The sequence below is a fragment of the Ipomoea nil genome, unplaced genomic scaffold (genome assembly GCF_001879475.1).
Source record: "Ipomoea nil cultivar Tokyo-kokei standard unplaced genomic scaffold, Asagao_1.1 scaffold3321, whole genome shotgun sequence".
NCBI lineage: Eukaryota > Viridiplantae > Streptophyta > Magnoliopsida > Solanales > Convolvulaceae > Ipomoea > Ipomoea nil.
Window position 1 is genome coordinate 1,298,220 of NW_017619749.1, and position 69,978 is coordinate 1,368,197.

The 69,978-nt window shown below is 34.8% G+C and overlaps 11 protein-coding genes, 1 long non-coding RNA gene and 1 pseudogene across 15 annotated transcripts; 1 reads left to right on the forward strand and 12 right to left on the reverse strand.

The window, feature by feature from the left end:
• Positions 1-1,995: 1,995 nt before the first annotated feature.
• Positions 1,996-2,600, reverse strand: LOC109169966 (putative SWI/SNF-related matrix-associated actin-dependent regulator of chromatin subfamily A member 3-like 3). Its single transcript, XM_019318881.1, has 3 exons — positions 2,557-2,600; positions 2,288-2,440; positions 1,996-2,141 (listed from the first exon to the last, which is right to left on the reverse strand). The coding sequence occupies exons 1-3, from the start codon at positions 2,575-2,577 to the stop codon at positions 2,034-2,036; spliced, it is 282 nt and encodes a 93-aa protein (XP_019174426.1). The 5' UTR covers positions 2,578-2,600; the 3' UTR covers positions 1,996-2,033.
• A 3,072-nt stretch (positions 2,601-5,672) lies between these two features.
• LOC109169965 (AP-2 complex subunit sigma-like) lies at positions 5,673-8,028 on the reverse strand. The gene is made up of 7 exons (XM_019318880.1): positions 7,982-8,028; positions 7,603-7,735; positions 7,412-7,510; positions 7,014-7,321; positions 6,203-6,350; positions 5,973-6,032; positions 5,673-5,856 (listed from the first exon to the last, which is right to left on the reverse strand). The coding sequence occupies exons 4-7, from the start codon at positions 7,109-7,111 to the stop codon at positions 5,815-5,817; spliced, it is 348 nt and encodes a 115-aa protein (XP_019174425.1). The 5' UTR covers positions 7,112-7,321; positions 7,412-7,510; positions 7,603-7,735; positions 7,982-8,028; the 3' UTR covers positions 5,673-5,814.
• A 26-nt stretch (positions 8,029-8,054) lies between these two features.
• LOC109169967 lies at positions 8,055-12,143 on the reverse strand. Its single transcript, XR_002052311.1, has 15 exons — positions 12,091-12,143; positions 11,879-12,011; positions 11,710-11,770; positions 11,444-11,570; positions 11,201-11,365; positions 10,802-10,914; positions 10,467-10,685; positions 10,256-10,352; positions 10,102-10,165; positions 9,839-9,979; positions 9,601-9,729; positions 9,314-9,465; positions 9,054-9,191; positions 8,600-8,697; positions 8,055-8,101 (listed from the first exon to the last, which is right to left on the reverse strand). It is a non-coding gene; the product is annotated as an uncharacterized LOC109169967 (long non-coding RNA).
• Positions 12,144-14,932: 2,789 nt separating this feature from the next.
• Positions 14,933-15,583, reverse strand: LOC109169962 (cytochrome P450 82A4-like). Its single transcript, XM_019318878.1, has one exon. It carries the CDS (start codon positions 15,581-15,583, stop codon positions 15,050-15,052), a length of 534 nt encoding a protein of 177 aa, XP_019174423.1. The 3' UTR covers positions 14,933-15,049.
• Positions 14,972-17,062, reverse strand: LOC109169957 (annotated as a pseudogene).
• A 1,004-nt stretch (positions 17,063-18,066) lies between these two features.
• On the reverse strand, positions 18,067-20,237 carry LOC109169777 (cytochrome P450 CYP82D47-like). The gene is made up of 2 exons (XM_019318671.1): positions 19,261-20,237; positions 18,067-18,690 (listed from the first exon to the last, which is right to left on the reverse strand). The coding sequence occupies exons 1-2, from the start codon at positions 20,221-20,223 to the stop codon at positions 18,067-18,069; spliced, it is 1,587 nt and encodes a 528-aa protein (XP_019174216.1). The 5' UTR covers positions 20,224-20,237.
• A 1,976-nt stretch (positions 20,238-22,213) lies between these two features.
• LOC109169956 (cytochrome P450 CYP82D47-like) lies at positions 22,214-24,824 on the reverse strand. The gene is made up of 2 exons (XM_019318872.1): positions 23,846-24,824; positions 22,214-22,987 (listed from the first exon to the last, which is right to left on the reverse strand). Exons 1-2 carry the CDS (start codon positions 24,629-24,631, stop codon positions 22,526-22,528), a joined length of 1,248 nt encoding a protein of 415 aa, XP_019174417.1. The 5' UTR covers positions 24,632-24,824; the 3' UTR covers positions 22,214-22,525.
• Positions 24,825-30,813: 5,989 nt separating this feature from the next.
• LOC109169778 (cytochrome P450 CYP82D47-like) lies at positions 30,814-31,320 on the reverse strand. Its single transcript, XM_019318672.1, has one exon. It carries the CDS (start codon positions 31,318-31,320, stop codon positions 30,814-30,816), a length of 507 nt encoding a protein of 168 aa, XP_019174217.1.
• A 42-nt stretch (positions 31,321-31,362) lies between these two features.
• LOC109169780 (cytochrome P450 82A3-like) lies at positions 31,363-32,313 on the reverse strand. Its single transcript, XM_019318673.1, has one exon. It carries the CDS (start codon positions 32,311-32,313, stop codon positions 31,363-31,365), a length of 951 nt encoding a protein of 316 aa, XP_019174218.1.
• A 979-nt stretch (positions 32,314-33,292) lies between these two features.
• On the reverse strand, positions 33,293-35,202 carry LOC109169781 (cytochrome P450 82C4-like). The gene is made up of 2 exons (XM_019318674.1): positions 34,225-35,202; positions 33,293-34,061 (listed from the first exon to the last, which is right to left on the reverse strand). The coding sequence occupies exons 1-2, from the start codon at positions 35,200-35,202 to the stop codon at positions 33,438-33,440; spliced, it is 1,602 nt and encodes a 533-aa protein (XP_019174219.1). The 3' UTR covers positions 33,293-33,437.
• A 2,109-nt stretch (positions 35,203-37,311) lies between these two features.
• Positions 37,312-41,495, reverse strand: LOC109169958 (probable transcription factor KAN4). Its single transcript, XM_019318874.1, has 6 exons — positions 40,458-41,495; positions 40,290-40,366; positions 39,912-39,948; positions 39,452-39,542; positions 38,188-38,263; positions 37,312-37,751 (listed from the first exon to the last, which is right to left on the reverse strand). Exons 1-6 carry the CDS (start codon positions 41,005-41,007, stop codon positions 37,626-37,628), a joined length of 957 nt encoding a protein of 318 aa, XP_019174419.1. The 5' UTR covers positions 41,008-41,495; the 3' UTR covers positions 37,312-37,625.
• A 13,473-nt stretch (positions 41,496-54,968) lies between these two features.
• Positions 54,969-58,299, forward strand: LOC109169961 (transmembrane protein 147). The gene is made up of 7 exons (XM_019318877.1): positions 54,969-55,129; positions 55,703-55,772; positions 55,993-56,052; positions 56,649-56,763; positions 57,358-57,473; positions 57,675-57,799; positions 57,947-58,299. The coding sequence occupies exons 1-7, from the start codon at positions 55,053-55,055 to the stop codon at positions 58,068-58,070; spliced, it is 687 nt and encodes a 228-aa protein (XP_019174422.1). The 5' UTR covers positions 54,969-55,052; the 3' UTR covers positions 58,071-58,299.
• Positions 58,300-58,301: 2 nt separating this feature from the next.
• On the reverse strand, positions 58,302-62,075 carry LOC109169947 (B3 domain-containing protein Os01g0723500-like). 4 transcript variants are annotated; one of them, XM_019318864.1, is made up of 8 exons: positions 61,742-62,075; positions 60,722-61,283; positions 60,488-60,633; positions 59,818-60,102; positions 59,638-59,725; positions 59,378-59,547; positions 58,978-59,302; positions 58,302-58,666 (listed from the first exon to the last, which is right to left on the reverse strand). In XM_019318864.1, the coding sequence occupies exons 1-7, from the start codon at positions 61,805-61,807 to the stop codon at positions 59,024-59,026; spliced, it is 1,596 nt and encodes a 531-aa protein (XP_019174409.1). In that variant the 5' UTR covers positions 61,808-62,075; the 3' UTR covers positions 58,302-58,666; positions 58,978-59,023. The 4 variants fall into 4 exon arrangements, with proteins under 4 accessions (XP_019174409.1, XP_019174406.1, XP_019174405.1 ...); XM_019318861.1 differs by having other exon boundaries at positions 58,365-58,606; positions 60,488-60,636; XM_019318860.1 differs by having other exon boundaries at positions 58,365-58,666; positions 60,488-60,636.
• Between the last annotated feature and the right edge of the window lie 7,903 nt (positions 62,076-69,978).

A 69,978-nucleotide genomic window follows, 5' to 3' on the forward strand; every position in this document is an offset into this window, starting at 1 on the left:
ACCCACCCTTCCGTAAACTCTCAAAACTAAATCAGTGAATACCAAGATCCATAGAGAGAAGAGACGAAGCCTCCAGCAAGGATGCAACTGATATTTTCAATAGCCGTTGGTTGACATAGCAACTGCAAAGAAAACAAGAGACTTTAGTAAAGAAAACGTACTAGAAAAACAATAAAACTTTTAAGCAAGTTATTTGTATTTACATGTGACATGGAACAATTCATGTGTGGCATTGACATCTGACTTGTACTAGATTCAAACTTCCTCTTTATTTCTGCCATTGAAATAAATGGGGCTGCTCGTTCTCGAACATAAATCTGAAATAGAGATTTTCACCATGTATTAGATTCAGAAATTAATGTCCACAAATGAAATGCAAGACATAAAAATGCATACTAACCTTTCTGCTTATCCTCGGATCATAGCTTCATCTCCATCCTCATCATCATCTGCCATTTCTCTATCAGACTCGTCGTCATCATCATCACTTTGAAATCCATCCATCTCAACTTCATCTTTAGCTTCCTCTGCCTTTGCAGCTTCTGAAGATTGAGAAGGTAGAAAATGATATCAAACATTAAGAGAATATACCATTTAAAGTGCAAATGAAACAAATAGAAAAACCAGTATGGGAAGAACATAGGAAAAAACAAATTAAAATAGTTACTTACCAGCAAGTTGCTTGTTGTGCATACAAGGAGGTCAAGAATGGCCTTAAAAATGCCCTCAAAGGTTGTGCTGCTTGCATTTGATCAGCAGGAAGACTGAGCAATGATGTCACGCCCAAGCAGCAAACCTTCTTCTCATGCTCCCTGCAATACCAACATGGTAAGAATTAGAAACCCATCACTTTCCTTAGCTTTGTTTTTCTTATGCCTTTTACATCTCTCCACAAGAACTACAAGACCAACATATTGCTACCTTTTAGAATTAGCCCGAGCTTCACTTTTTTTAGTTTGTTGTAGCATATGGAACCAAAGATTGAAGATCTCTGTAGCAACACCAAGCAGTATGCTCAGCTTAAATGAAGGGTTATAGTAAAGGGCATCAGCAATCTGTCAATAAGAAACAAATTTAGAAGTAATTTTATCACAGGAAAAGGACACAAACACAGAACGTGTGAATCTGTAGGGGAAAATATAGGAAAGTAGATCCACTAAAAAATAAAGTATCCACTAATTATTTGGTTTTAATACAGTAGACCTCATGTATCATTTAAAGATATTTCACACCCAGCTCATATATCATGTATATGCAAAACTGCAAATGCACTCACAACCTTTCATTGAAATTTGAACTCGTTTACATGCCAATGTGACCTAGCACTCCTCAACAGGATCAAAGGCAAAGAAACGAGTTCAAATCACAATATTACTTGTTAGATTATTAGCCACAAACACCCATTTTTTATGCAAAAAACTTTGGCTTTCACCTCTAATGGCATTTCACCTCATCACATGAAAAGGATGATTGCAACACTGTCTCAGTCTGAGTAGCAACACAAGAATGTTTGCAAAGTTGTGAAGAACTTTGCCTTGTGCCACAAAATTCGTCAAACTAGACCTGATTCATCGACAAGAAACTGTTAGTTCCCAGTCCCAAAAATGCATATCAGATTTCGAACCACATGTCTCAATAATCTGAAAAAAACCCTTGAAAATGCTGTTACTTGCAGGGGCTGCAAATCTTACTTTACATTTCTTGTAGAGGGCATCATAGAAATCGTGCTCTGCTTCCGACTGTTCACACTCAATGACTTGGATGTAAGTTGGTGGCAGGACAAGAATTGGCCTAATTCAAGGCTTTGCTTCTCAAGTAAACTTTGAGTTTTCAAGAAAACTAGAAAAAGAGACAATGAACAACCTCCCTTCCATGTCCTTTGTTTCCTTTGTTCTCCTAAGCATTAATGGCCTAAGAATTGCCTTGATCAGTTTCAATGCTCTCTGATCACCATTCTCATATGGTCTCTGTATTAACTTATTCCCCACCTAAAAGATAGCAAACATTTAAGTAATCTAGTTCAGTTAAACTTATTAGCATGTATATATACAGTTAGTAATATATAAGACATACCATGCCCAATTGCACCATGGCTCAACATGCAAGAAACACAGAAGGCTGTAAAGATCTTGCAAATTATTCTGCAGCAATTAGTGAGGACATCATTAACATAAACCAGATTTCGAGAACAGTCTAAAAAGTATCACATTCTCAAATGAGACGGTCCTATGAAAGCCTCATCTTTTTAGGAAATATGATAAATGGGGACTTTGATGAGGAAACATACCTGAAGTGGAGTACCAGTGAGACACCACCTGCAATGTGCAGACAATGTAAATGCAGCCTTAGCACTCATAGTTCTCCAGGATTTTATGGTGTGTGCTTCATCCAGTACAATTCGATGCCAATCAACTTCATGGAATATGCTACTCTCCACATCCTAAATGACAGTTCAAAACTGGTTAATGCGCATAGATCCAAATGAACAGAATAAATATACTTTCAAGCTCATGGGAAAAACATTGATACTGATCTGGAAAAGGCTGGATTACTTACAGTTTCCCAGGCCCATAGCATCTGCAAAGATCTGCAGAAACCACCTTTCGCAGAGAAATTAATATATACAACAACAAGAAAAACCAGGACATTCAAGATATTAAATTGGAGTTAAAGAATAAAAGAGCTAACAAATAAAATTCACTACCCCTCTTGCTGTTTCCAATGCAGAAGGAAATTGTGCAGTTGCTTCACCAGAGAAAATGTTCACATAAATTGCAGGACCCCTCCTGTTAAAAAGCTTGGTCAGAAGATTCCCAAATTAATAGAGCACTTGGGCAAATATTTTACAAATTTAGCTGGCACTCGATATATTCAGAAATTAGTTATTACAGATTACAGCTATATATCAAAAATGGCAAAACCATGAGAAACCTTAACTTTTTGCTCTGCCAGCCTTCCTTGCTGGATAACCAAAGCATGAGAAACCTTATTGTTCAGAAATTAGTTACAGATTGCAGCTATATATCAAAAATGGCAAAACCATGAGAAACCTTACCTTTTTGCTCTGCAAGCCTTCCTTGTTGGATAACCAAAAGCATCAAGTGCAAGCTTCTTAAAAGCTCTTTCAATCACCTTTTCCTCAAAATAGTATCTGCACATTGAATTATAATTTATGAATATTAATTTATGTCCATGCTGTGTTTAAAAATTAAAGATAAAACTGAATAAACCTCGGTGCAAAAACGGAACCCTTGAAATTCCTTCTTTTGATCAATCCTATGAGCACAATCCTGAGATAGCAAATCAACCTGTGGATTCCTGCAATGTTGGTGAACACAATACCTCGATGGGGTTGTAATACTTGGCCAAACGAGTCTTTCCTTACCAGTTTTGAAGCACAATGAACCGAATCTGCCGATTTCAAGCCCAAACAAAACCATCAACCAATTTCCCAGAAAAATGAATCGAGAGAACACCAAAATGGCAATGCTTGAAATTACCATTTTGATAGAAACCACTGGACCAAAAGAGACAAGACTGGGTTGACTCAGTCCAGCGTTCAGAAAAAAAAAAAAAAAAAAAAAAAAAAAAAAAAAAAAAAAAAAGCTTTTCTGTTTTCCAGCGGTCCGGAACAGTATATATTATTTTGTAGTATTTATTTTCTTTTAAAAAAAATTTACGACCACCAATTTCATATTTTTTTTTGAATGATAGAGAGAAACTATGTTACTACACGTGTTCTAGAAGCACTGCTCACACTTTTGCGGGCATGTTTTATCACTCCTTTGAAAGCAATCAAAATAGCCTCACGAATTCCAAAATCTGAAGCCTGCTGCCCATATCACCACAATATAGGACTTTGAAGGTTAAAACAAAAGAAAATAGAAGAAAAAAAAAAAACATAAGATGAAGTATGTCACCTGTAAAGCAGATAAAAGATCACCAACCAAAGGATCAATCCTAATTGTGAGTGCACTTAGTTTACCAAGGGCAATAGCAGCACTTGATCGAACAGTCCTGCAAACAACTTACATAACATTAGCTAGGAATATACATACATCGTAGTACCGAACATAACAGAATAAACGAGTCTCAAAAAGAACTGAAAAACCATAAGTATTAAAAGCTACCCTTGTAATATCCTGCAAACACTTAACAAATGTTGTTTGAAGTTGGGGAAGAAAAAGCTTTAGGGCCAACCCACCCATCCATATTATGATGCTCAAAGTTGAGAGAATTGAACTTTTAACTTGCCACGGGAATCTGTCCCCTATTTATACGAATCAATGGCGTACACCAAATAACAATTCATGAACAAGCAATCTAGAATGGCGTTACACTGGTGACCCAAAGGTTCAGACAAGTAGAGGACTGTTTGATAGTTGACACACTAATAAAGAGAATAGTTCACTACATACCATAAATAGGCAACGTAATGACAACGTATAGCTTATGTTGTTGGTTGCAGTCCTTTTAATAGTCTCATAGTCAAAACTTGCAATGTGTAGAACTATAGTAACAGCTCATACCCTGTGATTGGAATGACAAACTCCTTTAATGCTTGCTCACTTGTCACTTCAATTAACTCTCCAAGGCCCAAAGCTGCTTGCTTTCTTAATTATTATAAAACCATTAAATATTAAGAGATTCTTTCAATGTAAACATTAAGTTCACAAACAAAAGATAAGCAGGAATACCTGGTGGAAAATAGGAAGCACAGGTTGAAGAGCTTTCCAGAGGGAAAAACCAGGTATTAGAACTGGTCCTCCCTGCATGTTTCTATACATCACGAACCAACTTTATATATGAAGGAAGAACTTCTTCAGGAACTGAACTTATCACACTAGACAATGCTTCCAAAGCAACCTGTAAAAGAGCATGGGAAGATAAACTAGTACATTGAAATGCATTGTATCATACAATGAATCAAAATAACTGTCACGGTAGATTAATCTGATTCACTTAGTAAAATAATCAGGGTGGATATCACATTTGGAGCCTCAACAACAAGATATAGATCACTGGTTTTGAATAAATATCCAATAAAGTATGCAGAACTTTGTCTGACTGAAGCCTGGAAGAATAAAACTTAAATAGTGTTAGCTAAAAAATGCAAAACAAAGAAAAGAAAGTCACATTATCATTATTCAAAACAATAAATCATGCCCGAATATCTCCATCTCCTTTGAGAAGCCCCGAAAGCAAAGACTTGATACCTTCCTCGTCAATTACGGTGACAACAGTTTCTGCTGCTTTCTTGGCGAGACTTTGAACCTCCAATATTTTCAAGGTGAAAGCATGACACATGCAAATTATGCAATGAAAAAAAAAACACAATTCAACTTAAGCAATGACTCAAATTTAAATGATGTGAAAGACGAAACCAAGTAATGGCATTATGGCATAAAAATTAGGTTCCTACCATATCAGTATAGCCCATTGCAGTGAGTAAAGCAGGAAGGATGGTACCAATGGGGGCATCAAGACCAGGTCCAGCAACCTCTGCAAAAGATCCCAAAGCATGTGCATTGAAGGCACTGGATATAAAGCACTCTCACATGAAAGCACTCTCTATCTAAAGTTCAGAAGCAAACAGAATCATGAATAGGGGGAGGAAATGACCCCAGTAATCACAATGTCTTCTTCAATCCTATGACATGAACACTCGTAAAATCGAAAGAAATTCTAGAGATTCAAAGTCTCAAACAGAAGCAGGCATAATCCTAAATGTTCAGAAAGATCAAAGGGGAGCAAATGAAAAAGGTGCATACTTTGGAATATGGATGAAGATTGGCCATCATGGATCATCAATCTTTACTCCAACTTCTCCAATTCATTCAACCTCTCTATGATAGCCTGCAGTACCAGAAGAAATCAAACATCCATTTTTTCTGCAAAATCAATGCAAAATACATTTCACCAGAAGAAGGATAAGGCGCAAGAAAAATCCTTCTTCATGCGATTACTCTCACCTTCTTACTTGTTTCTTGGAGCTCCCCAGCGAGAACGAATTCATCTAAGATTAGATATACCTTCATAGGAAAACAATGCAGCATACACAAGGTAAATGCACTAGAAGCAAAAGAAAATACAGAGATTAGATATACCTTCATAGGAAAACAATGCAGCATACACAAGGTAAATGCACTAGAAGCAAAAGAAAATACAGAGATTCACAATGAGAAAGACTGACAAACCATACCTTGTGAAAGTTAAAATCCAAATCTAACTCGCAGACATTACTAAAGAAGTGATCCAGTATCTCCACAAACAAGTGGATGCACTCCAAATAAGCCAAGTCGTTGTCCGTCATATCAACACAGAGCGAGAAAAATAGCCCAGCATACCGCCTGTAGATTAATAGATTATCTTGGGTTCTAGGAACTGACAAGGAAAGCATCAACTACAAGCCATTACAATCCCGCAGGACCAAAGAATTCACTCTCAAACTCTGTAGAAGTGTCTTCAAAACGACACCCTCAGGGATTAACAGTATGTTTTATCTCATCTCCTTCTTGGATTAGTTAGAACTGTGGAAGAGAACTAGCAGGTGAGAAACAATTAACTATTTCCTTCACATTCCGCTCTTCACCACAATCAACAGAGTCGGTATTCAATCAGAGCATCTTTGGCAGTACAGTTTAAGGAATCAATGGCCTCTTAACTATGAAAGGAATAGAACACACAGCACAGATCTTATCATTGCATGAAAAGTTTTATACGAGGCAGTAGAACGATTTCTGAAAAGAAAAAAAAAAAAGTTATAACACTCCCAGCTCCACAATGTTGGTGAATTTGGGGTCTCTATTCACAATCAACCGATGAACCTCCAGAACCATATCGAATGTTAAAACTCAGCGTTAATAACACAAATGTATCGAGATATCATAGCAAGAACATGTTTTTAAGCAGAATGAATCAAATCTACCCATTTCAAGCCCAAACCAAACCATCAACCAATTCGCCAGAAAAATGAATCGAGAGAACACCCAAATGGCAATGCTTGAAATTACCATTTTGATAGAACCACTGGATCCAAGACACAAGACTGGGTTGATTCAGTCTGGCATTTAGCGAAAAAGAGAAGCTTTTCTGTTTTGCCTGCCGCCATCTGGAACAGTATATTATTTTGAAGTATTTCCTTTCTTCTTTTAAAAAAAAAAAAAAAAAAAAAAATACAACAACCTTGTATTTTTATTTTTAATGAGAGAAACTATGTTACTAGAAGTGTTCTAGAAGCACTGCTCACACTTCTGCCAGCATGTTTAATCACTCCTTTCAAAGCAGTCAAAATAGCATCACGAATTCCAACATCTGAATACTGCTGCCCATATGACCACAATATTAGATTTTGAAGGTTAAAACCAAAGAAAAGAGAAGAAAAAAAAAAACATAACATGAAGTATGCCACCTGTAAAGCAAATAAAAGATCACCAACACCAAAGGATCAATCCTAGTTGTGAGTGCACTTAGTTTACCAAGGGCAAGAGCAGCACTTGATTGAACAGTCCTGCAAGCTAGGAATATACATCGTAGTACTGAACCTATCAAAATAAACGAGTCTAAAAAAGAACCCAAAAACCATAAGAATTAAAAGCTAACCTTGTATTATCCTGCAAACACTTTATCAAATGTTGTTTGAAGCTGGGGAAGAAAAGGCTTTAGGGCCAACCCACCCTTCCGTATTATGATGCTCAAAGTTGAGAGAATTGCACTTTTAACTTGCCATGGGAACCTGTCCCCTATTATATGAATAACAATTCATGAACAAGCAATCTAGAATGGCCTTACACTGGTTAGCCAAAAGTTCAGACAATTAGAGGACTGTTTTATAGTTGATGCACTAATAAAGGGCATAGTTCACTGCATACCATAAATAGGCAACGTAATGTCTACGTATAGCTTATTTTGTTGGTTGCAATCCTTTTAATAGTCTCTGGTCAAAACAAGCAATGTGTAGAACTATAGTAACAGCTCATACCCTGTGATTGGAATGAAAAACTCCTTTAATGCTTGCTCACTTGTCACCTCTCACCTCAATTAACCCTCCACAGCCCAAAGCTGCTTTCTCTCATAATTCAGCAGATCCAATTATAAGACCCTGCAGATAATAAAGGAAATTCACATAACCATGCAATCAGAGCTCAACAATCTTGCATTCTTAATACTTGTTACCAATGCTTGTAATAATGCGAAACAGATTCCAAAAACGACAACAGCAATAATAAAAACAATCTTTATGTATAATTAATAAATTATACTTAGTTCCTTACATATAATAATTCTTGGAAGAATTTCTCTGCTATAATTATTAAATATTAGAAAATTTGGTATACAAATGAAGAGATTCTTTTTAGGGCAAAAAATAAATGAAGTAAGCCTAAAAAAGAATATTGACACCTATAAACTTAAATGAATCAACCAGATTTCTCATAGTATTTCAAAGAGAGAGAGAGAGAGAGAGAGCGGTAAGCATAAAGAACAAGCTTAAAGCATGTAATTATAATACATAGCCCGTTCAACAGGAAGGAGCACATTAAGATGCCAACTCCATAGCAAACATGTAAACCTTGTATATAACAACAAAATAAAATATTACCAGCGTTCGTGATATTAGGATAGTCATAACAACAGGAAGATCTTTGGTTCCAAGCACATCAGCCACAGAATGAATGTAAAGCCAATGATATCCTTTGTCTGACGATCCAACCAGCACAAATATTGTCCTCACAAAAACCAGCATCACGGATATACAATCATTTTTAAACTAAAGAGCACACTTGAAAATTATTTTAAAACTAGAGCACATTTCAAAATGATTTTTAAACTAAAGAGTACACTTGAAAATCATTTTTAAACTAAAGAGCACACTTGAAAATTCTTTTTAAACTAAAGAGCACACTTGAAATCATATACCTATTAATAGTACTTGAACCAAATAAAAGGAAACCTGCTGTGGTTTTAGTTTTTCAGCAAAGGACAAGGTCAAAACATTTTATCACACAGTATAGCAAAAACTAAATAACCCAAAAGGATGAAATAGGCAGGGATACCTTTGACAGAATCAACAAAGAAAACAAAAGGATCCGCCTCATCAATGGCTGATTGCATCTCTTCATCATCACAAAAATCATCATCAGATGACTCATCCACGTCATCATTGGAGCATCATTGGAGCGGAAAGCACTCGCCTGAAAACCACAAAGTTTCAGCATATAGAGATGGATGTTAATTTCACAAAGGAAATGAACAGAAAACAAGCAGGAACAAGATGCTTAGATGGGTATGATACAATGTCTCTTAATTCTGTTACCTTTGCTGCCAACTTTTGGAGCTTTAGGCTGTCAGCTTCATCTCCATCCTCGTCATCATCTGCCATTTCTCTATCAGACTCATCGTCGTCATCATCACTTCGAAATCCATCCATCTCAACCTCATCTTCAGCTTCCTCTGCCTTTGCAGCTTCTGAAGATATAGAAGGTAGAAAATGATATCAAACATTAAGAGAATAATCAGAATATACCATCTAAAGTGCAAATGAAAACAAATAGAAAAACCAGTATGGGAAAAACATAGAAAAGAAAAAAAATGGTTACTTACCAGAAAGTTGCTCCTTGTGCTTACAGGGAGGTCAAGAATGGCCTTAAAAATGCCCTCTAAGGCTGCTGCTGGCATTTGATCCCAAGCAATGATGTCAAGCCCAAGCAGCAAACCTTCTTCTCATGCTCCCTGCAATACCAACATGCCAAGAATTAGAAACCAATCACTTTTCTTAGCTTTGTTTTTCTTATGCCTTTTAAATCTCTCCACAAGAACTACAAGACCAACATATTGCTACATTTTTAGAATTAGCCCGAGCTCCACTTTTTTTGGTTTGTTGTAGCATATGGAACCAAAGATTGAAGATCTCTGTAGCAACACCAAGCGTTTGCAGTATGCTCGGCGTAAATGAAGGGTTATAATAAAGAGCATCAGCAATCTGTCGATAAGAAAAAAATTTAGAAGCTATTTCACAGGAAAAGAAGGCCACAAACAGAGTTTTTTTTTTTGAATGATAGAGAGAAACTATGTTACTAAAAGTGTTCTAGAAGCACCGCTCACACTTTTGGCAGCATGTTTGATCACTCCTTTCAAAGCAGTCAAAATAGCCTCACGAATTCCAAAACTGCTGCCCATATCACCACAACATTAGATTTTGAAGGTTAAAACCAAAGAAAGAGGGGGGGGAAAACAAACATAAGATGAAGTACTTCACCTGTAAAGCAGATAGAAGATCACCAACCAAAGGATCAATCCTAGTTGTGAGTGCACTTAGTTTACCAAGGGCAAGAGCAGCACTTGATCGAACAGTCCTGCAAACAACTTGCATAGCATGGGCTAGGAATATACATGCATCGTAGTACTGAACATAACAGAATAAACGAGTCTCCAAAAGAACTGAAAAACCATAAGTATTAAAATCTAACCATGTAATATCCTGCAAACACTTAACAAATGTTGTTTGAAGCTGGGGAAGAAAAGGATTTAGGGCCAACCCACCCTTCCATATTATGATGCTCAAAGTTGAGAGAATTGCACTTTGAACTTGCCCAAGCAATCTAGAATGGCCTTACACTGGTGACCCAAAGGTTCAGACAAGTAGAGGACTGTTTGATAGTTGACACACTAATAAAGGGCATAGTTCACTGCATACATAAATAGGCAACGTAATGATTACGTATAGCATTTTGTTGGTTGCAATCCTCTTAATAGTCTCATAGTCAAAACTAGCAATGTGTAGAACTATAGTAACAGCTCATACCCTGTGATTGGAATGACAAACTCCTTTAATGCTTGCTCACTTGTCACTTCAATTAACTCTCCAAGGCCCAAAGCTGCTTGCTCTCTTAATTCAGCAGATCCACTTATAAGACCCTACAGATAATAAAGGAAATTCACATAACCATGCAATCAAAGCTCAACAATCTTGCAATCCTAATACTTGTTACCAATGCTTGTAACAATGCGAAACTGATTCCAAAAACGACAACAGCAATAATAGAAACAATCTTGATGTATGATTAATAGATTATACTTAGTTTCTTACATATAATAATTCTCGGAAGGATTTCTGCACTATAATTATTAAATATTAGAAACTGACGAGATTTTTTCAATGTAAACTTTTTTAAGTTCATAAACAAAAGATAAGCAGGAATACCTAGAGGAAAATAGGAAGCACAGGTTGAAGAGCTTTCCGGAGGCAAAAACCAGGTATTAGAACTGGTCCTCTATATTTGTATACATCACGAACCAACTTTATATACGAAGGAAGAACTTCTTTAGGAGCTGAACTTATCACACTAGACAATGCTTCCCAAGCAACCTGTAAAAGAGCACGGAAAGATAAACTAGTACATTGAAGTGCATTGTATAAATGTCATGCAATGAATCAAAATAATACCGTCACGGTGACTGAATCTGAATCACTTAGTAAAATAATCAGGGTTTAGAGCCCCATCAACAAGATATAGATCACTGGTTTTGAATAAATATCCAGTTAAGTATGCAGAACTTTGTCTGATTGAAGCCTGGAAGAAAAATTAAATAGTGTTAGCAAAAAAATGGAATACAAAGAAAAGAAAGCCACATTATCATTATGCAAAACAATAAACCATGCCTGAATATCTCCAACTCCTTTAAGAAGCCCCTACAGCAAAGACTCGATACCTTCCTCGTCAATTACAGTGACAACAGTTTCTGCTGCTTTCTTGGCGAGACTTTGAACCTCCTATATTTCATAGTGAAAGCATGACACGTGCAAATTATGCAATGAAAAAAGAAAAACACAAATCAACTTAAGCAATGACTCAAATTTAAATGATGTGAAAGAGAAAACCAAGTAAATAGCATTGCGGCATATCAGTATAGCCCATTGCAGTGAGTAAAGCAGGAAGGATGGTACCAAGGGGGACATCAAGACCAGGTCCAGCAACCTCTGCTAAAGCTCCAAAGCACGTGCATTGAAGGCACTGGATATAAAACCAAAGATCATCGTGAATAATAAAGAAATACTACTATACAAAAAGCTATAAGAAACAGACACAATACTTATGAATGAGGAAGGTGGACAAGCTTGGGAAGGATATGAGGCAGCACAGCACTTCTGACACTGAAAGAAGCATCCATCCAATACATTTAAAAATCAGGAAAGGTGCCCAGGCAGAAATGTAAGAAAATACACATTTACTTTGTTTTATAATCTAGTTTTCAAACACCCCATCAATATTTCATCAATTATTGTTTTTCATAGAAAACAAAAAAGAAAAAAATTTGGATAAAAGAATAAATCATAAATGTAATAAGTAAATTTATTTTATTTAAAAGAAATGTATAACTATCCTATCATAATTTAGTATAATTATTATAATTGAATAATTAATGTTTTGTTATGTGACAAGAAAACTACACTAATTACATGATCTTATATACAATGTAAATTATGTAAATCGCACGAAGAATACTTATCCGCTAGGAGTCCATATAGATGTATTATGCATGTGGTATGTAAATAATTTAAATCATCTTTGTATCACTAAAGCATATACATATTTATATATACTGACTAGCATTTTGTACGTGTGATGCGCGAAAATTTATGTCCAATATTAAAACATTGATAATATAAATAATTAAAAATTATAATTTGAATTACATATACACAAATAATATATGTATTTTGTACACGCACATATATAATTTATCATTCATAGAAATTTAATTAAAATATAAGTAAGCATTACATTAATATATAATGATTTTAATAAAATGATAATTAAAAAATAGGAAAAGATATGATAGATATAGGTATATGGTAATAATGATGTGTTATCAATGTTAGAATTAAAAACTAACGGTGTTATAACGGGATAAGGGTAGTTTTGTCTAATAACATTGAAATGTACAACATTTAAAGTAAAATGTACATATTTATTTGCATACAAAAGGAGGGAAATAAATCAAGGATATAACCTTAATTGAGACTTATTATGTTTTTAGATTCCTAAACACCATCAACTGGTTTCATAATTCTTTGCAGAGCACAAATATATATTATGTCCTTGTTCATTAAAAACTCTGATCCTTTTTATTTTTTTTATTTTTTTTATTTTTTTAATTATTTTTTTTATCTCCAAGTTATATAAGGTAACTAGTAATTCACCGCACGATGCACGGAAAAAAATTATGTTATTATAAATATAAATTAAAAAATAGAAAAAATACAAATATTTTAAATTGTTTAATATAATAATATTTTTGAGCTTTCATTGGTCAAGTATTTATTATTTTTATAGAACACAAAATTACAATTAAAATTAAAATTAAAATTTTGTATGGTTAATATAATCTCTAATTATGTACATATTCAAATAAACTAATAAGAGAATTTACATAATTACATTGATTTATTCTTAATTGTATTTCATCTATATTATAATTTTCACAATACGAATAATAACTAAGATAATTACATTTAGAAAGTAAATTTCAAATTTTGTAGGAGTAAATTTAAACTCTAATTGAACACATTTTTTATATGATTATATGATATATTCTTTATGCACATGTGATTCTATAAGCCCAAGACCACTTTTTGTGGAGATAATTCAAATGGATTTTTTTTTTAAGTCCTAAGTTTAAAAATTCAGAAAATTATTAAAGACCCACACAATATATATATATATATATATATATATATATATATATATATATATATATATATATATATATATATTTTTTTTTTTTTTTATGGCTCAAATGATTTATTTTTTTTCAATAATTGACCCACAACCCGCATCATTTGGTTTCTTCATCCCTTCTCGTTTCTGCCATTTTTTTGAAGCATATGAGAAGATAGAAAAGTACACTCCACAATCTCTACCTGTAGAAGATGGTTCCTTAATGTCTGGCTCTATTTGTTCTACCACTTTCAATGATTCTTCTATTTTGTTTACTCCTTTTTTTTTATAGGTGCGATTGTTAGAGTCTCCTCTACATTCTACCGCATTTTGTCTCCTCCGCCACCATGGCCATGGAAATACACAACTGGTAGGACAAATTGCTGCAGTTTACGCTCACATGGATTTGATCTGGGGTGTTTTATAGGAGAAAAATTATATGTAGATGTTTGCATTAATTGCACTGTTTCGGATATCGAATAAGGTTTCATCGAAAATTTAATTAATCACAAATCAGAGAACTATATGTTTACAATTGATAACTATACAGTTTAGAAATTATGAGTTTACAGTACAGAAATTATGAATCTACAGTACAGATATTATGAATCTGCAGTATATAAATTATGAATCTACTGTATAGAAATTATGAATCTACTGTATTTAAATTATGAATCTACGGTTTAAAAATTATGTATCTAAAGTATAGAAATTATGGATCTACAGTATAAAAATTATGAATCTACAATATAAAAATTATAGATATAGAACTATACCTACCTTACAAGGTGGACACGTACTCACAACATAACCATCGTACATGAGGATGCTTAGAGCGGCTGGAGATGTTAAGGTTGCCTATAATTGCCCACACCCTGCTCGCTTTAGGCGGTAATTTTTGCTTCCTAGCGTAAATAATTCAAGCGTGGTTTTGACTCCCTCGGTAAATAATCCAAAACCAAATAGTCCGTAAATTCCAACAATAACGAGTTAATCACTACTAAACACCATTGACTGGTTTCATAATAATTTCCTTGCAGAGCACAAAAATCCAAATATCCAATGAGCTAGCTAGATTGCTGATATCTTTATTTGATTGGATTAGCTTAAATATAATTAGTGGAACCCTATTATTCAAAACTACCGTAATATATTTTGATGTTACAGAAATTAAAACGTAATTTTACTTTGTCGATAGAAACACTTTATATATATAGTTAAATTCACATATTGTGCACTGGCTTCAAAGTTGGAAGTATAATAATGTAGTCTTTAATAATTTTACTGTAGACACATCACACATACACATATACATATTCAGGTGGGTTTGACTAATAAAGATAATGAGAGAGGCGGGGAGCTATGTAAATTTCAAGTGGTGTAGCTTTGATGTTGGTTAGTCCAGCAGTCTCAGTCATATCAATTCCTTCATTAGAAACATTTGAGAGCTCAAAAGATTGTAACAAATTAGCCAACACCAAGTACAACATTTGAAGACCAAAAGTTATTCCTGGACACATTCTTCTACCAGCACCGAACGGGATCAACTCAAAATCTTGTCCTAGAACATCAAGGTCTTTATGATCGTTAATAAACCTCTCAGGTTTAAATTCTAGAGGGTTAGACCAAACTTGTGGATCTCGTTGGAGTTTCCACACGTTAATGAACAACCAAGTTTTTTTTGGAACATGAAAATCAGATACGGTGCAATCATTAGCGAATATTCTTGGGCCTCCTAGTGGAGCTCCAGGGTATATTCTAAATGCTTCTTTGACAATAGCTTGAAGATAAACCAAATTATTAACTTCTGATTCATCAACCTTTCTTTCCATGCCAACTACCATGTCTAGTTCTTCTTGAGCCATTTTCAACACATGATCAAGACTGAATCTGCTCCTCTGGCCATCATATTCTAATATACAAAATTTATGTAGTTCAAAATAATTGTGTTTTAGATATTTAGGAATTTAAATTCAGGAATGATAATCTGATCAACCAAGATCACATACCATGCAAGTAGCTTTGATGACCGTGTCACCACTGTAACCATTAAGATCAATCCTTTCTATCCATGAAAGCATCGCATCCATGAAATCTTCCTCGCCGCCATCTGCTGCCACCTCTTTCTTCTGGCGATGCTCTTGTAACCATTCGTCAACTAGAGAGTCCATTTCTTCAACAACTTCTTTCATGGCTTTCTCATGCCCTCCGATATCTAACCATTCCAAGAAAGGCAGGGCATCCGCCGGCACAAAAACCCCAAGAAGGTGAAAAAAACTCTAAGTACCCTCTGGCAACGGCGCCCCTGGCTTTCATCACCCGCCGCTGCCGTCCCGAAGTATCGTTTTCCGACCACCATTTGAAGGAAGACGTTGAATGTTAGGTCTCCAAACCACTTTTTCATTTCCACCAAAACACGACCCGAATGGTCGGAATTTATGTTTTCCGTCCAAAGCTTATAGAGTTCCTCAGGGCCGGATTTTAGGTTTGTGTGGCCCTGTTCTGGTAAATAATTGAGGCCCTCCAAAATCTGAATTTTTAAAAGTAACATATGGGAGTTTCGAACCTTTGACCTCCAAGTTAAAATACAATATATACATATTTTTACCATCTCTTCATAGAACCTTTTTAAATTAATTGTAAACTTTTAATTTTTATTCTAAACAAGCTAGGTAAATATTAAATATTGGACCTCTAAAATTTGGGGCCCCTCTAAAATTGGGGGCCCTGTGCGGTAGTCCAGCTTGCACAGCCTAAAATCCGGTCCTGGAGTTCCTTTACAGAGGTCTCGATCTCTGCCACTCTTATGTGCTTCAGTTGCTCAATCCGCCGGTTGGAGAGTAGCTCCGAGGAAGTAAGTTTTCGCATCTCGCGCCAGTAAGGACCGTAGGGAGCGAAAGAAACCATTAGATAGTTATAGCCCAAGTGTTGGGCAGCTCGGAACTTGGGACGAGAAGAAATATGAACGTCGTGGGAAGTGGAGAGTTCTTTGGCCAATTTCCAGTCGCTGATCACTAACACTTTGTGCACGCCGATCCGGATAGTAAAGATCAGTCCATACTTGTCAGCCATGTCTCCCAGAGCTACGTGAGGAAGTTTAGACCCTCTGAAGAGGTAAAGGTGGCCGAGAATCGGCCAAGCTCCACCGGCTTCTGGCGGTAATTTTTGCTTCCCAGACTTGTTCTTGTGTGAAAGATAATGAAAAAGTATATATATATATATATATATATATATATATATATATATAAAATAAAAAAAAAAAAAAAGCAATAGCTACAACAATAATTGAAGTATTAAGGTCTTGGAGAAGAAATTCCATGGTTCTGGTCTGAATAAGTACTGTGGGTTAATTGCAGTGTGATTATATATATACACTAACTTCCGCCATTGGCGTTCGGCAAATTATATTGTATAATACACAGAATTTGATTTTATAATGTACAAAATTTATTTTTATAATGCAAAGAATTTATGTTTTTAATATATATACATAAACACCATATAATAATGAACATGGTTTCTGTGTGTTAAGTGTTTATGCGTCTTCAGTTATATAATACGGAGTACACAAAAGAGTTAATTTCACTTTTGATCATATGAAGCTATGACTATTTGGGTGGTGTCGATTTGAGTTCACAATTTTCAAAAGTAACAATCTAGTACTAAAATTGATAAAAATTAAATAGTTAGGATACTAAATTGTTAATTTTGAAAATTGCGGATTGAAATTGACAACACACCAATAATCATAAGACCAAAAGTGAAATTAACTCATACACAAAATTTAATGTTCATTATATCGTGTTTATGTGTATGTGTATTATGAACCTGAATTCAGTATATTATGAACATTAATTATGTGTATTGAATCAGAGTCTATAGTGCACTTTAGATCCTGATTCACGATATAACGATTGTTGGCATATACGTGTGTATATTTTATTGGATTGATCTAAAGTTGAGAAATATCTTTACAGATAAGGCTATCAAAATTAAGCACCACATGCAGCTTTCGTGTACGTGTTGATCCCAAGATAGAAAATGACTCTGCTTGTAAAGAAGTCTATGAAATGGATGTTACGGGCCCACCTCAAAAGACAAAAGGGGTAAACGTCAAAATACAATTTTTACACCCTTGGCAAGTATTGCTCGTATTAAATATATACTCCGAAACTCCTTTTATTAGCAAAATAATAAGTTTATTATTAAGTACATATGTGAAGCCTGGGAAGGCCACAGGCCACAAATTAAAGATCTGGCAAATCATCATGTCCATGCATGGAAGCTCTACCAAGTAACCATAGATGCACGGACACACACACAAACATATTAATTAATATTTAATTGGCTAATAAAGGCAAGGGGAGAGGCGTGGAGCTATATAAATTTCAAGAGGTGTGCCTTTGAGGTTGTTTAGTCCAGCCGTCTCAGTCATATCAATTGCTTTGTTAGAGACATTTGAGAGCACAAAAGAATGTAACAAATTAGCCAAGACCAAGTGTAAAATCTGAAGAGCACTAGTTGTTCCTGGACATATTCTTCTACCAGTACCAAATGGAATCAACTCAAAATCCCGTCCCAAAACATCAATCTCCTTATTGCAATTGATAAATCTCTCAGGTTTGAATTCAATAGGGCTAGACCAAACTTGTGGATCTCGTTGGAGTTTCCACACATTGAAGAATAGCCAAGTATCTTTTGGAACATGAAAATCAGACATAATGGTGCAATCTTTGGTGAATACTCTTGAAACTCCAAGTGGACCACCAGGATACAATCTAAATGTTTCTTTGACAATAGCTCGAAGATACATCAAATGATCAATGTCTGATTCATTCACCTTTCTTTCCTTGCCAACTACCATGTCTAATTCCTCTTGAGCCCTTTTCAATACATGGGGATGGTTCATTATCAAAGACAAAGTCCATGTTAGCATGACCATGGGTGTATCTGCTCCTCCAGCAATCAAAACCTTGATATATACATACAAAAGTTAAATAGTTGATAAAAATTGGAGTTAATTCCACCAAAGGTCCATTATCTTTAGTGTCAATTTTAAATTTACTAACACACTATCATTTTTGCCATTTAACATGACTATTATTTTTGGACACATTTAGTCCTTCTCATGACTTCTCATATTTTTAGTAAGGACATTTTTGGTTTTCAAAAAAAAAAAAAGTAAGAGCATTTTTGTCTCTTCATATTTTTCTTTTGTTATTTTTTTTTTCAGTTTCAACCTGTTTAATTGGTTTAGGGCTTGCCTTAAAATCGGTTGATAAATATGGTTACTAAAAATCAAAGGTTACCTAAAATCCTAAACCAATTATACGGGTTGAAACTAGAAAAATATGAAAAGACAAAAATATTTTTATTAAAAGTAATAGTTTGGGATTTTAAATGATAAAAACGATAGTCTTAGACTAAATTTAAAATCGCCATCAATAATAAGGGACCTCTGGTGAAATTAACTCATAAAAATTGTGTATTTGATATATATTCATGAATAAAATAATTTGATAAATCAAGAGGAAATATATACCATGCAAGTAGATTTGACTGCGGTGTCAGCACTGCAACCATTTAGATCAATCTCTTCTATTCGTGACAGCATAACATCCATGAAATCTTTTTCGTCCTCATCCATAGCATCTTTCTTCAAACGATGCTCTTGTAACCATTCTTCAGCAAGAGAATCCATTTCTTTAGCAACTTCTTTCATGACTTTCTCATACCCTCCGATATCTAACCATCCCAAAAAAGGCAGGGCATCCGCCAACACAAAAGTCCCAAGACATTTAACAAAATCTCTAATTACCCTTTGGCAACGTCGCCCCTCTTCTTCTTCACCAACTGCCAATGTGCCAAAGCATCGTTTTCCAACCACCATTCGAAGGAGCACGTTGAATGTTAAGTCTCTGAACCACTCTTTCATTTCCACCCGAACACGGCCGAAGGGATCAGAGTTTTTCTTTTCAGTCCAAAGCTTATAGAGATCCTTTACAGAGGTCTTGATCTCGGACAATCTTATGTGCTTCAGCTGCTCTAGCCGTCGGTTGGAGAGTAGTTCTGAGGAAATAAGTTTACGAATCCCACGCAAATAAGGACCATAAGGAGCCAAAAGAAGCATAGTGTCGTTGTAGCCCAAGTGTTTGCCGGCTCGAAACTTTGGGCGAGAAGATATGTTAACGTCGTGGGTAGTGGAGAGTTCTTTTGCCAATTTCCAGTCGCTAACCACCAACACTCTTTGCACGCCCATCCGGATAGTGAAAGCCGGCCCATACTTGTCCGCCAATTCTCCTAAGGCTATGTGAGGAAGTTTAGAGCCGCCTCTGAAAATGTGAAGGTGACCGAGAATTGGCCACGCTCCACCGGCTTCTGGCGGTGATTTTTGCTTCCGCCGTGGCTTGCTACTGTTTGCAAGATAATGAAAAACTACATAAAAAGCGATAGCGATACATACAACGATAATTGAAGTGTTAAGGTTTTGGAGAAGAAGTTGCATGTTTCTGGCCTGGTGTGAATAATAAGAAGCTTGGGTAAGTTAATTGATTTGTGGTTATATTATATACAAGTTTCTCTAAAGTAAATTAGTACAATAATTTAATTTGTATTATTAGTACGTACAGTTCTGCCATGTGCTTTAATTAATTTGTGGTCGTATATATTTCCATCAAAATTATGCACCAAAATTTTGCGTGCTGATCTTCCGTACCATTGAAAATGTGTGGCTGCTAGCATTCATGCAGATCAGAGCGACTCGATCTGTGTGGCTGCTAGCATTCGTGCACAGCGACTCTGTATAGTGAGTAGTACGCATATTGTCGCATATTGAAATTTAAATCTTCTGTCTCGAAAATGTGACTAAATAGATAAAATATAATTAATATATCTTAAAGTTATATATTCAATTCTTGTCTCCGCTACACGTAATTTTTCTAGTGCAATTAATTTTTTTATGTGTTTTGACTACAGGGGCATACATTTATAAACTCACATTATATTAAACGCACATTAAGGTTATTACAGATTCAATTTTTGCCTTCGTCACAAGTGATTTTTCTAGTGCAACTGACTTCTTTTATGTGTTTTGACTACATGAACATATATAAACACAAATTAAAGACAAGTGAAAAGATGAAGAGTTATAATTAAGAATTTCAAGTAAAAAATTATATATATATATATATATATATATATATATATATATATATATATATATATATATATATCGAGTTAATTTCTAGAAAATTACACACTATATCTATTCTTTTTAAAAATTGTCTAAAAAACAGTTTTGGGTAACCTTGGGCAATATTTCCTTTCATACAAGCCACAGAGAGATGATAAATCATCATGTCTGTGGGAGCACTTTCAAGTGACCATACATACACAGACACACACACATACATACAAACATACATGAAGACATATTAATTAATGTGTGGTTGACTAATAAAGATGAAAAGAGAGGTGGGGAGATACAAGGATTTCTAATGGCGTATCTTTGAGGTTGTTTAGTCAAATTGTCTCCGTCATATCAACTGGTCCATTAAACACATTTGTTAGCTCAAATGAATGCAAGTATGCAACAAATTAGCCAAGATGAAATGCAACATCTGGATCTCGACCAAAAATTGTTTCTAGACATATTCTCTTACTGGCACCAAATAGAATCAACTCGAAATCTAGTCCAAAAACATCAATTCAACCTCCTTGTGGCAATTAATAAATTTCTCAAGGCTTGAATTCAAGAGGGTCGTTGGGTTAAACTTGTGGATGCATGTCATTGGAGTTTTCACATGTTAAAGAATAGCCAAGTGTTTTTGGAACATGAAAACAAGATACAGTATGTGTAATTTTCAAGAAGGTAAATCCATCAGTTTAAGCTGCACATAGTTGATCAGTTCAAACTAAAAAAAAGCAATATATTACTTCCGTTTGAGTCGAACTAGTAACATTGTTATTAGAGGAATAGAGTAGATGCTAAAAGGGGCAGTTTGGTAACTTCTCTTTTCTTGGTTTGTAACGGCCTATATAACCAGACAGTTGTCACCTTCATGAAAGCAATTTCTCAGTTTTTCCCTTTCAAGACTTCTTCCCGCTCCTTCTCTCAACTTACGAAAATTGTAGTTACCATTTCTTGATCAACTTGGCTAGGATTAACCCACCCCCAACCTAAATATTTCTTTGACAATAGCATGAAGATATGCTAAATAATTGATTAATTACGGATTGATTTACCTTTCTTTCTCTTCCAACTACCATGTCTAATTCTTCTTGAGCCATCTTCAACACGTAAGGGATTGTTCATTATCAAACATGACCGTATATGCTTTTCCAACAATCAAATTTTAATATGCAAATAAAGTTTATGTAGTTAAAAAAGAAATTACTCCGTATTGTGTATCAGAAATTTGATATATATTAAAGTTGTGTGTACTATATGTAAGTATACACGGAGGACAGAAATTCAGGATTTGATAAATGGGCAATTAATAGGAATATCAAGCCTTTTTATTCATGTAATTTTACATATATAGTAGAACTGAAAGGAACTTACATACAGGCCATAGAGATCTGGTAAATCATGATGTCCATGGAAGCTCTTTCCAGTGAACATACATACACATACACAGACACAGATACAAACAAACACAAGCGCACATATTAATTAATGTGTGGTTAACTAATACAGATAAACAGAGGGACGAGGAGCTATGAGAATTTCAAGCGGTGCAGCTTTGAAATTGCTTGTTCCAGTTGTCTCAGTCATATCAATTGCTCCATTAGAGACATTTGAGAGTTCAAATGAATGTAAATAAATTAGCCAAGACCAAGGACAATATTTGAAGACTAAGAGTTATCCCTGGACATATTCTTCTACCAGCACCAAATGGAATCAACTCAAAATCCTGTCCCAAAACATCAATCTCTTTGTGGCGATTGATAAACCTTTCTGGATTGAATTCAAGAGGATTAGACCAAATTTGTGGATCTCGTTGGAGTTTCCATAGGTTAAAGAGCAACCATGTACCTTTTGGAACATCAAATTTTGATAGTTTGCAATCTTCCGTGAATATTCTTGGACCTCCAAGTGGAGTTGCTGGGTACATCCTAAGTGTTTCTTTGATAATACATTGCAGATACACCAAATTATTAATATCTGATTCATTTACTTTTCTTTCCTTGCCAACCACCATATCTAGTTCTTCTTGAGCCCACGTTAGCATGACCATGACCGTATCTGCTCCTCCCGCAATCAAATTCTAATATACAAAATTTAAATAGTTAAAGAAAATGATGTATTTAATACTTTATATATATTAAAGTTGTATGTACGTTTTTTATACTTAGGTATCTCAGTTTCACTAGATTAACCCTAATAGCATGTTTGATTCGCGGAATGAATTTCAAGAGAATAGACATGAATTGTATTCTATTGTTTGCTTATAAGTTTAAGAAATAATAGAAATAAAATATATATATTTTTTTTTTTAAAAAACACACACACACACACACACACACACACACACACACACACACACACACACACACACACATATATATATATATATATATATATATATATATATATATATATATATATATAAAAGTTTAGGAAATATATTGATGTGAAGTTGAAAGCTTGAACCTGAAAGACATGCAAGTGTCGTATCGTTGATAAAGAAGTATTACGATATGGATTAAAAAGCGTAAACAAATTTTAGGTTTAATTGGGAATAAAATAGAAAATAACAAATTTAGATTATTCTTGAGAACTAAGAATAGCCTAATACTGTGGGGCTTGGAATCGCTATTTCCCTTGCAAGGAGAATAGCTCATTCCGGGGAACCACGTTTCTTAGAATAAAAGGCATTAACCAACAATGGAATAAGCATGTTTATGAGATTATCATTCAATCCCAAATTTATTCTTTGAACCAAGTGTTGTAAGTCTTTATGGACGCACAAGAGATATCGCCTTTAATGGTTCGTGAAATCAAGTCAGACAACGAACCACTGCGGTAAGCCCGGGGCTGTATGCACGTTTTTAAAGTATGCATGGAGGACATAATAAATTCAAAAATGATAATTCCATAATAAATCAAGAGCGCATGTACATACCAAGCACGTAGATTTGATAACGGTGTCTGTGTCACAGCCATTAAGATTAATCCCTTCTATTCGTGAAAGCATCCCGTCTATGAAATCTTTCTCGTTGCCAATGACAATACATCCCTCACCCGCGGCCGTCGCCTCTTTCTTTAGACGGTGCTCTTGTATCCATTCGTGCATAAGAGAGTCCATTTCTTTAGCAACTTCTTTCATGGATTTCTCATATCCCCCGATATCGAACCATCCCAAGAAAGGCAGGGCATCCGCCGGCACAAAAACCCCAACAAATTTAACAAAATCCCTCAACACCCTTTGGCAACGTTGCCCCTCTTTTTCATCACTAACCGCCGCAGTACCAAAGTATCGTTTTCCGGCCACCATTTGAAGGACCACGTTGAGTGTTAGGTCCGCGAACCACTTCTTCATTTCCACCAAAACACGGCCGGCGGCGGAATGGTCGTCTGAATTTTTATTTTCAGTCCAAAGCTTATACAGCTCCTTTATAGAGGTATCGATCTCGGACACTCTTATGTGCTTCAGCTGCTCAAGCCGCCGGCGTGACAATAGTTCTATGGAGATAAGCTTGCGAATCTCGCGCCAGTAAGGCCCATAGGGAGAGAAACCAAACATTACGTAGTTGTAACCCATGTTTTTGGCGGCTCGAAACTTGGGACGAGACGAAATGTGAACGTCGTGGACAGTGGAGAGTTCTTTGGCCAATTTCGAGTCGCTGACCACCAACACTCTGTGCGCGCCAATCCGAACAGTGAAGGCTGGTCCATACTTGTCGGCCATGTCTCCCAGGGCTACGTGAGGAAGTTTAGAACCTCTGAAAAGGTATAAGTGGCCGAGAATAGGCCAAGCTCCACCAGCTTCAGGCGGTGATTTTTGCTTATGATCAGATTTATTATTGCGAGAAAGATAATGGAAAACTACATAAAAAGCAATAGCTGTAACAATAATTGAAGTGTTAAGGTCTTGGAGAAGAAATTCCATGGTTCTGGTTTGAATGAGCCCTGGTTTAATTGACATGTGATTATATACTGATTTATTTCCGGCATAGGGTGTAAATATATCTATATTTCATTGGGTTAGCGTAAATTGAGGTGCTGATCCTAGGCCGGGTTATAATAATTTAATTGGGTTACTGTGGCCGTAGCAAATAATTCGGTTATTGTCGCCATGTACTTTGCGATGTCCTTTATATATTTCCTTCACAATTGGACACCATACTTCTTCTCTTTTTTTTTTTAGTCCAGAGTTTTCACCGTCCGACACAATGACTAATCTCCTCGCTGAATTGTAGACACCTCTATTGGGTGAGACAGACCGGACAATTGGCTTAGAGATTTAAGGTTGTTCCATACCCAAAGCTAAGGATCAAATGCTTGACCTTTGGTTAAGGATTGATGAGTTTTGGACACCATACTTTAGTTCTTTATTTGTCATATTTTACCCCATGCATGTTTAATATATATTTTGTACTTAAAATGTAGATATTATGTTTAAAAAATTCTTATTTGTTTCATTTGATTAATCATGTACAAACTCGCGTATTTAAACAAAACGGATCAATTTTGCATATTGTTAATGTTTGAATCGTGACATTCATTAGCATGTTTTGACTACAATGAGACTTGGATCGATTTTCAAACTACTCATTACATAATCTTTATTTCCCACTGTAAAATATAAATGAAATAGTTTATTTATTTATTTATTTTTTATTTATATGCTTGTGTGTTTGAAAGACAAATTGGAATTGATAAGTCATGAGATTGGGCAATTCCAAACATAATTCTTGTTTAGATGATCACAGGAATGACTTTTAGAGTGTAATTTTGTGTTTGCATCTCCTCAATTTCTCAATTATGTGTTCTTCCTAATCCTATTAGATAGTTTGTTTCCTTATTTTGTGTTTATCTTGTTAATATGTGCTTGTCTTATTTTGTTCATGGTTACTTAGCTTTTGATTTTTTTTTTTTTTTAATACTAGTGTTTAATTGTTTATAATTATATTGCACACTATAACACCTAATCCGCTGAGGACAACATTATACATCCGTACACACTCTATCTATATATACAACATTATATCATCAGTACATTAGAAGATAGAAAATGAATCTGTATTTAAAAAAAAAAAAAAATCTTTATAGGGTACGAAATGTACAATTTAAACTATACTTGACGGTTAGCAAGTCCATTTTTCACCAAATTATATATCGTGTACGTACATATGAAAATCTATATACGCCGATCCATGTTATTAGGGCTATGAATCCTTGACTATGCCCAAAAGATAAATAATCATTTCAACATCTATGCATATATACACTAAAATTTAGAGAAGAAAGAATTAATGCTTCTCAGCTATCAAAATTAAACATCTCATTGCTATAAAAGAAAGTTATGATTTGTAAACATTAAAGTTATAATGACCAACTTAGTTGGGTTGACCCTACTTATTGATACTCTAAAATACACAAAGACCCTGTTTGGTAACATAGTTATCTTATCAGTCAATTTTTAAAGAAACACTAAGATTATACTTTTTATATTAGCATTCCTCAACTAGTTTCTTACAAGAGATTCCTTAATGTAAGGGTATACCCTATTTGCAATCGTTATGCTATGGACCCGTGTCCAACATACATTGTGGATACGGTAAAGGTGCCGTTAGTGGCACCGTTATCTTTCACCATTTTTTGTTTTAAATTTCAGACCGCTTCGTTATAGGAGCATATGTTCATAATTTTATCACTATATGTTCATAATGTCAGAGCTCTGTGTTCATAATTCCATAATTATACATTCATAATTCTGTAACTGTACATTCATAATTCAATAACTGTAAATTCATAATTTTCGAAGCTCTATGCTCACAATTTTAGAGTTCTATGTTCATAATTTTATCACTATATGTTCATAATTGTAAGTTCATAATGTCAGAGCTCTGTGTTCATAATTCCATAACTGTACATTCATAAATTTCGAAGCTCTATGTTCACAATTTTAGAGCTCTATGTTCATAATTTTATCACTATATATTCATAATTGTAAGTTCATAATGTCAGAGCTATGTGTTCATAATTCCATAACCGTACATTCATAATTTCACAAACGAATAACGCCGTTAACGACGAGACAAAATTATTATTTTTTTTTAACTGGAATGCCGTCGTTTTGGACTCGCGTGTGTCCACAATGCATTGTGAACACGAGTCCACAACATAATTTGCCCCCTGTTTGGACATATAGATGAGGTTTCTTACATGAGATTCCTCAACTAACTTGTCCTTGCCAACATGGAGATCTATCTCTTCTCGAGCATTCTTCGTTATTTAGCATCCTAACAATTAATTAACATCATCTATAATCTAATATAATAATAACTTTCTTACTTTTTTTTTATTAGCATTAAAGTATAAACTTCTTTGGCGATCAAATGAGCTACTCTAGCATTTCTTTGATAATTGTTTGGATATTGAACCAAAAGTTTAAATAATTCAACATATAATCTTAGATTTTGGCTCTCTCTTATTTATTGATCTTTGTGCAGTATATTTTTAAAGATAGTAGTTTATATTCTTAAAAAATTATTGTATTTCTTTTAGTGTCTATTAAAAAATTGTTATTTTGAGCAAGATAATGAAAAAAAATTTGTTATTTTGAACAAGATAATGAAAAAGTATAGAAAAGGTTGACATAGCATTCCCAGTAATAGGCCTATTCCTTTGTTTAGTAAAAATTTTTATTCTCAGGATCAATGTTTCATGGAATGACGTATTCCTCCTACAGGGGAATAGTTATTACTAGAGCCCCTCGTATTAACCTATTCCTGAAAACTCAAGGAATAAATTTTATATTTTATTTCCTATTTTACCCTTTCTGGTCTTTGTATTTTTTCTGACACCACTGCATTGGCCCGAGTCTCGAAACCATGTAAGGTCGCAGCACCAAGTCTGAGAGATCGAGCGCAAGCCTCCGCCACCAACAACCTCGGTGGCCACCAACAACCTCAACCGAGGACGGAGACTCCGCCACAACAACAGACTCGGGCAGTGCCGATGAGACCACCGGCATAGAAACATCTCCTCCAGTTACAACCGTGCCCTCTCGCCGGTCAACAAGTTCATCGCCAACGATAGCCACCTCGCCTATGACCGGAACTAAGGTTTCATTAAGGGGCTGTCGAACTGATTCGGTTATAACAACATTGCAGTTTGCTTTGAAAAATGAAGGTCTCCTGATTATATTTGCAACTTCATAAATGGGGACCAATCTAAAGCTTTCGACATCCCCATCTGTAAGTACAACAACGAAGAAAACATATAAGCTTACATTCCCTGCATCAGTCAATTTATTATTTGATCAATTACCTTCATTACTAGGAATAAAGATTTTGGATTACTCAAAAACTCAACAGCCCCTACCTACTGGTATAGCCGCCCACAGTTGGATTACTCAATAACGCAACATCAACTCTGACACAAATGGCGATACAACTTCAGAAATGGGCGATACAACTTCGGAAATGGGGACCATTACCACCGTCTGTTGCATTGTAAAGGGGCTAGCTGTCGAACTGGTTCGCGAAGGTTAACAGATTTCGGAAATTCCGGAGGACGCCGATCCACCATCTGATCTGTGGGCCGTGTTCGCGACACCTCCCTAAGACCATCGCCACCCTCTGATCGTCCATGCAAAGACTCCATCGCCCGGGAAAGCCTCCAACGACGAATACTGGTTCGGGACCGGTCCCCAATTTTACGATGGCGATCATGTTGCTGAGGCGTGGCGAAGGTTCTGGAAGGTCGTGGAGGGCCATCGCCGGCCTGGAGGTTTTTGATCGCCGACCGCTTCATCCATCGATTCTGGACGAGATCGCCGGACTCCAGGGATGATATCAGAATAAGACGGACGAAGGCTTCTAATTGATAATGAATAATACGGAGTATTATTTATAAATCTTAATCTTATCTTATAATAATAAAAATAATAATAATAATAATAATTATTATTATTATTATTATTTTGTATAAGGGTAGTTATGTCTTTTACACATATATTACCTTTGTATTCCTTAAACCAATCAAACACTGGAATAACATTCCTAAAGTCTATTCTTTCACCGAACCAAACAACAGAACACAATTTATATTCTATTTCTTACCTATTCCATTCTTTATGGAATAAGATTCTTATTCCCTTAAAATTCATTCCGCGAATCAAACGTACTGTAAGTGAAGTATTAAGGTTTTGGAGAAGAAACTCCATGGTTAATTGATGTGTGGTGTATGGAAACTTTGGTGTGATTATATACTGACTTTTGGGTCGATGCATATACTTCCATCAAAATTAGGCATTTCACGTTTTACGTGCTCGTCTGGATATAAAAATGATTCCGTTTGTGTCGGCTAGCCCTCATGCAAGTTAAACTACACTTGTCTTTTAGCATGTATTATTAGTACGTACTGTTCTGCCATGTGTTCCACTTTTAATTTGTCGTCGTATATATTTCCATCAAAATTATGCACCCAAATTTTGCGTGCTGATCTATCTGACAATGTAAATGACTCTGCTTACTTGTGGCTGCTAGCATTGATGCAGAGCGGCTCTGTATAGCGAGTAGTACGCATAATGTCGCATATTGAAATTCAAATATAATCCTCAGTCTCGAATTAGTGACTAAGTGGTAAAAATATAATTAATATATCTTAAGGTCACATATTTAGTTCTTGCTTTCTCACACTTAATCTTTCTATTACTGCAATTCACTTTTGTTATATGCTTTGACTACAAAGACAAGTAGAATTGTAGAAAGATGAAGAGTTATAATTAAGAATTTCAAGTAGGAAATCATTTTGTTTTTGAGTATTACTAGCCCTATTACATTGTAGTATCTGTTCATATACTTTCTCAACCTATTGAAACACAATGAATCAGAGGCTCGAACTCGTAACTTTCCAAATGGAAATCTAACCCGGGTACCATTAGACCACATAGTCTTGGTTCAAGTAGGAAATCATATATATTTCTATTTTCTGAAAAATTACACTATCAATTTTTAAAAATATCTACAAAACAGTTATGGGTTATTAACAGGAATAACAAGTCTTTTTATTCATGTAATTTTACATTGTAGAACTGAAAGTACCTTACATACAAGCCACAGAGATATGGTAAATCATCATGTCCGTGGGAGCACTTTCAAGTGAACATACATACACACATACAAACACACAGACATATTAATTAATAGAGTTAATACCCAAAATAGTCCATCGACTATGTCGTAATTACCAATTTGGTCCTCGACTATCATTCTTACCCAATTAAGTCCTCAACTATACAATTTTTACTCAATTTAGTCCTTTGTCAATTTGACTGTTTGTTGACTGTCAAAAGTGGAAATAAAGTTGTAATTTTACAAGTTTTCTCCTTCCTCCTCATTTAGCAGCGCCAAACCATGTAGCAATAAGCTCCGGTTGGGTTCTAAACCTGTCAGTATCGAAGTAGTGGTTATGCATCGGATAGCCCATGAATCTGATTTCCAACGATTTTTTAACAATTGAAATCTGATCGGAGTGTATTGCTGCATGGTTTGGCGCTGCTAAATGGAGAGGAAGGAGAAATCTTGTAAATTTATAATTTTATCCCGACTTTTGACAGTCAACAAACAGTCAAATTAATACAGAGGACTAAATTGGGTAAGAATTGTATAGTTGAGGACTAAATTGGGTAAGAATTGTATAGTTGAGGACTTAATTGAGTAAAAGTTACATAGTTGAGGGCTTAATTGGGTAAGAATAGTAGTTGAGGACCAAATTGATAATTATGACATAGTCGAGAGACCATTTTGGGTATTAACTGTAATTAATATGTGGTTGACTAATAAAAATGAGAAGAGAGACGAGGAGCTATAAAAATTTTAAGAGGTGTGCCTTTGAAGTTGCTTAGTCCAATTGTCTCAGTCATATCAATTCCTTATTAGAGACATTCGAGAGCTCAAAAGAATGTAACAAATTAGCCAAGATCAAGTGCAACATCTGAAGAGCAGCAGTTGTTCCTGGGCACATTCTTCTACCAGCACCAAACGGAATCAATTCAAAATCACGACCCAAAACATCAATCTCCTTATTGCAATTGATAAATCTCTCAGGTTTGAATTCCAGAGGGCTAGACCAAATTTGTGGATCTCGTTGAAGTTTCCACACATTACAGAATAGCCAAGTGTCTTTTGGAATATGAAAATCAGATATGATGCAATCTTTTCTGAATATTCTTTGAATTCCGAGTGGACTAGCAGGATACAATCTAAATGTTTCTTTGACAATAGCTTGAAGATACATCAAATTATTAACGTCTGATTCATTCACCTTTCTTTCATTGCCAACTACCCTGTCTAATTCTTCTTGAGCCATCTTCAATACATGGGGATTGTTCATCATCAAAGACAAAACCCATGTTAGCATGACCATGGTCGTATCTGCTCCTCCAGCAATCAAACTCTGATATAAAATTTAAACAATAGAAGAGAATTGTTTATTTGATATACCATTAAGATCAATCTCTTCTATTCGTGAAAGCAGCGCATCCATGAAATCTTCCTCGCCGCCACCCGTGGTCTCTTTCTTCAGACGATGCTCTTGTAACCATTCCTCAAAAAGAGAGTCCATTTCTTTACCAACTTCTTTCATGGCTTTCTCATACCCTCCAATATCTAACCATCCTAAGAAAGACAGGGCATCTGCTGGCACAAAAACCCCAAGAAATTTAACAAAATCTCTAATAACCCTTTGACAACGTCGCCCCTCTTCTTCATCACCAACCGCTGATGTACCGAAGTATCGTTTTCCGGCCACCATTTGAAGCAACACATTGAATGTCAAGTCACTGAACCATTTCTTCATTTCCACCAAAACACGACCGGAATGGTTCGGATTCTTCTTTTCCGTCCAAAGCTTATAGAGCTCCTTTAAGGATGTCTCGATCTCGGACACTCTTATGTGCTTGAACTGCTTGAGCCGTCGGTTGGAGAGTAGCTCTGTGGCAGCAAGTTTGCGAACGTCGCGCCAGTAAGGACCATAGGGAGTGAAAGGAAGCATAGTGTAATTGTAGCCCAAGTGTTTGGCGGCTCGAAACTTGGGGCGAGATGAAATGTGAACGTCGTGGGAAGTGCAGAGTTCTTTGGCCACTTTCCAATCGCTGACCACTAACACTCTGTGCATACCTATCCGGATAGTGAAGGCTGGTCCATACTTGTCTGCCATTTCTCCCAGGGCTACATGAGGAAGCTTTTCGCGGCGGCTGAAGGTGAGAAAGTGACCTAGAATTGGCCACGCGCCACCTGCTTCAGGCGGTGATTTTTGCTTTTGATACTTGTTATTTTGAGCAAGATAATGAAAAATTATAGAAAAGGCAATAGCTAGAACAATAAGTGAAGTATTAAGGTTTTGGAGAAGAAACTCCATGGTTCTGGTGTGAATTGGTTAATTGATGTGTGGACCGTGTGGTGTATGGAAACTTTTGGTGTGTGATTATATACTTACTTTTGCTCGTCTGGAGATGAAAATGATAGATTCTGTTTGTCTTGTAGCCCTCATGCAAGTTACTGTTATCACTTCTTTTTACTTATAATGAAAAAATAATTGACATTTGGCATACATGACATTATTGAAAAAAAAGAGTATAAAATAACATTTTAAGTGACTATTTTGTAATATAAATATCAAAGTGAAGTCCATCTCTGATTTGAGTGGGTCAAAATGAATTTAGGTTCTTCGAAGTCACGAAGTGAGATGAAGAATTGTACGTTCAAAGTATAACATTTGAGTTGAAAAATGAATGAGGAAAGACTTGAAAAAGTTCCATTCCACATTGAAAAGCAAAGTAGGTTTGCATGCATGCACTAGAGTACATATACAATACCTTCTTCGAGAAATTAATACTTAAATTGTATAGTTTATAAGTTGTTTTTGTGCTCCACTATGATGTGTTTGCTACCTACCACACTTTTCATGTGCTGATCAGAGATGAAAATGACTCTAATGTGCTCCACTATATATAAAGCTAAGAGGAATGAATTAAAGCTTTTCAGCCACTGTCTCTAATAATAAACTATTAGGAATAAAAGTTAAATAGTTCATCCATATACATACGATGATATCTTCTTCGTCTCCACCGGAGACGAACAAAGTTTATTTATTTATTTATTATATTTTTAAATAATTATCTTTTAAAAAAGTTTTTTAAAAAAATTAAATTTGTGTAACCTATTAGAAACAGAGAAGACCTGCCAATTAAAGGAATTGCATGAAATTGGTTAGTTTAGGAATTCAATAGTAGTTTTTTTTTAGGTTTAGTGGCCTAATTACATTATGTGCCATGAATATTCGACCCTTATTCCAAAGTATTATTACATAGCAGAATTTCAAGATTGAGAGTCACAAAGTGTACTCATACACTTTTAATTGTTTCACTCTAACACAGTACACAGTTAAAGGTGAAAGAAAAACAACTTGGGGTTCATTTTATTTTGTTGCATGATATGATGAAGTGGAGGCACAGGTCAAACATATATATAGGCTAAGAGCACTCATATGTAAAGGTTGTTTGGGAGCCTGGGTGTAAGAACAACTTCCAGTGGCGTTGCTTTGGGTATAGTAAGGCCAGGGCTCTCAGTCAAGTCCACCGCCTCACCCAACGGCGTCGCCATGTCGAATGCCTGAAGTATACGAGCCAATGTGAGGTTAAGAACCTGAAGAGCAAACGACATTCCTGGACAAGATCGTCTCCCTGACCCAAACGGCATCAATTCGAAATCTTGGCTCCTTAAATCAACGTTCTGGGCTCTGTTCAAGAATCTGTCTGGTTTAAATGCATTAGGATCTTCCCAAACCCTGGGATCCCTTTGAATTTTCCACACGTTCACGATCAAACGAGTGCCCGCCGGGACATTGTGACCGGCCACAACGCAGTCCTCCATGGCCTCCCTCGGCCCTAGGAGCGGACCGGCTGGATATAACCTTAATGTTTCTTTAACAATGGATTGAATATAGATGAGGTTTCGAACATCGGATTCCTCGACTAGCCTGTCCTTGCCAACGTGGAGTTCTATCTCCTCTTGAGCCTTCCTCATTACTTCTCGGTTGTTTAGTAGTAACGAAATGGCCCATGTTAATGTTCCTGCTGTCGTGTCACTGCCTCCCAGAATCAATGCCTGAAATTAAAGATTTTCCTCAACAATTAGGTAAATCAGCTTATATTGCTTAACTGATCAACGCAAATTAAGATCAGAAAACCAATAGGTCACTATATATGTATGAAGGATATTGATAACTTTTAAGCCATTTACGATTGAATTCTTTTACTATTGGACGTACCAGGCAAGTAGACTTTATAGTGGTATCTGGATCATATTGGAAGTTTGAAAAATGGCCTTGTTCCTGGAGGGACAACATAACATCGATGAAGTCCTGATCACCCTCACTCTTAACCTCGCCGGATCTCCGCCGCTCGCGGTGTTCATCCACCCATCCATTGAGTATAGAGTCCAGCTCCGCCGCCGTTGCTTTCATGGCTTTCTCATGCCCATGCAAATCCAACCACCGCAGGAATGGTAGCGCATCCGCCGGCACAAAAATACCAATCAAATGGAAGAACTTATTTATAGCATTTTGGCATCGCCTCGCCTCTCCGCCGTCATCACAAGTTTCTCCGGCGCCACCAAAGTAACGCTTTCCGGCCACCATCCGGACAATCATATTTAACGACATCTCTTCAAAACGACGTTTGAGTTCAACGAGAACATGGCCGCCGCCGGAGCCGCCGTTTTTAGCCCATAACTCGTGTAACTCTCGAATACACAAATTCATTTCCGACAACCTTATGTGCTTAAGGATTTCCAGCCGTCGATTCGACAAGAGTTCCAGCATCGCGATCTTTCGCATCTCGCGCCAAAATGAAGTGTATGGCGCGAAGCCGAAGACGGCGTAGTTGTAGCCCATATGCTTGGCGGCTACGGTCTTGGGACGGCTCGCTAGGGCTTTATCGTTTGTAGTAAAGCATTCTTTAGCCACTTCCCAACTACTTACCACGAAAGCACGGCGGCTCCCCAGCCGAAGATTGAATGCTGAGCCGTACTTGTCGGCCATGGCGCCGAGAGTGCGATAGAGAAGTTGATCTGCGCCGCCGAGTAGGGGGAGGTGACCGATGACCGGCCATGCACCGGCTGGCTCCGGGGCTTCACTGCCACCCTTTTGGTTAACTTTTCCCTTCTGTGTTCCTCTAATGATCCAACCATAATAGAGAAAGATTGCAGACAAAAATGTTCCAATCATTAAAAAGTTCAAAGTATCCATGGTTTAGTATAACGAGAAATTGGAAAACTGATCTGATTGAACTTGTTACAATACATTATGAAATCCTATGAATTTATAAGTGGATTTTCACCTACTTTTCAAACATTAGTCTGCATGAAACATCCTAGAATTCATGCTCCGTGAGAGTCGCTAGCATGGTAGAAGTGAAAAGTCAACTTTATGGTGTGACTTCTGCATAATATTATATAAAAAAAATAATTTCTGATAGATTTAATTCGAATCTCATCACCATCACTATTAAATGTGCTAAAGAAACAGTAGTCTGTTTAGTGATGGCATCCCGGTTACCATTACATTTGGCATTAGATTGACTCTATACCAAATTGAAGCATGTGTTCCATCTCAACTAAAAGTCTAAGCTGATAGTGGGATTGACATTTATGTTTATATATTATATGATCAACTTAGATTTTTTAGGCTGAAAATGTTTGTAAAAGTATAAAACATATATTACCTTGAATCATGAATATTTCAAAACAAAAATAAAGAATAACTAAATTTTTGTCTGCATCATCATATATTCTTATAGATTATGTATATATAATATGTTCTCCATACATTTGATTGACTTAGCTTGGTAATATTCACATATTATTATTTGAAGTGTCAAGCATATTAAGGAATCATAACTAAATTTTTGTCTGCGTCATATCATATATTCTTATAGAGTATGTATAAAAAAACAGGATTCTTTCAGGCTAGTTTTTGTGCAAAAGTCAGCAGTGTACAGTAACGTTGCAGCTGCATACACCATGCCATTTTCCATTTTAATGCATGTTGGTATAAAATCCATAGGGAAATGCAGTGTTTATTTGACCAAAGTATTTTTCATCACACATTATTCCAAGATAACACGATTGAACCAAAGTTCATTCACAAATAAGTGAAATAACCAACAAATAAAAACAAAAGTATCACAATAGTTTAAGACAATTAGTAAGTAGAGTGCTAGTGCAACTACAAATTACTAAACAAAGGCTCAAACTCTATAAACGTGATTTTAACTGAGTTTGGGTTAACCTAGGATTCACCAACCAAACAGCATAAAAGTTGGCCCCTAAATGTATATTTATATGTTTGATAAATCACGTACTATACGTCCAATCTTGAAGCAAAAAATTCTTGAGAAATTTTTTAGTGGAAATATAGACTGTTGCCTGTTGGGCTCAACCATGCTGCCTTTTCCTTATATGGATCTTAAGTTTATTAGAAAGGCAAACATAGCTGGGCTACAACGGAAATAAGGCTGAATCTTTCATTTGGAATTGTGAAACTAAAAGAGTTTAGTTTTTGCCTCTTGAATTAAAAGGGTATGTAGCAAGTTCATATATATAGTTCTTTATTTTGGTAATTTGGCTTCTGTATATATATATATATATATATATTAATTTTTTATTAGTTTATTGGCTAAGTCAATATACAGTTCTGTAGGGTCGAACTTCGAAACTTTGTAGTTAACGAATTTTCTAATCAACTTGACTGGTGTTACATCATATCACTTATTATCTTGGTATGTGTGTAGCTGTGTCGGTCCGAACATTAAATTCGGAAACATTATAAGACCCATCCAGAAGGAATTGCGCTTAATAATTATTCTGGGGCTTAATTATTCTGCTTCCACTGTCCTTCCCCATTTTGATATTGGACCATTACAAACAAAAGTCAAAGATATATTCACCGGCCGGTGACTGATAAACCTCAGAGTCCAGAAATAACCACACATCTTTGGTTGACTATATATCTGCAACACTACTGACTCTAATAAGTAATGCCCTCTTCTTTAGTGGAATCTTATACATCCATCCATCCATATCTTCACCTAAAACTCTAAGCAACTTAAATGTTTTACATGTAGCAATCCAATATATGCACCAATCCAGTGATCCATAATTGCGAGTTTTTACCTTTTTTTTCGTTTCATTGGTCAAAAATAGTGATCATGAATGATAGGTATTTCGTTTTATCAGTTTATTTTAGCTACTATAATAGTGATTGAATATTCAAATGGTCTGATTAACGATCATAGTATGAAAATGACATGACATAATGTTAAAAGATTAATGATTTATACTTGTGGGGCAAAATAGATTAGCATAGCTAATAGTCACCTAATTCGTCCATATTAACTTACATGCATGCGGCATTTATATTTTATTCGATTCATTCGACATCTTCTATGAACCAGACAAAAATTTAAGAATCCAGTCTTGAAGATTCCTTCCATGCATGCAGTTACAGAAGAAAAACTGGGGGTCAAAGTAATTATGTAGCCTCTCTAACACTTGAAGAGCTAGCTAGGGTTAGGCAGCGGAGATCAGATCAGATCATTCCAGGATCTATCCTGCATATATATATATCCATCTATTCATATATGATCCATTTCAGATCTTCCATGGCGGCTTTCATAGTGTAAACTCAAGATTAACAAAAGTGTCTGAAGAAGATGACAAGGATGAGCTGCTAAGCCTATCGAACTTCCCCTTCATCTCACACAACTCACGACCCGTGCCATCATCTCGTCCATCCATCTGCAAAACATTCGGGTTCAAAATTACATTCCCGACCAAATTGGTCTAGTTGTTGATTTGCTAACTACAAAATTATAAGTTTAATTCTAACGAGCAGGTGTTGAGTTATCTTTTCTTTTAGAGAACATATTCGCCCAAGATGAAGATTGTTGAGTTTGTCTCATAGGAATTAGGAATATGAGTTTGTCTCAGAATTAGGAATATAAGTTTGTCTTATACTAGGAATGAGAGTGAAGTGGGCAAACCTTTTGTACAGGAATATGTTCTTTAGGAGAAAAGATAATTCAACAATCTCCATCTTGACGAATATACTCTTTAAGAGAAAAATAACTCAACACAATCTATAGGCCTTCTTAATTTGAGCTAATTAGCTATGAACAACTTATGAATCGGCCTAAAAAGAGTTCTTAAAATGTATGATGGAAGATATATGTACCTCGGCGGCATGATTCTGTCGGAGATGAGGATGGAAAAGGGGGTTTGGTTCCGGCAAGGATGGCGGCCAAGAAGCTCTGAAAAAGTTGAAACAAACGTTATTAATGAAGTTACGGAATACGATAGAGATGGGAGAGCAGAAAGTTAGCCACCTTTCGTTTTCGTATCTTTGATTGATAGATGAATTAATGGGGCAGTGTTGGCCGGTCATGATTTAAACAACGTTAATTAATTTGGTACAGCCCAACAGAGGGATATATAGAAACATTAAATACCGTGTCGTTTGGCTTCGGCTCAACACTAAAAGATGTGTACAAACCGACAGACCCCTACCACCTTCCTAGAAATTCTAGGATAAGGCCAACTACATTAATTCGGAGGAAATACTAGAGATTTGAGCCTATGGACTCCTTTTCTTTGACTTTTTTTCCCCAACATTTTCTTTTTCAATTTTTATTTTCTTTACCCATAACAGTATTATGAATTAATTAAAAAACATGTTATTTCGTACCAGAGACTTATTCTAACTCGAAAGTTTTTATACACACTCTCATGTTTGTGTTACCCAACTATAAAGTTCTTAGTTTTTAACCTAAATATAATTTACTAATGGTTCTCATTTAGGGACTAATTTTAGTCTAAGACTCATAAATAAAATAGTCACGGGAACGATTAAGTTTTTCTACCGTAATAAACTCTAGGTTTCTGGTCACTTTTTAGTGTTTTGAAATTTTGGATTTAATTTTAAACTATGGTTAACTGATTGTGTTATTATGTATATTTTATTAAAGGATGAGACTCAAACTGAGTTAGTCTAACTGTTTGGCTTGGTAACCTTCTCGGTTTGAGTTGGGCTGATGGTAAAATGTGCCCATTATAATTTAACCTACTACTATACAAAACCCTAAGCCATCACTTTTAAATTGTTACACCAAGATGTGTACTTGAAACTCAACCAATACCATTAGACCAATGATATTATCATGGACCGGAAAGAAATATTCTGTGGACAAGCGGCTAAGGCATTCTTTGGGAGTAGTTGTAGGTAGCAGAAGCTACGTTGTTGTACATACCACTTTGTGGTTGGGTTTTTTGTCTGTCTGCATGAATGTTTGTCTCTAATATATATATACACATATATAAAATAGATGGTTCAAAATGCAATGATGGAAGAAGGAAATTAAAAACTGAGAAAAGTGGAAAAGAACAAAAGGAAAGGAATCATAATAAGAGCTAGCTAGCTGGGAATTGAAGTGCACACTCACCTCTGAGCATTTCTTGGTGTGGTGGTTTGTAGTGATGATGGTGGCGTTGATATCATGTCTTCTGCCTTCTCACAAGACTGCTGTAAAGCGCCTGTATATTTACATATTCAAACCATTCATTAATAATTTTATTTTTTTTTTGCTCAACAAAATTCATTAATTAGTTGAAGATTTTGAAGCTAGCTAGCTAGCAGATCAGAACGCATCAAATTCATAAACCCATTAAAGAAAAATTCAAACTTGTATCAAGTGCAGTGCGTGCTAACTTTACATGGTTTCTGATCTTTACTTTTTGTTTTCTATGGTGTTTTCTTTTTTTCTTGACAGTAATTAATGCAGTTCCCTGAAGAACAGGGTATTTTCAGCTTTGTAGTACTTCCAATCTGACAAGAATATGATAATAATTGGAGGGTGAAATGAAACCTTCAAATAAAAATGAGAAAATCCATGGAAATGGTACCTGGTGCTTTGTCAGTGCTCTTCACTGTTCTGTACATCTGCATGAATACCCAGACAAAGAAGCATTAGTCTACATTGCTAAGATTACCTTCTTAGCTTCCTCCATCACCGTTCTTTTTTTTTTTTTTTTACCAGAAAAAACTGCTTATTACTATTCGAGGGTGTACTCTGAATAAAATCTGTCTGGTTTAACCTTAAACAACAAAAAATAACAAAGAGGTAAACCATCCTAACCCCATTTCGGCTATAAGCCGAATTTGTAAAGTGGTGGTTACTAAGTCAACAATTTGATTACTAACTTATTGTAACCTCCATTCACAGTGAGATCCGTTTTGTTCATGAATAGATTGATTGAAATATGGCGTTAGGAATAATATACCTGTAAGTGACTTTTCACATGAGCTAGGGTAAGATCTTTGACATTCATCAACTCCAGAACGGATTTCGGCGTTGCTCCTTTTGTGATGACAGTGATGAACGGAAAAAAGATAAGTTTTTTGATCGGAAAATGTGGAGAAAATGGAAGCGTGGGGAATTGAGGACTTACGTTCATGGCCGCCGAGGAGTTGAACGGCGTGAACGAAATGGGCGTGGAGAGTGGAAGTCCATCTCATTCTCGGAGCTCTAACGCTGCGCTTCATTCCTCCGATCATCCTCCCGCTCCGTTTAAAATCCCGGCCGCCGAATATCTGAGGCTGGAAATTGTGGCGGTGCTGCGGCAGCTCAAGGCCGCTGTTTCTCTGAAGCTGTACGGATAGCGGGCTGCTCAACCCCACCGCCGCCGCCGCCGCCGCCAGCTCAAACCCTCGACGACTCAAGCTCAGCTCCACAGACCGTTGGTACCCAGGAGGGAAGAAACTAACGCCGCCGTTATGCTCGTGGCTCAAATCGCTTCCGCCGCTGCTGCCGGAATCCATGCTGGAGCTCCGGTCGGTATTAATATTACAGAACGACGGCGACGATTTATTCGTCGCCATTCCGTCGCGCTGTCTAAGCAACTCAAAGCTAGAAATCGACGGCGGGCTGATCTGCAAAGAAAGATCCGGCAGAGTCGCCGAACCTCCACCGCTCATTGCCGCGTTTGAACCCAAAAACATCGGCAAAAACTTATCAAGAAAACCCAAGATTCGTCGGCGGAGCTGAGGAATATAATGATCAAACGGCGGCGATCAATCGATCATAAAAGCTGCATGTTGGGCCATGGAGATGGAAGGAATTGGAAGAATAGGCTTTTGGGGGGCTATAGAAGAAACAAACAAGTGTGTTTTAAACAGCAGAAAGTGAAGAGTCTTTTTGGGGAGTTGAAGCACTGAAAGGGAAAAGCTATGGAAAAGAAGAAAACTGTATTTAAGGAAGCATGGACATGATTTCCAACAACACTACCTTTGTGTGTTTTGTTTGGGGAATGGGGGGTTGGTTGGCCTTTAACCTTATCTTTTTTCTAGTACTATGCTGAATAAGGATGGATACTATGCACATATAATGGAGGTGATGAGGTAGCTAGCTTGGCAGCAGGAGGGAATGGTTGGAATTCGATAAAACAATACTGCAACTATTCATTGCAATATCGGGGAATTCAAACAATTCTCTCTCTCATGCTACATACATACCTTTGGAATTTTCTACAACAAATAAATTTCTTATTTTCTTAATACATATTAAGCATATATATGATGGGACAAACTAGTCAATTAAGTTGGTCAGGTTGTTAACTTGATAAACTCACTCCAAATTCTATTTTAATTTAATTACCTCATTTTGATCATCATTACCAATTAGGGTCACAAGACGATACATACCCTCAACAAAATTCAACATGAGAATTGGTGTATCATCCTTGTACAATTTACTTATTTTGCGTGATTTGTCGACTATATAAAAGTACAGTACTACAGTGCACACTCTAGGTAATGATTGTAGGTTTCAGTCATCTGTAAAAAGTGTAATTATATTCACAAAAATGTCTTAGTATTAGATATTATTGTACTTTGTACAATTTTCCATTATTTTATTAATACCTAAACATAACTTACATAAGTTTACATCTTGAGATAATTTTGCAAACTTTTATTTATAAATTAATTTTTATATAACTAATTTAGTTAACTTCATTTTTTTTTGTCATAGATTTAATATATATGTTAGTTCATTTATATATATTTTTCAAAATATTTTCGTTTCATCGTAGTATTATTGTGATATAAACATTTTTTGTCATCCATTAACAAAATCGTTTAAATGCCGTTAAATACAATACCATTTTGGTCTATTGTGACATGACCATTTTTTGTCTTCCGTCAACAAATATGTTTAAATAACATTAAAACGTTCCTCATTTTTTTCTTCTTGTTGATAAAATCCTTATACACTAGACTTATGGTTTACCATGAACTAGAGTTGTGATTTTTCCAATTGCACTTTTTTATTATTATTTTTTAGTACTACTGACACATTGAGGCTCGAACCCACAACTTCCCATATGGAAGAACAACTTGGGTCTACTAGACCACAAGGTCAAGGTCATTCGCAGAAGATATTATTTATGTAATTAGAAACTACTAAAAATGTATTATAATATATTACATACAAATTAAAATTTCAAATTTAAAAATCATTGAGAAATACTTAAAAATAAATAAATAACTAAAGAAAAGTTGGTTTGATTCTTAAATAATAGACGATAGCAGATAAACGGAATTGATCCAGAGATCGAATAAAATATTTTTTTCAAAAATTCTTAAACAAATAATGGAAACAATATATATTGTGAATCACTGACAAAATTTTGTAAATTGTGGAGCCACCCAGAAAGAATTATATATGTACGTGGAAAACAAAATTGTAAATGGAATCTCCCAATTGTGTAATAGGCACATTCTCTTGCAGTCTTGCTGTAATTTATCTTTTGTAGAAGGATTGTGACCTATTATATATATATATATATATATATATATATATATATATATATATATATATATATATATATATATATATATACACACTGTGATTGTATTTGATGAGATAATAATTTATAGGCATTTTTTGGTAACATAGTTACCTGATCAGTTAATTTTGTTTTATTTGACTACTATTAGCAGTTTAACTTGATTAAACAATTAATATGAGTGTTTGATTAAGGGAAAATGGCACTTTTTCCCCCTAAATTATATACTTATAGCACTTTTCCCCCCTCAATTATTTATGTAAGCATATTAGTCCCCTCAATTATTTTAAAAGTGGTGGTTTTTCCTCCAAATATATTAAATTGACATTTCTACCCTTAAAGCAAACATTTTATTTATTTCACTTCTCCAACAAATTATTGTGTATATGTAGCGATTACCACGGTTCGGTTCGAACTGAACCAGACACTATAGCAATCGAATTAAAAGTTTTCAGTTATGATTCAGATCTAGAACCCAATATTTGGATTTTAATTTATTAAAATTTAATAATAATAATAATAAAAAAAACTGGATCATGAACCGTGAACCGACGGTTCCGGATCCAGTTCGCGATTTTGAACCGTCTTTATTTTAAAATTTTATTTTTTATTTTAAAATAGTTAAATTCAACAATAAATGTATTTTATTTTCAACAATAAATGTATTTTATTTTTTCAGTTCAGAACATGAATCGGTCATTCCGGTTCGCGATTTTAATAAACTCTAAATATCGCGTTTTGATTATAAATTGTAATTTGAATATTTTGGTTTGGTTGCTATAGTACCTGTTTGGTTTGAACCAAATTATAGTAATAATTTGTTGGAGAATAAAAATAAATGAAATATTAATTTTAAATATTTATTTTAAGGGTAAATATGTCCATTTAACATTTCAGGGGGAAAAAGAGCCACTTAAATAATTCAGAGGGGAAACGTGCTATAAGTATATAATTTAAGGGGAAAAAGTGCCATTTTTCATTTGATTAATTAACTTTTTGTAACAGCTTATTGTTCTGAAATGCTAAAATTTAAAAAGCAAGTTAAAGTAACTTTTTTTGATCAGTTTTTTCGATTAGCTTTTTGAAAAAGTCATTTTGCATGTAATCAGTTATCAACTAATAGCTAATTTATCAAACAACAGTTTTCTACAATCAACTAGTCAAACTCATTAACTCAATCAGTTAACAACTATTTACCAAACACTCGTATAATATTTTCCCTGGAACCTTGAATAATTTAGGCAACTAAGAACTTGCATCATTCATGGACTTTGGAGTTGGTTTATATATAGGTCCAGAATATAGTTCAACGAAATTAAAAATTTGAGTTTAAACAAAAAAAAAAAAGTATTATGTTTTTTTCCGGAACTAAAATATTCCCCATAATTTTCATGAAAGAGGCTTGACTGGCAAGCAGGCCAAAAATCTTGCAATATCCCATGTCCCCTTGTAACTTTGTTGCTATCGGTCTTACCCTACAAGGTGTCCCTGTCATGAAAGCTCCTTAAACTACTTGTGCTGCCCTCCTTAATTACGGTAATTAATTACTTTTTGATAATTGTTATTATTGTTTTGTGCGATTATATTGGTATTGGATTATTGACCACCTTTAATTTGCGACATTCTACAATGTTTGACATTCTCCATTATTGTGTGTTTGACCCGGCATGCATGCATGCACATACATATCGAAATTGAGAGCCAGCAGAAAATCATGCTCTATAATGAATGGGCCACAAAAATTTAATTTCTGCCCCAAAAACCAAAAATATCTGTGCATCGCATTTAATAATGGATCCGACTAAATTTTCCACAGCTCAAACATCATGATACATAGTAATAACTGTGTACTCACTACTCAGTATGTATAATTATTACAATATAAGAATAAGATGAAATGATAACAAGGCCCCGGTCAAAATTACGGATTGATGTTGACCATTGATATGTAATGATCAACAATTTTAAAATAATGATAAAAATATAGTGTTAATTTTGTAAATATTTTAAAATTTGTAAGGGATAAATGTTTATACATATTCAGTGATGTGTAAAAGTATATATAATCTTAATCATATGAGAATTATTTCTTGGACAAATTCAAACCATTGATCTGCAATATCTTATGAATGATATATCAAGTAAAAATGAACAGGGTCATTTTCATAAATAACTATTATAAATTTTGTTCTCACATGATTATGGACTTATAATAATAATAATAATAATTATTATTAGTATTATTATTATTATTATTATTATATAATTTTTGTTAATAAGATCTGATACGGCGGTAGGTTTTCCCCATGGCCCATGTAAGTGTGCACGTTGAACGGAAAGGCTTAGCTTGGACCAGTAAAAATCTAGCTGTACACGTGCGATCAAACTAATTCTCACGTACCATCAATCTTTATTTCCTTTATATATAATCTCTATAATATAATATAATAACGTGTCAAAGGTTTTCTATTACTCCATATTTTATTTTATTTAAAGGACGAATAAAATTAAAGAAATGTGAAAAATAAAATAATTATATATATGCATATACTATACGTGTATATATAGTAGTATAATGTAGGATATATGAAGAAAGCATGGCCGGATGTCAGACTGTGGCTGAAGCTACGGCGACACCGGGGCCTCCCTCTCACATGCATGTGCATCACCTCCGCCCATGCCTTCTGTTCATGTTACGCCTCGTTGAATTATTTCATTATTACTCCTCTATATATTACCTTCATTTTCTTCAAATTAATTATAACTGCATTTACCAATTACCTCGTGGTCAAGTGACATGAAGTGGCTCTTCTATTGGTCATAGATTTAAGTCTCAGTGGGACTATATTAACTCTTTGTGCTTCAATAGGTTGAAAAAGTATATATGAACAGATATTACATCGTAACAGAGTCAATCAAGATTCGAAACTCAGCAACGAAAGTGTGAGAATTATGTTCAAAGTGTACAGATTCCTTGTGCGTATGTAGGACCATGGGCCCTTGGGGTTAGAGATTTAACATTTTGGAAAAAGGATTATTTGGAGTTGGTGGGGTGGGTGGAGGCGGGGAGGGGGGGTTAGAGTATGAGTAAGAGTGTAGATGTAGAAATAGTCCAAAACCAGAAAACACAAGGTTTTAACAGATAGCATTTGTCTATTGAAATAAAATTGTGCCAACACCAATATTCCCTCTCCGTGTCTAATTATTCCTCACCGTTGGACTAGCTAGCGTCTCCCTATCTCCTCTCCACCGTCCACCATCACTTCCCATCCCAATGTGCTACCATTTCTTCTTTACATTTAATTAATACACCATAAAGAAAAATTTTACAATACTAATCAGCACCGATATCAATCGTATTAGTACAATTGTAAATTTCAACTCTCCATTATAGTATATTTTGTATTAAAATTTCTACAAATATTTAGGCCATGTTTGGTAAAATAATTATTTTATCATTCCATTTTAGCTTATTTGATCACTATTAGCTATTTGACTTAGTTAAATAATCAATATAAGTGTTTGATTAATTAGCTTTTTGTAACAATATATTGCTCCAAAATGCTAAATTTTAAAAAACTGCTCAAAGTATTTTTTTTTTTTTTTGAAAGCAAACAATAGGTATATTAAGAACTCATCAAACCATCAATACAAGTGGGAGGGTATGAAACACACGAACCCAGGACAAACGAGGAACCAGTTGCCCGTGCAATCACATGAGCAACATGATTCGCTGACCTCTTGACATGACGAACAGAAATGTTTCCAATGTCTCTAGCAATAGAAAGACATTGCTTAACAACTGAACCAACATACGAATAGTCTAAAGAATGAGAATTAAAAGCAAGACAACAAATTATAGAACGTGAATAGTCTAAAGTAGCTTTTTTGATTAATTTTTTTTTTAAAAAATTATTTTATACGTAATCAGTCATCAGTTAACAATAAATTTACCAAACAATTTTATACAATCAACTAATACTATCAACTAATCAAACTCACGAACCCAATCAACTAACAACTCCTTAATTTATAGATTCTCAATATAATTGAGGAGGAGAGATCCAACCACATTCCTCGGCGTCAACATGGTATCATCACGTGACTGCGGGTGTGACACTGTCTTCTTCTCTATAAGTACATAAAGACTCTCTTTTGTTCCTTATCAAGATTGATTGTCCTAGCGAATCGTTTACTAATTAATTGTTCAAATCAAAAGAAAAAAAAAGTGTATTTCCCGATGTGGGTATATTTCACTTGTTTGTTTTTTGGCAGAGAGAGAGAGAATTGTTTATGGGATATGATGAAAGGGGACAGCAAAGAAAAAGAAAAGAGAGAAGAATTTGAAGATCGAAAATGATAATCATTTGTTAATAAGTAAACACTCAAAGCTAGCTAGCTAATGGTCAGCGCATTATGCGCTCTAGATTCTCCGGGAAGTGAGAATTTCTCAACCTTATTCTACGACTTCATCTCTGCTAATTAATATTCCTCTCCCTCATTCATCTTTTTAATTAACCAAGCTATACGTACACTAGGACTATTATATTATAATATAATAATCATAATATTATTACTATTAATAAATTAATGCACATTTAATAATTAAATAACTTGTGAAATCGGCTAAATATCCGGTCAACGTGTCTCTCTATGACTCATTTTCAATGTTTTCAAATGCATAAGCTAATATTCCATATTCCATGCATTTGTCTTATCGTACCATCCCATTTATAAGCCCCCATGTTATCTCCATGTCATGTTAGTGTACTTTATTCATCTTATTAATTATTCTGCTAATTACTATTTGCTTTGTTTTACATCTTGTTCTTTTAATTTGTTTAATTTAATTTCATTCAATTCATATTTATGTATAGAATTGAAGATACATGGTAAGATTACGCATTTATCACTGTTCCAAAAAGTATAACTACCACTTTCAACATTTACTAGTCTCAACTGCAAACATTCTAAAAATTGTTTACCATTACATCTATCGAAAGTCGTAGCTAACAACAATAAATGCATAATTTTATTTTCTTATACTTAGCTTGTATAATAATATAATTAACGTCACATTATATTTCTATGTCAAAATGTTTGGCTCAACCTAACAATATACTCCGTATTAGGTAACTTCACATATTACTAACCACTCTCAACTAGTTATTAAAAATAGCAAAAAGTAAATTTTCAGATCCCAAAATGTTCCCAAAAATTTTTTTTTAAAAAAAAAGAAAAAAGAAATCACTTTCAATTGTCACTTTCACATGGTCAAAAAAATTCTAATTTTCCAACCATGAATCATGAAGGTACATACATAAGTGGGTCATACATAGGCAAGTTGCTTCAAATAATATTAAATAAATAAATACATATATATATATGTATGTATGTATACCTGCCCCTCCCCAAACCACCCCGCGGCCGTAGGTAACTCCGGGAGTCGGATCCCTTGATGGATGCAGAAGCTAGAGAAAGACAAAAAAGAAAGAAAGGAATCGCCGGAATCAACGCCGTTTCGACTGACGCGAACCATGAGCCACGACATGCACTATACACATTATATTGTTTCCCTTAGAATATAGGAAAATACCTAGTCCTAGCATTCCTTCCATCTATATCTTCAATGCAATTTGGTTTGCTTTGCCGCTAACCACAATATTATATATTCCCTTTTGTCTCCATGTTACTTTCATTTTTAATCTTCAATTGATTTACAGGAAAGTCCACAACCGCTATTCAAAAATATATTTTGAGTGAAATTCATCTTGTAATTATAGTTGACAAAAGAAATACCAACCTAGATTGTTAATAGCGGTTCAAACCAAGAAGATTAATGTTGATCAGTTCAAATTAAAAAGATTAATATTGACCGGTTCAAATCAAGAAGATTAATATTGACCGGTTCAAACCAAAAAGATTAATAAATAGTTAATATGGAAAGAAATTTGAAAATTTGAGATTACCAAACTAACTGTGTACGATATTATATTCCCTTTTGTCTCCACATGCTACTTTCATTTTTAATATTTCTTAGCTTTAATTTACTTCACTTAACAAGACACCAATCCTACATGCATATTCAAATGTTCTGATTATATTCTTCAATCTATATTAATAAAGTGACAATAAGAACCACATGATTGATCTTATATATTTGCACCAAAGAGTGATATGCCTCGTGCTGAGTTGTTTACTCGATCTTAGATGTTAAATACATTTAACTATGTACAATCATATCATTTCATGTCTAATTGTAATAAATCACGTTAGAAAAATTGACAATTTTTACCCATGAGTTGTTTACTTATAGCACATTATGTTAAGTAAACAACTCATCAATGGGAAAAATGTCATTTCCCCAATCACATTAGCTGCGCTAATAGGGCGCTATGAGAATGGATAGGAGATTAATGATCCACTCACCCCGACAAATCCAAAATACATGAAAACCCTAATTAATTGAAGTCAATTTGAAAATCTAGAAAATATTTTCTAAAAAAATAATTTTTATAAAATGACACATTTTCTTGAAAATATTTTAATTTTTTGGTGCTCGGCTGAAGGTCAAATTTTTTTTTTTTTTTTTTTGTGTGGCTGAAAGTTAAGAAATATTAATTTTTTTTTGGTTATGTTTAGTTCATTTTTCTAATAATGAACATAAAATAATAATAATAATTACTATTACTATTATTATTATTATTATTATTATTATTATTATTATTATTATTATTATTATTAAGTGGTTGTGCATGGTTGTGATGTTGATGATGGTGGTGGTGGTGGTGTTGGTAATAATAATCAGGAAACTAGTTTGAAGACATATGAGAGAGAAGAGAGATATAGAAAAATAAAGAATCTAGAAAATGTCTTCCAACTACAAATCTAGAAACACGTTTTCTATCAAATTGGGCATTTTGTTCGTTGACCAAAATAAATATTTTCTTTGACTTTATTTTCTTTGAATACTCGAACAAGGAAAAATCAGGAAAACCCATATTTCAAAACTAACCCTTAGTCAATACCTTGCCTACCAAAAAAAAAAAAAAAAAACCCTGGCTTCGGAGTCCCCACCTCCTAGCCAGACAAGATTTATATAATTGATAATTTATATATTGTGTGAATATAATTGACGATATGTTAAAATCTTACTTGCATAATATAATTTGTAGGCATTGTTGGAAATTTGTCTATTTCTATCCATTTTTCTGACCACCTAAAAATAGACGAGAATTTACAATTAATTTTTTCAAAATGGTTGAAAAAGTAATTGAAAACCATATATAAGTCTCTAATTACTTTTGAGTGCAGTGGTTGACGCTATGAGATAGCTAGGACGGACCCATACGACAGTATAGTAAATTAACATGGTGAAAATTAAACGTAGCACCCAAACATAAAAAGGGTTGATAATGGAGCAATTGATTGATCGAGAAGTAGGTAATAGAAGCAAATCAATGAGATAGGGTTGTTGAATTCATGGATTTCAATGAGGACACAGTAGTAGGCCGGGATGGAGCAACTAACATCATTCCATAATACCCCAGCAGTATTGTGCATTCGTACTCCATAGCTTGTGCATTCTACCTACCTATATGCCTAAAACACTTACTAATCTACCAAATTAATACCCAACAAAATGGTCCATGCATTTATCACACATGCCATGCATGCACTGGCCGGCTACACAGTACAGTGCCAATTCAAGGAATCACATTTTTACCACTCCGATCCACTGCGCCCGGCCCAGCCAGGTCACCATTATATTATAATAATACACACTCATCTGATCTATCTGCATGAATTTGCAGCAGCTACTGGCTAAGTTGGTCCACATGTTACGTTGCAGAAGATTTACAGAAGATAGAGAGTAATGAAAACTGGGCGGGGGAAGCTAAGGAAAACGATAGTTACGTTGGATTTGGAAGAAGATCAGACGTGGATGCAGGGCCGGATTTTAGATTTTTGTGGCCCTGTTCTGGTAAATAACTGAGGCCCTCCAAAATCATGATTTTTAAAACTAACATATACGAGTTTCGAACCTTTGACCTCTAAGTTAAAAGACAATAAATACATATTTCAACCATCTCTTCATAGAACCTTTTAAGATTAATTGTAAATTTTTAATTTTTATTTCTAAACTAGCTAGGTAAATATTAAATATTGGGCCTCTAAAATTTGGGGCCCCTCTAAAATTGGGGGCCCTGTGCGGTAGCCCAGCTTGCACAGCCTAAAATCCGGCCCTGCGTGGATGGAGTTTAGCCGTTGGGCCGTGGGATTTGAACCCTCAGCTCTGATCTCTTTCTTTTTTACCAGGCCAGGCCTGATACGTTGCAGAAGCTACCTAAACCAACCAAGCCTGTTGCGTTGCGTTGCGACAAATCTGAAACTCGCGCAGCGAAACTAGCAGTTTATTTTGGAGTTTTCAACCCTTTTGCCGACGCTTTCTCATGGACCCATCCATCCATATCATGTGCGCCTCACCTCGCCTTTCTTTCCATTCATCCACACTCTTTCTTTTCTTCTTCCTAACAACTTATCAACAACCTAACACACATTCAAAATTAATTAGTAAGCAGGTAGCAATTTAAATTTTAACTCAAATCATGTAAGTCCGCAATTGTTCATAGCTGATCGATTTTTAAAAGAAAAAATCACAAGAGTGTGCCATTGTCCATGTTTGACCTGCTCAAATCAAGCAAGAAAATTCATAAGATCAGAGGCTCCTCTTGAAGGTAAAATTTTTAATTTGATATCAACCGTCTAACCACGTACTATTGTTGGAGTTGCCCCAAATGAAACAAAGTAGCTGTTTGGATTAGTGGCTTTGACTAGTTGATACTATTAACTAATTGTAGAGAGATGTGGTAAATTAGCTGTTAGCTGATAGCTGATTATTACATGCAAAATGACGCTCACAAAATGTCGATCAAAAAATTTACTTTAAGGAACTTTTTGAATTTTAGTGTTTTAAAGCAATAAGCTATTACAAAATGCTAATTAATAAAACATTTACATTGATTGTTTAACTTAATTAAACAACTAATAATAGTCAAATAAGTCAAAATTAACTAATAAGTTAACTATGTTATTACCAAACACGGCCAAAGTTTTAAAAAGAACAAGATGCTATATATATAATGTTTTAATGTGCCATCTGAGTGACGTTTATAGCTTTAGCATAAAGAATTATAAGAAGGTAAAATAGTCCATTTGAAATATTAAGACTTTTAAGCCTAGTGTTTGTAAGGCTAATATTTTACAATCTTGTAAGGCTTGACTATCATGTAAAGTAAGTCCCTCCATCCAACTGCTCTCTGATATTTGTCCCCACAAGTGTTATTTTCTTCTTTGCCCACGAAATGGGCACAACTTTGAATTGAATTTAATGTCTCTGAGAATTATTATCACGTCCTATATAAGTTTTTAATACATACGTACCCTACCCACAAATATATCATGATTATTGTACATACCAGTGTTAAATAATACGCGGTATAACAAAAGAGAGTACAAACTTTTTTTTGGGGTGACGTGAGTATTCACCCAGCCACTTCTTTTATGATAAGAGTCCACATTTTCTCCATATTTATGTACTATAATAACATTTTCAAAAAAATAAAAATCTACAATGTCACGAGACACTAATAATTTTTGCAAAGTATAACACTAATACTTTTTGCAAAGACACATCCCCGGTGAGTGTGGTTGACTCTTTGTGCTTCAGTAGGTTGAGAAAGTAGTTATAAACACTCTCCATTCACACGGTTCTCAAAGCAGAGGAGGAAGGGTGGGCAGCAGGTATACATGGATGAGACTGATCACACCTGATTAGTGAAAAATTCGGTCTTATCGCTCGTTTATGTCATTCTGCTGGTATAGGAGGGGCTCCCCTGCTTCGGGAGTAGCGGTTGTTCTTTTGAGCAGCTCTTTTGCCGCCTAATCCCCCACCCAAGAACCGTAGGCGGTAAATTGGATTGAATGTGAAAGTAATTCCTCCCTTAACAAGGAAGGAAGGAACGCATCATCAACTTCAGTTGTACAGCAAGCGACGATGATGAAATGATTACGCAGCTTTGGCCTCTTCCAAAACTTGTTTTCTTTAGGAGGTCCGTCAGAGGGGCGATAATAATACTACATTGTAACAGAGTCGGTAGTACTAAAAAAAAAATCCAATACTTCAAATTTAAAAAATAAAAATAAAAATTAGGAGTTAAAATAGGGCCGCACCCTATATGCTTGTGTTAAGAAAAAGCAATCGTTATGCGTTGGACCCGTGTCCAGCATGCTTGCTGGACACGGGTAACAGTGCCGTTAGGCACTGTTTTTTTTTTTTTTTTTTTTTTTTTTTTTTTTTTTTTTTTTTTTTTTTTTTAAGACCCCTTCGTTATAGGAGTATATGTTCATAATTTTATTACTATATGTTAATAACTGTACATTCATAACTCCATAACTGTACGTTCATAACACTATAACTGTACATTCATAACTCCATAACTGTACATTCATAACTCCATAACTGTACATTCATAACTCCATAATTGTACATTCATAATTTTCGAAGCTCTATGTTCACAATTTTAGAGCTCTATGTTCATAATTTTATCACTATATGTTCATAATTGTAAGTTCATAATGTTAGAGCTCTTTGTTCATAATTCGATCAATAACTGTACATTCATAATTCCATAACTGTAGATTCATAACTCCATAACTGTAGATTCATAACTCTATAACTGTACATTCATAACTCCATAACTGTACATTCATAATCTTCGAAGCTCTATATTCACAATTTTAAAGCTCCATGGTAATAATTTTATCACTATATATGTTCATAATTGTAAGTTCATAATGTTAGAGCTCTGTGTTCATAATTTCATAATTGTATAACTGTACATTCATAACAGCATAACTGTACATTCATAATCCAAAAAAAAATAACGCCGTTAACGGCAAAACGCGCGCGATTTTTTTATTTTTTATTTTTAACTAAATGACACGTTTTTTTAAAAAAACGACGTAGTTTTGGGCCCGTGTCCACAATTCAATGTGGACACGGGTCCAGGGCATAATTTGCCGCAAATTATGCCATGGAATCGTGTTCACCGAGAATGGTGAACACAAGGCAAAACGACGTCGTTTTTAGGCCAAAAAAAAAAATCGCGAATGTGGAGTTAACGGCGCGTCGTTTGATCAAATTATGATTTTTCTGTTATGAGATTATGAATTTTATGAAAATTCATAATCTCATAACAGAAAATTCATAATCGCATAACAGAAAATTCATAATCTCACAACTGAAAATTCATAATCTTATAACAGAAAATTCATAATCTCATGGTTCCAAAGTGAATGTGTAGGCATGGTTCCAAAGTGAATGTGCAGGCATGGATTCATAATTTATGAATGTCCGTGATTTCGGACGGGAATATGTAGGCATGGTTCCAAAGTGGATGTGCAGGCATGAATTCATAATTTATGAATGTCCGAAATTATGAATGTAATGAAAATTCATAATCTCATAACAGAAAATTCATAATCGCATAATAGAAAATTCATAATCTTATAACTGAAAATTCATAATCTCATAACAGAAAATTCATAATCTTATAACAGAAAATTCATAATCTCATGGTTCCAAAGTGAATGTGTAGGCATGGTTCCAAAGTGAATGTACGGCCATGGATTCATAATTTATGAATGTCCGTGATTTCGGACGGGAATGTGTAGGCATGGTTCCAAAGTGAATGTGCAGGCATGAATTCATAATTTATGAATGTCCGAAATTTTTGTTCGCCTCAAATTAAAGTGAAACCGCAAAATGTGAAAATAAAGAAGAAAAGTCACGCAATTAAAAAAAAAAAAAAAAAAAAAAAAAAAAAAGATAACGGTGTACTAACACCGTTAGAACCGTGTTCACCATGAATGGTGAACACGGTTCCATGGCATAACGTCTGATAATTTGCCAAGAAAAAGAAAAGTAATTGGGCCGAACTCTATCGTGTGTTAGTTGGGCCTGATAACTGAAAATCAATATTCTTGATGAAAGCCCATTAGCCCAATAAAGTGTCTCCAGACTTTGAGAGTCCAATCCAAAGGGAAGGTTGGCCTTTACCAAAGTCAGTGTGTTCTCTGAACTTCTCACCGCCGGAGACTGTAACTCTGCAACAGAGAAGAAGGCGAAGGAAGAAGATGACGATTTTCCACTTCTTCAACTGTGCAATACTGACTTACGGTCCACACCTTGTATATTACTCGGCTACTCCGTTGTGAGTTTTCTCTCTCTCTTTTCCCCCCTCCAATTTTCGTATCCTCCATGCTCAATAGCTGTATTTCTCATTTCAAATACTTCTCATTCGATCTTCTTGTTCGAACTCTAGTTTGGTACAAATTTCACTATCTACACTCCTCTATGCTTAATTTTTCTATCTGAGCTCTGTATAGTTTCGGAATCTAGCTGTTCGATTTGCTTTTCAGCTGCGATCTAGTACAATATTAATAGTAGCGTATTTTTTAGATAATTATATGCTAAAAACATAGTTCATGAATTAGTTGTCTACTCCAGAGAAGCAGTTCTGGGAAATATTAATCTAGTTGAGTTTTTTTTTTTAGAATGTTGTGTATGGAATTGAAAATGCTTATTGTAACACTAAAATTTAGGATCTCCGGGTTGAGATATGACTGGTTATTCTGATGGAGAAATGACCCCTTGGTCTGGCTGGGATTTGCGCTGGCCTATTGCCATTTTGATTATTGATAGTGGAATAAATATGGAACTGCCTATATTTTGGATCGTAGGAGATCTTTGAAATCAGTAAATGGTGTTTGGTATACTTTTGCAGGTCTGAGTATGATACTATTGGTACTTCAATAAAAGCTGCTGTTGTCTACCTTGGAACAGCATTGGTGAAGGTAAGTATTGCAAGTTTGATTGCATGAATTTTAATTGATTGTCCAACCCTTTTTCTTTGTGGGAAAGACTTCTAATTAACAAATGGAGAAACTGACATGAAATTGTCTCACATCTAAATAACATGGAGTATCACCTTCAATTTTGAATTTTTGTTTCTTATTTTTATTTTTCCGTTATGTTCTACAGAAAATAACATTCATATTATTTGTTGTTATGCAGCTTGTGTGCCTTGCAACATTTCTTAATGTATCAGAAAGTGATAGTTTTGATCCATACCAGGTATTTATTTTATCTCTTTACCTGCTCGTGTTGGGATCTTCATCATATTCACCACCACAACATTAATATGATCATTGTTATTCATTTCGAACTGGTCTTGAGTAGAGCAAAGTTCAAATATAATTTATATAGAGCTAAACATCTTACTATTTTCCAGAGTTTTCTTGTGCAATAGGATTGCAGTTTGTGTTTGTTGCGTTGAGAGTGCATCTCTGCTTAAAGAAAATTAGGGTTGATTTGAAACTTCTACATGTTTGCATGACTTGGTTGTGCTATTAGGTCTTTATAAGTCTTGTTGCTTGATAGTCTCTCTCAGAATTAAGTATACAACGAACTGAAACTGGATGTGAAATATTTAAACCATGGTTGTTCGGAAATTGAAAATTAGAGAGTAGGGACAGATAACTAAATTCATAAACAAACTGAATTTCAAAACATTCAAGCCGACAGATAAGAGTGATTTGAGTAATTGATGTTACCTATGATATTTTCTCCTACCAAAAGTTACTGCTCTCATCTGGTTCCTTTTAGATTTCCATTATCCTTTGCTTAGCTGTGCATATAGAGATTGTAAGATATGTTTCTTTCTTTCTCAGGAAATGTTGAAAGCTTTAATTGGGTTTATAGATGTTGCGGGACTTTATTTTGCATTGACACAATTGACGCACAGGAATATTTCTCAGAATCACAAGTTTCAAGCTGTTGGACTTGGTCAGTAATCTTTGAGCTGTTCTTTAAGAACTAGGATGCATTCTTACACAACTGCCTTTCTTTTGGCAATTGATTTCACTCACGACCACTAAACCTGGTTATTAACTGCTAAGATTTATAGAGTTTATCTAGTTTAGGCATTTCTTATCATTGTTGAGCCATGTGACACCTACAACACTCATCATTCCCAATAATACCCTAGTGACCCACCTCTTTTGCCATGGGTGTTTGACCATGCTATCCTTCAGTCCTTATAAGTACAAAGCCAAGAGCTATGCCGAGGTATTCCATGAAGCATATACTGACAAGCAGATTGTACTGTAACCTCATTTATGCTGCTGCTAATTGTGGCTTCAAATGGGATCATTTGTTCTCTGTCCTCGAATTTAACCTCTTCAAGAACACTCCAGTAGTTTACCCTCTAATTGCATCCTCCACTTGATAGCTCTGGCACCGTTAGTCATAGGATCAGTTCCATCCCTTCAGTCTCATTTTGTGAACATAAAATAAACCATCAAGCTTGACCAGAATTGAGGGTTGTACCAAATGCTGATATGATTATCTTATTTTCATGTATAATGTTTATTTTGGCAGGCTGGGCTTTTGCTGATTCCGTTCTTCACAGGTTGGCACCCCTCTGGGTGGGTGCTAGAGGATTGGAGTTCACTTGGGAGTACATCCTACAAGGCATTGAAGCAAATGCCAATTTGGTAAATATCAAATTCTTACATTTCCCCAATTAAAAAATAGAAAAAGAAAAAACATATATATTGAATATCAACATTGCATGATTAAACTTTTACTACATTTAGCAGTTCCTTTCAGGTAAAGACTGGATAATGCTTTACCTATCAATTCTCTAATCCTGATGCTAAACTATATTTGGCTAATACTATATTTAATTTCTTCAGGTATTTAGCATATCACTAGCTGCATTGGGGTCTCTGATGTGGCTGCGGAAAAACAAACCCAAGACATTGATTCCTATTATATATACACTTGCCGGGATCGTGGCAACAATGCCGTCAATAACTAGGTCAGATGTTCAACTACTCCTTAGATTTAATGTAATATTAATATATTATAGTCCATTCATAAATGTTGCCACTAAAAGAGAGGGAGGTTCTGTATATTATAATCAGATGTTTTGACTAGCCACAATATGGTCTTTGGCTCTTTGCAGCTATCTGAAACGAGGCCTGGGGTGGCAATTTTCAAAGGTTGTTGGCTTTGAATTATTCACCTCGTTGGGCATTGCTTTTATCAGCTGGCAGTTATTTTCCGCTTGCCAAAGGCCTTCCAACTGAGGAATTGAGGACATTGTTGAACAAATTCAGTTCAGTGCGGATAAGTTATCAGCTTTTATTTTTCTATGCTAAACTTTTGTAGAAGAATATTTGAAACCCGATTTTATTTCCTATTCTCCAAAAATTCCATGTAACAGAACAGAGATGAATTTACATAGGCAAATTTTGCCCTGTAGCTTTGACAAAATACTTATTACTGATTTGAAAGATTTTTTTTGTTTTTTTTTTTTGGGACTTTTCATGTCATGTTTTGTCCTTGAAATAATTGCGAATTTTTTCTTCTGTACAGAGCTGGACTCACAATCTCCGGCAATAATTACACTACACAGTACACATAATGTATACTTACAAAAGTGACCCAGACATACATAGTTTTACACATTAACCGTATGTAAAGTTTCAACCACATAGGTCAGCAAAAACAACAAAATTCAGATGTCGTAGTCATCTTCCATGCGCATTTTCCCGCATAACGTCCAGCACATGTGGCCCCAGTTTTCACCTTTACAAAATGTCGAGTTGGAGACCATGCAATCCTGCATATCCATCACCAGGACATCCATAAGTTGTTAACCTTTTGCAAAATGAAGACCAGCCTGCATATCCATCACAAAGAAATCCATAAGTTAACCTTTTGCAAAATGAAGACCAGTCTGCATATCTATCACAAGGATCAACACAAGCCTTACAACTAGAAATAAAGTATTTACTCCTAAAGCAAATTCTGTTTCGCTTTTTGTAATTAAGCAGCTATATAAGGAGAGTATGCTTTCTAAATTTCCTAATATTTGAGAGAAGGTTAAAGAGAAATCATGGATGCATAGTTGAATTGTGGATGTAGTTACTGACTTATTGTAGATGCCACAATAATAAGATAAAAATGAAATGCTTAAAAGTTGCTCCTTACTAAATTATCTTGAGGTCTCTTGTTTGTAGAGGACAAAGCAACCATGTCAAATGCTCCCATTTTGGTAATCCAAACCTTTTTTCCCAATTGCACAAATATGTACACGCATTTCACACTTCCCAACCAACTCAAAAATGCAGATATCTCCCATTTGGATGTCATTATCTCGAACAAAGGCCATCCATCCTCCACAGAATGTATGCAGTGTTTGCACCCTAGTTGTCGGGACAGAATTTACTGTCCAGCTTTGTCCTTTTAAATTACGGAGGATAATTTGTGTTCTGCAGTTTGGTAGATGCTCCATAGAGAACTGATATGGGACTTTCTGCAAAACAAAATGCAGCAGATTAATGGGGGAAAAAAAAAGTTTAAAGAAAGACATAATAAAAAATTAGTTTACCAAGGTGTATGAGCCACTAATATTGAACTTCTTCATGACTCTCACAAAATGCGGAAAGCTAGAAATGAAAGCTTGAGCAGCTATTTTTTCTTCAGGTGCTGACTTTAATGACATACAGCCCTTAGTGGAAGAACCTAGTTTGTCTTGAGAACTGGTGCATTTTCGAGTAACTGCCAAATTTGCAGAAAGAGGTGATTCAACAGAAGAAAGCTGTATGAAAATTTTGGCAAGAAATATCAGTTGATTTATCAAATAATCACCTGATTGTCCACCGGTAGCATTCAATTGAGTATGTAAGAATGAGCTCTTCAATGTACTTCTGTGTTTTCCTTTTACATTTGCTACAGGCTGCAAATACATGTCATAAAATTTCAAGCTAACTTTCTTTAACATAGAAGAAGAAATTTTATTGGACTTAGCAGTACACTCTTTAGTATTACCTTATGAGCAGTGACACTACTATGGTCGTTCACCCCTTCCTTCTCCACCCTGAGAATCCGGACACGCAATTCACCCTTGTGAACAAGTTCAAAGATGCAAATATCTCCTAAATCAAGGTTATTGTCACGAACAAATGCCAACCACCCTCCACAAAAAGTATGTGATGTTTGTACTCGTGTTGTTGGGATGGAATTAACTACCCAACTCTGTCCTTTTAAATTACGAAGCATAATCTTCACTTTGCATTTGGGTAGATGTTCCGTTGCAAATTGATAAGGGACATTCTAAGTGTGGAAAAGAGAAAAAGGACATGTGGTGAGAGAAGTATAGTTATCTGAGAAAATTTCAGTACAACTCCCTAGCAAAACATCAAGACAATAATATGTTTCTTGGGCAAGTGAAAAGAAACAGGAAATTTCTAAACTAGCTCTCTTGAACTGGTGCTAAGAAAGGTAAGAAAAGTCATTAAGGCATTAATTAGTGCTGAGTCCCTGAAGCAAACCCTAGAAGTAAAAGCCGTCGATGAAGTGAGCAACTACTTAAGAAATTTGCAAGATCCATAAATAGCCTTTATATTATTCATACACGTGTAAATAAATAAATAAAGATAGCTTTGGCATTTCATGCAAGTTGCAAAGCAGCAAGAGCATGGAAAAATCAATTACTCACCAAGGTGAATGAACCACTGACATTAAACCTTTTCATGACTTTTGTAAAGTTAGGGAAACTTGATGTGAAGGATCTTGCTGCTCTCTCTGCTTCTTGTGTAGACAACCATACATCTTCATCATTTGTCCAACTACTAATGGTTGCATCTACTTCAAATACAGGAGTGAGAATCATCAAAGGAATTAATAGTCCTAAGTTTGTTAAAGGAATGAAAATAATAACTAAACCCATTACCTGAGTTCTCATACACACACTTTCCTTGAGATGGTACGGCAATAGTTACAAAGTCTTTCAATGGATTTCCATCTATCTCCATTTCTCTCAAGCAAACCAGTTCTCCTCCACACACGTAATCCTCCTTGCTAGATGTGACCGGATTCTCCTGGCCACTAGTTGGACATTCAGAATGGATTTCAGTGCTTCTCATTCTCTTTGGGACACCTTCGGCAATGCAGTCTAATAAACCTAAGCTCTTCCTATCTCTTTTCTTTATTGCATGATTTTCAAAGTTGGTTACATCTTGACTGCAATCAGCACAAAATGCAGCTTCTTTCTCACATGAACCCTCATCAAAAACTTGGACATGGAAATCCAAATCACCATCATATCTAAAAACCAAGGAATCCCCATACTCCAAACAGTGATCCTTAACAAATACTGTCCATCCATCATGAAAGAATAAGCCACCATCAAGCTGACTTACACCCACATACCATGTGTTTCCACTGGGACCTACCAAAGATGCCATCCCAGATGTCACTCCATCCATATGTTTGGCAAATTTAGATGGAATTTTCTGTAGCATTGATGAGTCAAAAACTTATCAAAATACAGAACTTAATCAAAGCAAAAGTGTTATTTAACTCAAAATGGCCAACAATGCTCAATGAACCATGAGGGAGCAAGCAAATTACTATCTATTGACAAATCCCATCCCCTCCCAACAAATACAACTCAAAGTGAAGAATATTTATTGTCAATTATTAGATAATGTTTAAAGAACAGTAATCATTAGATGTTAGAATGCCAACAGTCAACCTCATTTTGCACTCCAAATTTTATAAACAAACAGTTCCTGCTTGACTGAGGATATGTACTTTGAACTACAACAGAACTCCAAATCCAAATCCAAATCCGCAGCAGTTTACAACAGATCAGCTAATTCGAGAATGCACATAGAGAAAAATGCAGCAACTAATTCACACAATGAGGGGAAAGCAAGTAAGAAATTAAGAAAGAGAAACACAGATATACCAATTTCTCAGAGCTGATCGAAGGATTAAAGCCATGGAGGAAGTGAGGTTTCCTTCCATTCGACATCTCCGCACCAAAAGCCTGTGTTCTCCCGTATTTCAAAATTCAAGTAAAATCCAAAGCCCTACCTCCCATCAAAGCTCGGAAGCTTTCCTTAACCGCATTTTCCTCGATCGAAATCGGGACGCGAATTGTGAAAAAGTTCAGAAGAAGCTGAGAAAAAGGGGGAAATTTTTTACTGAAAACGACTCGTTGAAGGACAAAAGAAGAAGGGAAATTTTGATGAAATTCGCATTATATTCACAGGAGGAAAATGCTCCCCGTGTGCCAGCATAAAATTACCAAAATGCTCAGGGAGAAAGAAGGTGCCTAAGGAGCGTGATACACGCAAGTGAAAGGGCGCGTTGGAGTCTTGCTGACATTAGTATTTTATCTTGCCCGCACTTGCGCGTGTATCACGCGCCCTTTCACTTGCGCGTGATACACGCAAGTGAAAGGGCGCGTTGGAGTCTTGCTGACATTAGTATTTTATCTTGCCCGCATTTTATTTTATTTGGGTAATAACATCTCAGCCTATTTAATTTTGGAATAAGGGTCAAATAGGCCATCGAACTGCACACGATAATGTAATTAGGTCATTGAACTTAAAAAAATAACAATTGGGTTCATAAACTAACCAATTTCATTCAATTAGTCCAATTTACAAGTTTTTCAAATTACTAACAGGTCACCCCATATTTTTTTAAATAAATAAGGGTATTTTAGTCTTTTTGTATTACTTTTCTTTCTCCCCCATCCTTCGGCCGGATCTGCTGCAAATTCAGATCACCGGAAAAGTCGTGGATTGCAATTTTGGCGGCGACAAGCTCGAATTTGATTATGATGGCTCCAAATCAACTGATTCTAACCACAAACAACCAAACAATATATAAATAATGCTTCAAGAGAATTTCAAACAAAAATTTATAATTTGATGAACAGACAAGAACAAAGTCGTATTTTGACTTTTCAAATCGGACCCATACGCACAGAATTGCAGAAATGAAAACCCTATCCTCCCATGTCGTGTTCCCTTTTCTGTTTACTGTTTTTCCCCATTTCCAAGTATCTATTTGTATATAACAGTGCAAGGTTGGTTGTTTATTGGTTTGATTTTGATACATGAATCCATTCTGCTATACTACAATGAATCCACCGTCGCCCAAACTCTGCGGCTCTCTCGGCGGTCTGCATAAATAGAGCTTTGAGTTTTAGACACTATTGCAGATGGATTTGTTGATACACTTTTGCTCGCTTTATTCTCCAGCTATGTAATAGGGGATCGGATTAATCAATACACGGGGATGCTGGGATAATTAAGGACTTGAACGCCGGAAAACATGGTAGCTGAGATAATTCGTCGGACAAGAAAGAAAAGAGGGGTATTTTTAAAAAATTTTAAATAATTATTATTAATAATAATTTTTAAATAAAAATTTTAAATATGGGGTGACCTGATAATAACCTGAAAAACCTGTAAATTGGACTAATTGAATGGAATTGATTAGTTTAGGGACTCAATTATTTGTTTTTTAAGTTCAATGGACTCAATTGTTTGTTTTTTAAGATACTTATTACCACTTTTGCTCTGCGAATTTGGTAGTATATTTAGATTATCTTTGGAAATTTGGAAAATAATTGTTGAAAAATTATTTTTTTAGTGGGAAATGGTGAAAAATTAAAGTCAACAACAAATGATTTTTGATCAAAGAAAAAATAACTTGATTTTCTTGTAAAATGATTTCCCCTTTGTTTTTTTTTCAGGAAAGTCATTTTATGGATCCTAACTGCTTCTTCTTTCTAGCTTCTTCCGAGAAGGCTTCATCGACTTTGTTCCGCCATCCTTCGCTTTGTACCTTAACTGGTTTCTATCGAAATCAGACAGGTTTTCGTCAGAAACTAGTACAAAACATATTGGTTTTGTAGAAAAATCAATGGTTTTGCCATAAACCTATCTGGTTTCCGACGAAAACCAGTCTAGTTTGTACTGGTTTTCGTAAAAAACCAATACTCTTTTAAAAAAAATATTTTGTTTGTTATTTGAAAAAAATAGTTGGGCAAAACATAGTTGTTGTCAAATCTTTTTTAGTTAACAATAATTAAAATTTAAATTATACAATTCTGTTTATTTTTCAAAAATAAAACCAAAAAACACAAAGACAATTTTATAGAATGAAACAAAACACGAGAAATGAAAATGTTTTTTAGAAAACGACTGATTCCAGAAGTCGTTTTCATGATTTTCAAACACATCTTAACATTGGAATTGGTGCCCCCATTACAAAAAATAGTACCATTTTGTTTGTTTTTAATTGTGGCACTTTTAATGTGGGATTTAGCAAAAATTTTCTTAGATATTATCATATAATTTACGAGTAGTTAATTTAAATTAAACTTATAAATAAAAAATATTTATTCATGTGAGTATGTGACACATGCTCTTGTAAAAAGTGTGATTATATTTTTTGTCATAAATTCTGATATATTTTAATGAAATTCTTATCACAAAAACAAAAGGCAAAAAATTAAAGAAACTCATGCATCTATATTAGCAATTTTCATAATTTTGCAAATCTCAAATCATATATGAAACCAAAGTCAAAAGTGACAAACTCATTCGAAAAATATTTTTGTAATTAATTTTTGTGAGTATATTTTTACAACACGATTTCCCTGAAAGGGAAAAAAATAATTTTATTTTTTATTGTTAATGATTACTTGATTAGTCAACATTTGGTTAACTATTTGGCGGTTTCCAAGTAATTCATTTTAGTTAAAGCTTTGAATGAGTTATAATGATGAATTTAGCATTAGTAATTAGCTTTTGGATATAATATAATGAATATTCATATGGATGATAAAAGGAATCTAGCTATTCCAACATAGCAAAAAACTTTTGGAGGTAAAAGTATATATCATATCCAAGCATCATGACATTAAAGATGACCTTATCTAGTGACAGTGACAAACAAGCTAAGGTAGAAACTGAAATTATAACCAGCCATTAAAGTAGCAGTGATACACAAATTTGGGATGTTTAACCAGCCATTAAAGTAGCAGCCTCAAGAAATGCGAACAAGATTGCTGCATTTTGCCCAAGATTACCATATCAGTAGAAAGGAAGCTGGCAGCTTCCTACCATGTTTGCCGATATGATCCAAAAACCACATGCTGCATTTGCCAAGATGATTCAATAAGGACAAAAAAAAGAGGTCATCTTAGATTAGTGCTAAAAGGAAGTTAATTAACAGGCCGGAATGATCTTCACATCCACCATCAAAGAGTAAGAAGTTGGGCGAGGAACGAAGCGCTTTAAGATCATAGTGCGTGGCAAATTCTTTCCAGCCATCATAAATGCATGCATAGTCTCCCGATGTCTTACCATATATATATGTTCTAAGTTTGGCTGGCCAGAGTTTACCACAGGGTCCTCTAAAAGAGTGATGCTTGTGCTCATCAAAAGATTGTTTGATGTACAAAACTTCCATGGAATGTACTGCAAATTGAAGTTCACACTAACACAACTTAGTACTAATATCATAAAAATGTTTGGAAAAATTAGTGATCAAACAATAACAGCCTCACCATGTAAGGAGCCCTTCTGCGTACATTGTATGCTTTGATGGTGGTTGTAAAGCAACTAGAATTTTCTTGCCCGCTACACAAATTCTTTCCTCCTACAACAAACACCAGTAATCAGCACCAACTCAGTTGGGGTCAATTGTGGTTTGCTGTGAAAATGTGTTCAAATGTTAGAGGTATGCAGAGAATGGTAACCCACCTTCAGTGTCATTGCTGGTGGTTTCTGGGTTGAGATGGAGATCTTTCTGGCAACAAGTTTGGTCAAACAGAATGACACTGAAATGAAAACTGCCCATGTGTTCAAACACGGCAAAATCTCCAAGAGATATGCCATTTCGTCCCACAAAATCATCCCACCCCTTTGTGAAACAGAGCCTTCGATCTTTGCATTCTTGGATTTTAACTTTGAAGCTCCCATTTTGGCCTGTTAACACCATTTCTTTGGGCTTTTTTTCAACAAGCTTCTTACACATAATGGGCGGCAGGTTCTATGCAGCAATTAAGTGGAAAAAATTATAAAACAAAAAACAAAGCATCACATAAAGAGCAGATCCTAGGAAAAAGAATGAAATAGGATACATACGAGTCTGGTATGGAACCCCCGCCTCATAACCTTGAAGAAGCGCCAACCAATTGGAAGATTGGAAGAGAGAAACTTGGAAGTAACAGGTTGCTTTCTTGAGGATTTTGAAGGGAATGTGATTCCCTCCGCATAGGATTTTGAAGGAAATGTGATTCCCTTCATTTTGTTAGGTAACGTAAGATAATCTTGAATTTTATAAATTTTGTCATTTTAATTCTAATTATTTAAAGATATATATTTTATGTTAGCTTATTATTATTATTATTATTATTATTATTATTATTATTATTATATTATATATTTTTTATTACGTTATGTTAGCATATAAAATAATTTTGTTTCTCAAGTTCAAGATTTTAGTTAATATTTAAAAATCATGTAATTATATATGACACCGTTATCTTATTTATTTTATTTTATTTTTATATTTATTAAAATATATGAAAATATGTTAAGGATACTATATATATAATTGGCTGACAACATATATATGAAGACTCATGGAGAGAATTAGGGAAAATTTTACAAAATGACCAGTGTGTTATTTAATAGTTTGAAATTTCAAAATAAATTATTAATGTTAACCCATTCTATTAATGTTAGCTCATTCTTTAGCTGTCAGCTTCTCTTCAGATTATGTATTGGGACTCGATCCCTTCTGACTCTATCTCTATTTTGCTCAGTTAATATATTCCCGCTTTGCGGTTGCTTTCAAAAAAAAAAAAAATTAGGATAATAATTCATGGATTGACTTGACAATTAGATATAACTAATGATTTTGTCATATTGTAGTAGTAGTGGTTTGGCATCCAAATTAGCAATATATAAATGAGTTGTAGTTCAAAAATATAGTGTGACATCCTAGTCAACTATAGCATGTTGTTAATTAACCTTCTATACAATGTAAAAAATGATTTAATTGTATCATATATATTTTTCAAGTTCAATGACTTATTTAGAACTTTTTAGAATTCAATATCAAAAAATATTTTTTCTTTCAAGTTGATTGGACAATTAACTTTGTAACTTTGATATTATAAGTATGAAATTGTGAGTAAGCTATCTATTGGCCCTCAATATTTGAGCGATCAATCATGAACAACCTAAATTGGTTTAATATCTTATAATCATTTACGAGTTAGGATAAATAAATAAACAAACAAACCTTCGCTAAAGTTAAATGTTACTTTAACTAATCACTTTAAAAGGGTTAATTCCAGTGATGGTCTTCCGATTATAATGATTTTCTAAAATTAGTCCCCGACTTTTAATTTGAACACTTTACATCCCTTGACTTTCAATTTCTTTTCAATTGAAGTCCTTTCGTCAGATTACGGTAAAGTGGACTTTTACCCTTTTCATTAGGCAGATGAAATGACTATTTTACCCTTTTCATTTAAAGTATAATTTAAAATAATATGACAAAATAACCGTAATTGGAAACAAATTGAAAGTCAAGAAACGTAAAGTGTCCAAATTAAAAATCAATGACTAATTTTAAAAAATCAATATAGTCGAATGACCATTGTTGGAATTAACTCACTTTAAAACTTAAAACTCAATTTAGAACTATAACCATCAAATTCTTAGAAGAAGAAGAAGAGGAAGAGGAAGAGGAAGAGGAAGAAGAAGAAGAAGAAGAATTTCAAAAGTACCCACCTGCCCATTTCCTCTCGTCTACTTCAGCCATTTAGTTCGAACCGTGGTCACCCCTGTGTGTTGCGGGACGTTATGCCATGGAACCGTGTTCACCATTCATGGTGAACACGGTTCCAACGGTGTTAGTACACCGTTATCTTTTTTTTTTTTTTTTTCTTAATTAATTGCGTGACTTTTCTTCTTTATTTTCACATTTTGCGGTTTCACTTTAATTTGAGGTGAACAAAGATTTCGGACATTCATAAATTATGAATTCATGCCTGCACATTCACTTTGGAACCATGCCTACACATTCCCGTCCGAAATCACGGACATTCATAAATTATGAATCCATGCCTGCACATTCACTTTGGAACCATGCCTACACATTCACTTTGGAACCATGAGATTATGAATTTTCTATTATGAGATTATGAATTTTCTGTTATGAGATTATGAATTTTCTGTTATGCGATTATGAATTTTCTGTTATGAGATTTTGAATTTTCATTACATTCATAATTTCGGACATTCATAAATTATGAATTCATGCCTGCACATTCACTTTGGAACCATGCCTACATATTCCCGTCCGAAATCACGGACATTCATAAATTATGAATCCATGCCTGCACATTCACTTTGGAACCATGCCTACACATTCACTTTGGAACCATGAGATTATGAATTTTCTGTTATAAGATTATGAATTTTCTGTTATGAGATTATGAATTTTCAGTTGTGAGATTATGAATTTTCTGTTATGCGATTATGAATTTTCTGTTATGAGATTATGAATTTTCATAAAATTCATAATCTCATAACAGAAAATTCATAATTTGATCAAACGCGCGCCGTTAACTCCACATCCGCGAATTTTTTTTTTTTTTTTTTGCCTAAAAACGACGTCGTTTTGCCTTGTGTTCACCATTCTCGGTGAACACGATTCCATGGCATAATTTGCGGTGTGTTGCCACCATGACCTTGACATATATTCTGATACTCAATTATCTATTTGGTGATCCTACAAATATAGCATTAATTCTTATTGGGTCTCTAATATATGTAGATCCCATTAAAAATAATTATCCAACTAATTTCTTCCTCCCTCCTTCCTAGAAGTTGTTGAGTTTGACAATGAGATTGAAAATTAAAGTGTGGACAAATTAATCAATGCTAATTACTTGTGTCAATTAAAGTGGGTAAGCTGATAATTTCAAATTTCATAGAAATTAACTCCCCAATAATTTTTTACTTTTAGCCAAATCCTTTTCCATCTGAGTGTTCATCAATACTTAGCTAATTATTCTTCTTGAGTTATTTGATTAATGCATGGAATACTGATGGACAGTGCTTTTCTTTTAACCCTTGAACTGAACTCAAACTGAATTGGGGTTTTATTTTTTTGCAATTCAGGTGCTTTGCTTTTTTTCCCTCTCTCCAACATCTGTTCTTTTATTTTGATGTGTGTTCAATATTAGTCATTAATTAATAGAGATTTTTTCAGTTGGTTTGCAAAGAGAGTAAGAATTTCACTTTTCGGCACAGTCCGAGAATGACAATTATCGGTCATGGGTCTCTGTTGCTTCAACGATGGATCAGAAAGAAGAGTCGAGAATTCTGGAATGATAAATTAATTAATTGATAATGTATAAACATTTAAAATTTGAATTTATTACATTTATGTCCAGCTTAATTGAATTAATATTAATTCAATCAATTTTGATTTCGTAATGCTAGAATCCTAATTAATTAAAGGTTTATGGGTAATAAACGGGAGGATTTTGATATTTAAATTTAAAAATTATTTAGAATCTTTTGATAACTGTTATAAAAAAAAAAAGTATAACTCAAACCAAAATTTTAATGATATTATAAAATTTCATTCTAACAAAGATTCTTACAAATCAATTCGTAAATTAAAAAAAAATAAAAAAATTCTAAATAATTATGACTCATAAAATAGAAAAAAACCAAACATAATTTATACCTCTTCACAATCTAGTTCGGGAGCCGGATGAATTAACACCGCTATTCTTGAAGCAATGAAAATCTTTTTGTTCCGAACCTTCATTTGTGTATATAACAAATACGTGCTTACACAGAACACTAAACTAAAAATAATTATTAAAATAATGCTAATAATCCTATGATCATCATCTGACTTGATCAAGTTCCATGCCAAGGCAACTGCACTCTGGAAGAAAGACATAGCAAGAGTTGCGAATATAACACAACAACCGAGTCCATAAAGTCTAGCTTCAGCCATACTTAAATTGCTTGCATCATCTCCTAGTGCATCACACCATCTTCCGGCAATAAATCGTTGGCTTATTTGTTGAACACGTTGAATTTGAGAAGTTGGAGATAACTCTTTAATTTCCCTCCCAACTTT

Coding starts and splice junctions, on each gene's coding strand:
- LOC109169966 (XM_019318881.1), bottom strand. CDS start 2,577: ATGCTATGGGCCTGGGAAACT. Junction 2,441..2,556: donor TGCTATGGGCCTGGGAAACT/GTAAGTAATCCA, acceptor ACTGTCATTTAG/GATGTGGAGAGTAGCATATT. Junction 2,142..2,287: donor TCACTGGTACTCCACTTCAG/GTATGTTTCCTC, acceptor TAATTGCTGCAG/AATAATTTGCAAGATCTTTA.
- LOC109169965 (XM_019318880.1), bottom strand. CDS start 7,111: ATGGCGGCAGGCAAAACAGAAAAGCTTCTCTTTTTCGCTAAATGCCAG. Junction 6,351..7,013: donor CCAGTGGTTCTATCAAAATG/GTAATTTCAAGC, acceptor ATTAATCTACAG/GCGGTATGCTGGGCTATTTT. Junction 5,857..5,972: donor TCCAAGAAACAAGTAAGAAG/GTGAGAGTAATC, acceptor CTGGTACTGCAG/GCTATCATAGAGAGGTTGAA.
- LOC109169962 (XM_019318878.1), bottom strand. CDS start 15,583: ATGGCTCAAGAAGAACTAGACATGGTAGTTGGCATGGAAAGAAAGGTT.
- LOC109169777 (XM_019318671.1), bottom strand. CDS start 20,223: ATGCAACTTCTTCTCCAAAACCTTAACACTTCAATTATCGTTGTATGT. Junction 18,691..19,260: donor CAGTCAAATCTACTTGCATG/GTATATATTTCC, acceptor GTATATATCAAG/GTTTTGATTGCTGGAGGAGC.
- LOC109169956 (XM_019318872.1), bottom strand. CDS start 24,631: ATGGCCGACAAGTATGGACCAGCCTTCACTGTTCGGATTGGCGCGCAC. Junction 22,988..23,845: donor TTATCAAATCTACGTGCTTG/GTATGTACATGC, acceptor TTTGTATATTAG/AATTTGATTGCGGGAGGAGC.
- LOC109169778 (XM_019318672.1), bottom strand. CDS start 31,320: ATGGTCATGCTAACATGGGTTTTGTCTTTGATGATGAACAATCCCCAT.
- LOC109169780 (XM_019318673.1), bottom strand. CDS start 32,313: ATGGAGTTTCTTCTCCAAAACCTTAATACTTCACTTATTGTTCTAGCT.
- LOC109169781 (XM_019318674.1), bottom strand. CDS start 35,202: ATGGATACTTTGAACTTTTTAATGATTGGAACATTTTTGTCTGCAATC. Junction 34,062..34,224: donor CTATAAAGTCTACTTGCCTG/GTACGTCCAATA, acceptor CTTTAATTTCAG/GCATTGATTCTGGGAGGCAG.
- LOC109169958 (XM_019318874.1), bottom strand. CDS start 41,007: ATGTTTTTGGGTTCAAACGCGGCAATGAGCGGTGGAGGTTCGGCGACT. Junction 40,367..40,457: donor ACTCCTCGGCGGCCATGAAC/GTAAGTCCTCAA, acceptor TCATCACAAAAG/GAGCAACGCCGAAATCCGTT. Junction 38,264..39,451: donor ACACCAAGAAATGCTCAGAG/GTGAGTGTGCAC, acceptor CAACTTTTTCAG/AGCTTCTTGGCCGCCATCCT.
- LOC109169961 (XM_019318877.1), top strand. CDS start 55,053: ATGACGATTTTCCACTTCTTCAACTGTGCAATACTGACTTACGGTCCA. Junction 55,130..55,702: donor TATTACTCGGCTACTCCGTT/GTGAGTTTTCTC, acceptor ATACTTTTGCAG/GTCTGAGTATGATACTATTG. Junction 56,053..56,648: donor ATAGTTTTGATCCATACCAG/GTATTTATTTTA, acceptor TTTCTTTCTCAG/GAAATGTTGAAAGCTTTAAT.
- LOC109169947 (XM_019318861.1), bottom strand. CDS start 61,807: ATGTCGAATGGAAGGAAACCTCACTTCCTCCATGGCTTTAATCCTTCG. Junction 59,726..59,817: donor GTAGTGTCACTGCTCATAAG/GTAATACTAAAG, acceptor ATGTATTTGCAG/CCTGTAGCAAATGTAAAAGG. Junction 59,548..59,637: donor TGCTACCGGTGGACAATCAG/GTGATTATTTGA, acceptor CAAATTTGGCAG/TTACTCGAAAATGCACCAGT.